Raw genomic sequence first — 72,089 nt, forward strand, 5'->3', positions numbered from 1 at the left:
GTTTCCCAGAACCCAGCTAATAGGATGCAGGCTAGCTGGGCCACATCTTGCATTGTTTTTGTGGCTAACTCCCTGAGTCATAGCAGCATGATGGAGGGTGATGGGCCTGAGACGTGTTAAATCGGGAAAATCTTGAGAAACTAAGTGGGAAAGAGAGTTCCTCTGTAATTCTGTTTACGGCATCTGACGAGTTTTTTTGTGAGGGCAAAGTGAAAAACATAGTTTCAGTTTAAAAATAAAACAAAAATGACAGTTAATCGCTCTGACTCCGTACCCAACCTGTTTCTCACTGTCAGGCGCTTCTAGAAAGTTATTGAAATAAAGGTGTGCATGGTTCAGAGTGAGCAGATGAGATTACGTCTCTATGCAACATTATATAAGATTGTCTCTCCAACTGCTCTGACATTTAAGGTCAAGTAGAGGAACCACATTCTGCAGTGTATAATCTTGCATTCACAGCAGCCAAAGGGCTTTGTCCTCGCCTCACACGGAATGTGGCAAGCACGACTGTAATGATATGCCAAAATGTGGGAAAAAATGGAGGCTGTGCAGCGTTATTCAGTTGTATTGCAGAGATATGATTGGAAATATCTCAGTGATTTGTCTAGAATACATCAATAATCAAACAATGACTATTACCAACAAACATTAGCATCTCTCAGGCCCTGGGTTGGCGGACAGTAGAGTGCTTTGCCTGTGTTTGACCGGTTTTGATGAAAGGCAGTACATCATGTTTTCTGCAGATTGGAACAGGAGTCTGTTTATTGGTCATTTTCATAAATCATGTCTAATTAAACATGCTGAATGTTTTATGGAGATAGTGTCAAGTAACGGCAGGACATCCAAATACACTGGGCCGTAAGAAAACAAGACCAGCAATTACACTTTGGCTCTAAATCGAGGTCACATTTCCGCTGGAGTCTTACATAAGGCCACCTTGGACAAAGCCTCCAGATCCAGAACCAAAATGGCAGGTCCAACACAATTTAAATTGATATTGGGATCTTTGGTTGGCCATACTTGGCATTAGTGCCCATCTGTAGCAGTTTGTAGATTACAGTATGCCATACAGAAAAATGGTTCCGACTGAGGGAGGAAACTTGACCCCGAGAGTAAACATTTAGTCGGATGTTTACTTGTTCCCTGTTTTCTGCAGACATGTCAGATAGCTCAGAGCTCTTTAGCTCTCACGAATCTAAACACTCGCTTAGTGGCAAGATATTGTAACCATATGTCCGCTTAGAAAAAAAAGGGGGGAAAAAAGTTCTGGCAGTGAAGGCATCTCTCGAGCTCCTTCAAATATAGTAATCCTCTCTGTTATGAGCTAAGGGGGCCAAGTTTAAAATAAGTGCTCTGTGGCTATTTTTTTTTTATTTTAAATGTGGAAAATGCGACCTCCCCACTCTGCTGCCTTAGCTTCCTCATTGGAGTGGGTGTGTCCTTAATGGACGATTCCACGGGACATTTTGTCATGGAAAAGGATGTGAGTGTATATGTGCTTATGCAGGAAAATGGTCCCCACCTACGCACTCAAGCTTCCACTCACCGGCTAAAACGGGACCAGGTGGATGGAGCAATTTTGGAAACTGCCAAAGACAAACCCTTGGACATAAATGGTACCAGCCTGACCCGAGTACATCTGCTAAGCTCCTAAGAAAGCCATGTCCAGAGTGAGACCTAAACAGCACCTCAAGGGATTCCCTGTTAGTCTGTACAGACCAGCGTAATCCCTTGTGATCCACAGGCCAGCCTGTGTCTGAGACGAAGATCACCTAATGGGTGTTGGCCTCAGGGCGAACATGGCTTCACTGATCAACAAACTGGACTTCAACAAACGCTCTAGTCAGCTAACTGCAAGCTTTTTTTTTTATTCTTTTTTTTGCTGTTTAACAGGCATAGAGTGGTCACACAGATAGGACCAAGAAGAACAAAACAAAACAAACAAACAAACAAACAAAAAAAACAGTTAAATGTCCAGTCCATAGAGGGGTTATGTACCATATGCAGGTCAGTCCATAAATTGACAAAAACATCCACAGGTCAGCAAACAGCAGGTTTTAAATCAGTGTTCACTTCAACATGCCTTGCCCGTCCAAAACCAAAACTCTTTTGATTTGCTGACATACTGCAGACCCACTTGGCGGGTCCACGGGCCTCAACTGACCTAAATCTTGTGTATATTTTTAGGAGGTAGTTCTGGCGCATATGGTTGAGCCAATGTGTTCCGGTAAGTGGATAACAAGCTGTTTGCCGAAGTAAGAAGAGTACCGCAAACTGGTGCGGACCTACATCTGAGACCTGTCTCCCAGGTAACCTGAGCAGTCTGCCCGGCCTAATGTCAGTGAACATCAATCCATTAGGGCAGGTAGCCACCATGACAGATCTCCCTGTGACATAATCTCGCGTGTCTTTACAAAAGCAACACCAAAAGCCAGAGTAAAAGAATGTGGCAGTGGAGGATTGGCAGCGGAGATAAGCCTTTGAGCCCAGAAAAGTACACATTCAATAGCTGTGTCATTGATTTCACTTATTCATAGCAACACATTTCTGAGAAGTGAAGAGTTAACTGAGAACAGACTTAGCTCTAGCCTTGGGTGTTGGAATCACGTAGTCAGTATTAACATAGTGCCCAAGCGTGTTAAGGGATCACTTAATATGGCTCTTGATGTTTAGTCTTTCATTTCCATGACTTAATCAGACTGACTGTAGCTTTGTCTGCTGCTCATAACAAAGTTCTCACCCAGTGTCTGGGTAAACAGTCAGGGTTTCTGTAGCTGTCTCATGGAGGGAAAGATGTAACAAGGAGATATGTGTTAAATGGGTGGGGCCCCTTGGAAGGGTTTCTGGGCCTAATTAGACAGGCCGAGTTTCTACCGAAAAGAAAACAGATGACGTCCCCACCCCCCCCCCCCCCCTCTAGTGACTAGGGCTTCCCTCAATTATGGCAACGACAACATAGTCCTGAACATGTGTGTGTGTGTGTGTGTGTGTGTGTGTGTGTGTGTGTGTGTGTGTGTGTGTGTGTGTGTTTTTCGAGGGGAAACAAAGAATGCCTTGGAGACCAATCTGTGAGTCATACTGAGAGGGTTAAGTGAATCGCTCATCTCTAGGGAGGCAGAGAGGCCCAGTGAAAGGCAGGGCACTGTGCTGTCATCAGCTGCTTTAAGCACACTTTGCAAGAATTCAGCCTAACAGCTCAACTAAACTGATCACTTAACATGGCTTAAGTAACATGGGAACATGGGGTACTTTTATTTCTCCATTTAAAAAAAAAAAAATGTTTCGCTTTGAGGCATCACATGCTACTGTTCCTGAATTGCCTTTTTCAGACTCCAGGATGCATTTTACACCTCCACTATGTGTTTCCTGTTGATAAGATATAGCGCGGTGAGGTCAGCAAGCCAGAGAAGGTGTTTGTATCCATTTTGAGGGCAAGGGAGGAAGGGTGTGTCTGTGCGAGTCACGGTGAAATCAGCTCTCCAAGACAAATTACCTCCCTACCTGTTTTCTCAAGCCAGCCACTCCTGTAAACCCAGCCTGCTGATGGCATGAAATAGCTTGTTGTGAGGCGTGTGTTAAAAAATGAATGAATTCACACACACACACACCCACAGATACACACACACACTCACACACAGTCCGCCAGCGCTTGTGGTTTATTTTTCCATTTATAGCGTGGGGGATGATGTCATGGCTGGCTTTGGGGCCTGGTGAGTGAAAAAAAAGGGTGTGGGGGCGACAGAAGTGGTATGAGGTCTCAAGCAGCCAATCGTTTTGAAAAAGTCCATCTTGCCTGGTGTTGCGCAGCCAGTAGGCGAGTGAGGGAGGGCCTGGCCAGAGTGATGATGCGGCCTCGAGTCTGTGGCGGCAACAGTGGAAGGGTATGGCATGAGAGAGAGAAGTGGCTCATTCGCCCGCATGTAAAGCCATGTGTTTTCTGATGAGGTGAACAGTGGGAGGGGTCAATCAAAAACTGATTCCGCCCCGAAGCTCTAGAATATGTAATGAGGATCCTAGCTAGGAGAATGAGATGCCTCGCAGTAGAACATGTGAGACGAACTGTATTGTATTGAGATAGATATGATATAGATTAAAAGATACAATTGTTCTTACATTCCCTGAACCTGCTAATTTTATGCAGTGTAAAATTAGTTAGAATTAATATAGAATTAATTTTATACCACATTATGTCTACTTATGCATTAAGAAAGGTTAGTTCATAAATCCAAGTTTAAACAGACCGTCAATAAAATGTATAACATTCAAATCAAGAAGATCAAGTGTGCAGACATGGTGTGCGTGATTGAGCTCTGTGCTGCTAGACAGCATGTCATCCCACGTGCATATAAAAGGGCGTTGAACATCTCTAACTGCATCATCGTAGCAACCTACTTCCTGTTGCTCGACTTCCTGTTCTGTCTGTTTACAGAGCCACACAAACCATCTCCATGGAGACTGTACCAGTGTCGCCACAGATGGGGGTGGGGGAAAGGTTGTCCTCACTCGACCACACTACAGAGAAGACATAGCCTGTGCCAGACAGTTCTGACCCTGATAAGGTCAGCTTTTTAAAAAGACACTCAGCGTTTTACAACTAGCCCTGTAGAGACAGTCAATTGTTTTGCCCCAACTCTTAAACTTTTCAAAAGCCTTTGGAAAGTGTCCGTTTTATGGAACAGCATGTCCGAAGCCGTTTACTGGGCATGACGGCCACTCTAACGATGTCTGGCAGCCTTCCTGCTGTGACTCAGGGGGTTACCCGGGATTCCCCCGCTCTCCTCCAGCCTTCTTCCCCCTCACTCCCAGCAGCCTCGGGGGGGGGGACAGTGGTGTGGGGGTTGGGGCGCAGAGACAGGGCCGGCTTGTGAAGTCAGTCCTGAACCAGCCAAGACCAGTTTTCCTGCTGATCTCACCCTCCTCCTCGTCACAGGGTTGTGTGCCATAATGGTAGCAGTTCTTTGTGCCCCAGTGAGAGTGGTCTTCTCTGCTTGTTTGAGTAGCCTGCCGACTATTTTCAGCCTCTTTGCTCATCTTCCTTCCTTTTTGTCCCACTTACCGAGACTAATGGAAGTCTTTAACTTTTCTACATATCAATTTTCTAAGGAGGCCTCCTACATATCCTACATAGCATTGCATCATTCCTTGTGTATCCTGGTGGTAGGGTATTGCATCATCCTACTGTAAACTGCACAGCGGCATGTGTTGTATGTTTCTATTTTTACATTCAGTTCAGGTCAGTCCAATTGTTCTTTATGGTTGTTCTGACCTTGTTATTGCTTTATGACCAGGTGCCACTGAATTCATGAAATAGTTTCTGTTGAAACCGTGCGCCTTTGAATGTGTTGAGATAGCTTTGAACAAATGAACAATACAGAAATTCCTGGCACGGTATGACATGTTGGAGGTACAGCGTTATCAGCAAAACAATGGCCAAGCTCATATTAACCACAAGCCCACAAATATCCTCGTGGATATCAACACCGCTTCGAGCGGTCTCACTTTCTCTGCCTGACATGGCTGACGAGCTGTCATGTGAAAGACAACTCCCCTCGTCGGCCAGAGATATGCTCTTGTTTACACTCCCACGTGTGAAGGTCCTCATCAGGTGACTTTGACCACTTATTTCCCCTCTCGTGAGATGGCTGCCTGTCAACAGACCTGAGAAGAGCCGAGAGGGTGAGAGACAGAGACGGGAGAAAGCACCCCGCTGACCTGAAATCAGCTGTGCGTGGCTCATTGAGCATGGCGCGAAGGTCAGAGCTTTTATTGTACGCCCTGGCAACCGCCCGGCCCAAGCGCCGTGAAATCCTCTTTGGCTGGCACGGGATGACTGTTTCCACACGTGTGCTGTGCCAGCCAAGAGCCGTCGCCAATCCGAGGGCGAGACACCTCGTTGTCAAATGCGGCCGTGTCGATGACACTGCTCCCCGGTGTCATCGTCTGCGGGCAGTCGGATCCTCTCCCTCCTCCCACCGTATGATTATCTACAGTAGGTGCTGACATTAGGCATGGAGGCTAACGGGAGTCTGCTCACTGCACAGGAGACCTCATTAGAGCCTATTGGTGTAACACTGACACTAACGTAGCATTAGCCTGTGTGATAGTACACCACTGGTGCATCATCAAACACAATTGGTAGTATATTTATATTGTATAGTATATTGGAAGTATATTTTTTGAATGAAACTTAATGATTATTATACACACAAACTAGACATGAGAGTCCTGTTGATTGTTTGTCATTTGCAGCAGGCCCTGCACATGAGATGCCTATACTCTTTCCCAAGCCCGGCGAGTCCTGTCACGTTTCCAGCATCCTGAGGAGAGGTCAGCGGGCCGCCACGGGGATGCGAAGGGGATGGAGGCGGTGTGGACAGCGCAAGAGGCCCAGCGCCACGCTGACCTTCTCGCATGCAGGGGGAGGTGACCCACATTACAGGTCTCAAGTGCAGCAACAGCTGATCAAACTGACCTTCCGGATAAAGTCCATCTCACCCAGGAGAAAGGCCATGGGATAGTGCGCGGCTTTATGGGATATAAAACAAGCCTGCACGTCTTACATTTCTCCACTGAGGAAATTAGCAAAAGGAAATTGAGTGTCTTAGCTCACCTCCTGCTCAGCTTTGTATAGATGAATTAGATGTGGCATAGCATGTTAGCAGCTCATTGGGCGAAACATTACCATTCGCATGGTGTCAAAGCTGAAACTGCTGCTGATTGGATTTGTTTTACTGATTGACAGGAGAGTCATGAGACGCAGTCTTTCCAGATCTCAAATATCTTTTGTTGGCACATTCATACTCCAATGTTCTGCTGCTCTAATAGAGATGAGGAGAACGGTGACATCCTAATTCCTCACCGTGGCGCCAGTACCAGGTTTGACGTCAATACTTATCCCTTTCGTTTTCATCAAAACACCCCGTTTCCTGAAAAGAGGAAGTCTGCGCTGCAGAAGCAATATTGCACTCACACAAAACCGTTGCCATAGAGTTCAGTGTCCTTTCTGTCTCTGTTTGTATCACTTTAGGATCTTGTACTAGGTAATTGTTTTGACGGAAACTATCGAAACCGATAGACTTCATAGTGGATGATATCACTTCTCTAACGCTAAGCCAGTGATGCTGATGTAACCTCAGAGTGCCCCTGACTGACAACAAAACTACCTGTTGTCATGCATGATTACATTATTATGCTCCCACTGCAAGGGACAGAGTGCTAAATTGTATATGACCACTAAAGGCTTCAAACCATTAACTGAAACTCCGGGTCAGGATTAGGTTAAACACAACCAGCTGTAGCCTACTGTGACTTGGTCGGCGTGCTGCAATTTAGCTGCCTAAAGCGCAGGTATCACAGAGAACCGTTTAGAGCTGAATGAGGTGCGACATTTAAAATGGGGGGCCCCTCCCTTAACAAGTGGGCTGACCGGCTACCCTCAATCTGCCACCCTCCGTCACACATACGCTTGGCTCCCCGGCGGCCGGAACATCCCATTTGCACGTGCAAGCGGGGGGGGGGGGGGGGGGGGGAGAAAGAGAGGCTCACAGTGGCACTGATTTCCATCAGCGGAGCGGCCTAGCGTCACGGAGCGGTGGCCCGTGCAGCGCTGCTGCTGCTGCTCCTGCTCCTGCTCAGGGTGTGGGTTACACGGGGGGGCCCTGGAGCGAGAGAGAGAGAGCGGAGCAGAGCCGCGTCTGGCCCACGGCGAGAGCAACACACGCGCAGCCTGTTCAGCCAGGAGCCAGAACGAGAGTCGGCTTTTTTCACAGGCAGGAGGAAGAAAAAAAAAGGGGAAAGAAAACAAAAAAAAAATTGTGGGGGTGTGTGTGTGTGCCCTAGTCTAGTTCCCCAGTCAAACCATATGTTTTGGAAGATAAACAATAAACAAGGCTCTCATGGCCTCCTACACACATGTAGAACTGGATACGGCTGCCTGTCGTACCAACACAAGCTGCAGGTGTGAGGAGACGTGTTGCGTAAGCCAAGGTGTGCAGACACCTGGACTATGGTTACGCTTATGTAAATAATGTGCATGCCTCCCAGGTGAGAGTCTAATAGGATCACTCAACTCGTCGCCTCCCAGGAATGCATAACACTTGTTCAGCTCACAACCAGACAGCTCTGGAGTTTTTTTTAATCATTTACCCGCCACTTTCTCATAGAAAAGAATAACTTTACGGTCCATTTAAGGCCCGAGCATGATCGGATTTTGAAGACTTTGCTTTCCCCAAAGAGGTGTGTCAGACAGGTATCGCCACAAAGTGCGCATTTAGATAAGCTACTTCAAGTTCATTAGATGCCTGAAATTGTATTGCTTCTTTTCTGTCTGCGATTGTGTCTTTGTTCCCATGGGGCAAAGTGTGTTCTTGAAGTTCATCAGGTTTCTTTCCTACAGGTGTTAAGCTTGTTGCACTTCAGGGCTTTGACAGTCATATCACACCTTTTTATCCGATCATTTAAAGTATGCCTTGTTCACCGCGGAATAGGCACAGGCGGTAACCCGAGCCTTGTTATGCCGCAAGCCTGTGCGTGGTTGGAGGTGACATGATACGCAAGTGCCTGCGCAAGTCATCCGTAACAAAATTGGGCCAAATTCCTTTTGGGTGATTCTTGTTTGTAAGCTTGGGTCAATGCCGTCAAAACTGCGACGCAAGACCACTGGGAAAGGTCAGTGTGGCATTTAAGGCTAATTGATTTGATTCGTTTCTCTATCTCCGAGCGTCTCAGGCGTAACACACCGCTTCACCGGTCACTTCCCGTCACTTCCCGTCAAAACCCCTGCTGGCTGAACCAGTCTGCTTGATCATGGTGTAACCAGAGCCCCAAAACAACCAGGGATCTCGTGATGGGTGAGATTACCCTGGGGTGCCGTTGAGGATTGCCATCATCGGATAAATTTCACTCCTAAATGCCGGTGATTCATGCTCCGATCGCTGGTATTGTTTCATGCAGAGTGCTTCTGGAACTCTCCATAGGCCCAGTTCAGTTGTAATGAAAGCTGTTGAGGTGAGCCCCACCCTTCTCTGCTCCGGCAGAGCCGCACGCAAATAGAGGCCAAGACGCGGCAGGCTCTGCACAGAGAACATCTATTTTTAACGTTTCATGAACGTTGATGGCAAAAATACGTGTTTGCATCTCTGCTGGGCATATCAGTGGTGGTGAGGACAGGAGCTGGGGCGTTATTTTGAGAGCTGTGAGCGGAAGTGAATGATGAAGTCTGTGAGACCATTGATACTATGACACCATTTTGATGCGTGATCTGGTCCGATATTTTCAACTGCACCACCTTGGAGGGTCACTGTGATTTTTCCATAGTTTACAGTTTCTGTATTTTTGTTTTGCATTTATGCGCAGTGTGAGTCTCCTAAGCTGTATTTAATAAACAAAGAGCCCATTGGGCAAAAGAAAACAAACATGTGCATCCACATATTTGCCTCATTTCGTCGACCAACGACCTCTAAAAAAATATCCCCCAGTCCCCAGTAGTGTTCATCAGGCCCGTGCTGCTGTGCTGTGCTGTGCGTTCAAAATGGCTGTGCTGGTTGTCCTTGAATCACCCCATTAGGAGCGCTCCATAAAAGCCCTCTCAGTTCCCCCCAGACTCCAGAGGGAACGGAGTGTTTACGCTGCCGCTAAAGCGCTCGGAGGCGGCCGCTCTCCCCTGCAGGAATTAGGATCATCTATCACCAGACATTCCTGCAGCCCTTTTGTGCGCCTTCGCACGTTACCTGCCAACACTCGGCCGTGCCATGCCAACGAAGGTAGGGGTGGGGCGGAGTGGGCTCTCGCCGTCGGTGTGCGAGTGAGCCTTGCTTTGAGCACAGTGGATTGGCCATAGCATCAAAGAGACGAGAAAGGATTAACATTTCTCTTTCTCTTTTTCTCTTGGCCTCTCTCTTCCCCCGTTTGCCGTTATCTCTCTCTCACTCTCTTTCTCTTTCACTCTCTCATTACCACTATCATACTAGCACACATATACTGTAAACTCACTTTCTTCCTGGCAAATGGAGGGCAATTTACATGAGTCCGGTGACTAACAGGTATAAGTGAAGCAAGGTTGATCGGAACACTAGCAGTTGTTATGGCGCTAGGCTACTTCGAGCCATATATGAACAATGGCCCAAGACACTGATGAGTCACTCAATGCTGACACGTTATTTCCCTCCATTTCTATCACTCTGCCTCACGCTCTCTGTTTACATAATACCATCCAGCCTCAGTGTCACCATGGTGACGGTGACAGGCCGCAAATAAACATAGGGAGAGCATTCGTCAGGGAGAGAGAGAGAGAGAGAGAGAGAGAGGAGCAGTGGCGAGCGAGAGAGTACTATAATCTAAAATAGCAGTATGATGGCGGGGTGAACGCCTCTGAAGATGGGGGAATCCAAGAGATCCGCTACTGGAGCGTAAAAGCGCTCACACTTTCCTTCAGGGGAGAGCACGGTCAGGCCCTGCTAACAGATGTTAAGTCCAGCTAAGCCCAGATGTGTGTCACTGGAGGAATTAGCCCTTTAGATTAGACCCTGATCAACAGGCCCCAGCTGAAACGCAGCCTTGCAAAGCAAGCCAGCAGCCAGTGCTTATACCAGAGGGCTCAAGTTCACAGAGCACACACTCTCTTTCTTTTCTCTCTCTCTCTCTCTTCTCTCTCTCTCTCTCTCTCTCTCTCTCTCTCTCTCTCTCTCTCTCTCTGTTTCTTTAAGCTATTTTGAGATGCTGGAGAACCACTGTGAATTCCCACCCCAGAAAAGAGGTTTGAAAAATCCCACAAATAATGGCACACATTCACCCAGATGCAGCTTACATAACATTAACGCAATATAGTTCATTTGCCTAATCTAACATAAGCCCTTGGCGAGGCTTATCTGTGGACGCTTGGCACCTGAACAAACAGACAGTGGCCCGGGGAGCGCTCGGGGACCGCGGCCTCCTTCTGTGCGATGGCCTGGGGCTACGTCTCGCTAAGACCAGAGCCGCGCAGCTCCAGATGTAATGGAGGGTTAGCCGATCCTCATGAGATCGCCGTCGCCTGGACGCCGGCCAAGAGGGCCTCCTGCTGCAAGGTCTTATGGGATTGTGTGCCGTACCAAGGCCCCCCGAAATGATGTTACATCAGCAGCTTTGCCACCTTCGGGCAGGCACGACCAAGTGTTGCCTGCGCGGGCAATCCCGCTTAGCCTGGCCTGTTGCATCATTTAGCGCGTTAGCGATCTCCAAAACAGGACATCTTTATCTTGATCCATTATCTCGGCGTAAGCAATGAAACATGAGTGCTCCACCTCTGGACGCTGATAAAGGGGATAATTTCAGATGCATTTTAAACTTTAGACAGCCAGCGCCCAGTTATTGATGGCATGGTAACATGCTTTATCGAGCCAACTCTGCAAGTCAGCCCTCCACACCAGCTCCGTTTGAGAGGCAGTGTGTTTCTGTGTTGTGGCTTACTAGAGCTGCGACATCTGAGGTTAGATCACCGTCACAGTTCGAAGGTCATTAATTCCTCACACCGCCAGCCTCTGGTAAGTGTCCCAGTAGCATTTAAATCGGGTTAAACCACTAAACCACTGCCCTAATACGGTCTGTTCTAGTGGCTAGAGTCACCAGAAACCAATTCCACGAGCGTGACATTTGGGATGGTTCCCATGGGGATTATTGTGGCCTTTCGCATCGACATCTGATGACTCTGTCTGCATAGTTTTTTGGGGACTCCCTGTCAGCATAGCGAGATTACCTCGCATGCCGTCGAAGACACTCTCGGCGAACGGTAAAAAATCGACTCGCTTTGATTCGCTTATGCAATGTGACTTAGAATTCCGGCAGCTGCCAATACAAACATGGCCGCTTGACAAAGGCCGCAGCTGGCACTGATCAGAGCGGGCAGGGTCCAGTCACGCAGTATTTGTCCAGTTCAGAATCTGCAGGTCAACACATGTCGGCTTCTTCTCATCGGCCAACGCAGTTAGCGAGCGTAAAATAGATGCAGAGGAACAGCCGAATGGCCGTGCCTATCCAACACAGAAAGTTATGTCAGCGGCAGCAGCATGTTTTGCTGGTGGCAGACAACATAATCTTTTTTAAATCTCTGGGAATAGTTGTGCAAACATGCCACGAGACACTGCACATCAAACTGAAAAGAAAATGTCAGGAGCAATCCTGCAGACATTATTGCGTAATACAGTTTAGCATTCTGACTGCAGCCGTGGCCGAGAGCGGAGAGAGTGCGTGTTTTGGGCATTCCTTTCAAGTGCCCGCTTTGATGTCGGGGTTTGGAGTAGACGTGGGTTTTGTACGTCTTGACTGACATGCCTCTACTCTATTTGCCCAAGTAAAATGGCGGAGCACAGAAGTCTATAAGAGCAAGCATGTCAGCTATTCACAAATCTCGCTACTTAAGTTACACTCTAAGCAGCACCTGAGGTGCTACTTCAGTGCGGAGCTCAGTGTTTTGACTGCTGTTCTAACTGGCTGCAGTAAGTGTGTAGATAAGGTGAACGATTACGCAGCACACTGACTCAACATATTAGAGAGGTGCAAAGTATAACATTAGTTATGAGAACAAAAATACACAACCAGTGTGTATATTATCAGTCCTCCTGTGGGTGTTATTTCATATGTGTGTATATGTTCGTGTGTGTGTGTGTGTGTGTGTGTGTGTGCGTGTGCGTGTGTGTGCGTGCATACGGTCTGGCAGGTACTTAGTTCCAATCAACTCCAGGCAGCTCTGTCAATCAAACAGACACAAAGAACCTCTGTCCTGACGTCAATAGAGACCTCCATGGCCTCTCGCACTGGGTCTAAGTGCACTGAGTAGCCTTGACGAGTCTCCTGAGTTCACCACAGCATCTTCCACATCTTGCATCCAATTGCACACCGTGCATCAAGTAATGGAGTTTAGCACTGAATGATGGCCCAGCCTTAAAGCATAGCTCCAAATGCATTTATGATACTGGTAATTGCCATAATGAGGACTCTTATCAACGCGATGAAACATTCATGATGCTTCAGCGCTGCCATCCTGCTCTCACTGCCGTCACTTAGCAGCTGTCTGCTCTGGTCTAAGCCCCATGTGGAACGCATCGCATGGCTTTCACCCAGGCTAACTCGTCCAGCATGCACTTCAGATGCCTCGGTGCAGTGCACTCTGGGAATAACCTGTTCTGCCTTTCGATGGATCTCGGTCCCGTGGGAACGGAGCGCGGGTCCATCCATCAGCGGGAGACCGCGGTGGGATCCTAGCGCTCGGTCCAGATGGCCCGCGCGAGCCTCTCGCCACGGGGGGGCCCGCCGAGGAGTTATGAAATCACGACCCCAACGTGTGTTATTCTACACTGCGGTCCGCACATTCATACAGCAGGCTTTTAAGATTCACCCAAATGCCAGAGGGCCTCGCTGCCTTGTTATCAATGCCTGGTGGAAGAATGTGCAGCCTTGAGCCGACGGCCCCGTCGGAGAGACACTCCGATTGTGTGAAGACGTCCCTTCCAAAAGAGCGTGTGACTGTACACAGCAGATGAATGGGGTCACTGTATTTGACCACTGTGTCACCGGACAAGCGTCACTCGTCTGTGTGTGTGTATGTGTGTGTGTGTGTGTGTGTGTGTGTGTGTGTGTGTGTGTGTGTGTGTGTGCGTGTGTGTGAAGGAGACGGCCACTCAGCAATGCTTTGAACCTGTGCTGTTCGCCCCGCAGGTTGCCTTTGAGCAGATGCTGAAGAGGCTCATTGAAGCTCCCCGCAGGGGGGTGGGAAGGGGTCAGCCGGCCCTCTCTCTCTCTCTCTCTCTCTCTCTCTCTCTCCGCTCCGCCCGCTCTGGACGCTGGGTGCTGACGGCTGCCAGGAAACACTCAGCGCACGTCTTTCTTGCTGGACAGCGCTCGCGCTTTTGAAGCTAAAGTGACCATGAAGGTATTTAGAGTGGGAGTGAGTGTTTTTCTACACTTCACACCTGTGCAGAGAGACACCTCTCATTCTGGCCTGAAACGCCTGCAGATACATTTCCTTACATAATCTAGAGATTGTTGTTTTCTTTATATGTGTATTTCAGCATTCATTATTCATTAAAATATTCATATTTTTACATACATAGTATGTACCCTTTTATCAACTTTGTTTATTTTAAGATGTTGTTTAATGAACATCAATTCACCTTACAGAGAATGATTATTCATAAAAGTGTACACACATGTGAATATGTGGTCTAATAATCATGTGTCGAATCACATACTGTAGTCATCATCATGTGTGTAACAGTCCTAAAACACTTTACACGTAAAATCCCAGATAAGAATAGAGCAGGATTATGCACGCATGCAGCCAAAACGCTCCTGCCATTCCAGGGCTCCGAGCTGGTGGTTCCCAGTGGCCCAGCTCTCTCTGCAGGGCACAGGGCACGGTGTGAAAGCACATATTGTTCCCTAGCATGTCATGGAAGGCATCTGTTGCGTGGTTCTGCAACAAAGACCAACATCACCAAACATGGCGAGCTAGTGGAAATGTTATTAACAATGCTCGGCCTCGCCGAATGCCAGACCACACAGAAGGCATTATGAGGGGATCCAGCGGCTATTGTGTTCCCCTCCTACTCCTGTTGCTTTTGCCTGATGACTTCCTCCAGTCGGAATAGCTGACGTACAGCCAGGCCCCAATCTCGATTTTTCATCAAGGCGTCATGTGTTGGGAATAAAATATTACGTGTTTGGAAGGTACAAACTAATTTTGCACCTTTGGAAAGTACAAACTAATAGGCTTTTCCTGTTCCACCGGTGAGTGTTGCTTTATTTCATTCAAACGAATGATCTAACAGAATAAAAATGTTTGTCCAAACATTTGTGTGTGAGTTTTTATTTCTGCTTGACGAAAAAGCAAAACATAGTTTTAATGTAACTTGGAAAGGTGTTCCAATCCCGTGGGGGCCACACAAACAAGTTCACCTGTGCACGCCGGCCCTGGTGCCAGCCCTGACTCACTACCGCTCCACTGCCTCCTGCCAAAGCTGGGTCTTAAGACAATAATAACACGGGCGACCCGCTGCGGCTCTTGTTTTGGAGCCGTGTTGTGGAGCGGAGCCCTGCCGTGGCTGCTGCGGCTCCCCTGCGGCGGAGCTCTCCTCTGCCCCACTCCCTCAGAGCATGTGGAGTCACCGTCTGCACTTTCAGACGGATGTCTTTTCTCATGTCTGTTTGAACCGTTACATAACGCGCCGGCTCTCCTCCCCCGCCCCCCTCTCTCGCCCCCTCCCGCCCCGTGGGCCTCTGCTGGACTGTGATTGGCTGGCCGCTGGGTGGGCCATTTGCATATTCCACCCAAAATGGAGCCGGCGTGTTGGAAAAAAAAGAAAAAAAAGGCTCTTCCGTACTTCTGCTGAATGGATGAGTTTTTTTTCCGTCTTTCACTCTGAACAGAGTGCACTTTTTTTCCCCCCGCCCCAGCACAACCATGGTCTTTTAAGGCGTAACCACAGAATTCGGCATCTGCCCCGATTATTTGTTGAGAAATGAAGCTCTGTACTCTGGCAAGTCGTGAGCACAGAATGGGAACGCAGCTCAGCGACTGCTTGGCCTGGCGAGCTCGAGAGAGGCAAGAGATGGGAAAACAGTCTTAAGTCAACAAATGCGCGACTCAAGTTTCGGCAAGCAGGAATCAAATGAAATTCTTGGTGCTGTCTCACACACGAGACGTCCAACCTCCAAACTGCCCTCTTATGCAAGCCTCAGCCACCAGCTCCTGCAGCCCTATCATGGGAAAGGCATTCCCTTTTTCTCCATAAACTCCAAATATAGAGCATGTTAAGCTTATACCTACAGCAGGACCCATTTGGTCTCCTTTAATATCTGATTTGAAACACAATCTTTTTTAATAAACAATAAGGACCACCAAAGTTGTTTTGAGAGCTTTTCACAGAGTGTTTATTGTCCTTCACAACAACAAAAAAGCTGGATAATAGGCTTTAAACTCCAATTAGAAACATATATGCATATACCTCTAGTGAGCCACACGTCTATTTTGGAGCGCAGAGCTGTAAAACCAACTCATATTTGTAGCGCAGACATTGCTTGCTTGCTCAACTCCAGATGTGTGGTGTTTGTTTGACAGATTCAAAGCTGTTGAGCTCCTGCTCTGGCTCACAAAGGCTGAATGATAAAAATAGCTCTGGCACAGAAACCTATTCCTATGCATTTCCTCATATAAAGCAAGTTATTAGTTCACCATAAAGGCCTTTGTGTATACATACATGTATAGTTACATATAGTTTTTCCCCCTCCCCTTTTCTTTAATGTTTGAGGAAAAAAGATGCAATTGCACTGCATTGCCATGCCAGGCTGAAGGAAACATGTGCTTGTTTACCACCATAGGGGATTAAGTATGTCATGTAAAATTGCTTTTGAGCTGTTTGGGTCATTAGCTCATTCTTAGGTTTGAGGTTTCTTTGAGAGCCGAAAGTAAAGTTGTTATGATTGTATATTTGTGTTGCACTCTGGAATCTTTTTCGTGAGGAGCCAGGAAAACTAAAATGCTTTACTTCCCTGCATAATCCTATATGGCAAAGCCAATTTTCTATGAAGGTCAAATTAATTTAGCTCCTTCCTTTTTGCCATCCAAGACAACTTCAGCGCTTAGTTAGCCAAACCAATGACTGGCCTTCGCTAAATCCAAAAGCCAATCTCCTGCAATGCAAAAAGGGAAAACAATGTGCAGTGCGAGGGGTAGGAATCTTGGTTTATTTAGGGTGCAATGTAAATATAGGAAGCGGGGGCCGGCGAGGCGACAGAGCCTCGCGCGGAGGACAGTACAGAACAGTCCCTTCTCGACTGGGTCACGGCCGCCGCCACAATGCACCCAGCGCTCCTCATTGTGCGGCCGCGCTCGCTTCCTTTTGTGCGCTGGCCGCTTCCAGCCCCTCGGGCCCCCGCGGGCCTTTTCCCTCCGTGGCGCGCTGGCCTGCCTCGCCTCGCCTCTCTTTTTTCCTGCTTTTCTGCCCCATTACCCAGACCCCTGGGCCTGCACGCGGGTTACATAAGCTTCCCAGAGCGCGGTGTTCCAGTTTGATCCAAAGTTGCGTGCTGCGTACCCCGTGGGCCGTGCGCGCTCCAATCCCTTTCACGGATCCGTTTTCAAAAAGGAGCGTTCGGAGGAATCTGCAAGAATATGGAGTGAGGGAAGGGAATGTGTGAGTGTGTGTGTCTGTCTGTCTGTCTGTGTGTGTGTGTGTGTGTATGTGTGTGTGTCTGTCTGTGTGTGTGTGTGTGTGTGTGTGTGTGTGTGTGTGTGTGTGTGTGCGTGTGTGTGTGTGTGTGTGTGTGTGCGTGTGTGGCCCACAGTGGACAGTGTGTGTGTGTGTGTGTGCGTGTGTGGCCCACAGTGGACAGTGTGCGTGAGTGGAGAAGGGTGGAGTACTGTGTCACGCTCGTCCTCTTTCATCTGGGGCCTGTCACCAGCAGCAGGAGTCCCCCAGGCCCCCGCACCCTCAGCCCTCTCCTGCGCCTCCTGCTCCTCCTCCTGCCTCCTCCTCCTGCCGCTCCCCGCCGTGCAGCCGGCTGCCTCACATTCTGAACGCACCTCTGCTTGATGCATTAGCCACAGACGTCAGCGCTCTCCAGGACTCGGCTATCCACTGCATTCTGCTCTCTCTGTACTTCTGCCTCTCTATCTTTCTCTCTCTCTCCACCTTTCTACCTCTCTAACTCTCTCTCTCCCTCTCTCTCTCTACCTCTCTCTCTCTCTCTCCCTCCCTCTCTCTCTCTTTACATAAGCCAGCGCCGTGTGCCACTCTAACCAAACACGCGCACGATGCCAAATCCAACAGTCCTTGAGGTGATGTTTGGACAAACAGGAGTCCTGCTCTCAGAGTGTTGTTGATATATCTTGTGTTAAGGACAGATATAAAGATATAGAGAGAAATAAAGACACACAAACACACACACACACACACACACACACACACACACACACACACACACACACACACACACACACACACACAGGCCCTACAGGGGGGAATCAGAGTGGTCCAGAAAGAAATGGATGGTAAAACGCTCCATTTAACGTGCTGGAGCAGCTCTCAGCCAATAGGCTTCCTCCTGCACACCCTTCAGCGGCGTGGTTGGCGCGGCCTCGTCCAGAGGTGTAGGGTTCGCCTCGCCAGAAACAGGAGACGCCCCTGGAGCGGGGAAAGAGAAAGGAACAACACAAACGTAGACAAAGGTGCTGAAAGGCGAAAAAAGGGAGCGAGAGAAAGGAAGAAAGAAAGAAAGAGCGAAAGAGTGGACCGGTTGCAGTGGCGGTGCTGGTGGCTGGTGGCTGCACGTTGCTCATCTGCAGCTCTGACTCCTGTGCTAGCCAGAGGGCAGCTCTCCAAGTAGGACAGTATGTACCGCACGGGCTGCAGCGCACACTCACACACTCACACACTCTCACGCAACAAATGGGAGCGCAGCTGCGGCGGCAGCCGCACCGAGGAGGCATCAATGCTGCACTTCAGTCCACTCTCTCTCTCACTCCCTCTCTCTCTCTCTCTCTCTCTATCCGTCTCTGTCCATCTCTCCGTCTCTGTCACGCTCTCTTTCTCATTTCATCTTTCATCCAAGGTCGGCGCTGGTCTGGACACGCAAACCGCTGCCCGCTCTTTGAGACCTTGTTGTTGCCCTTCGTGAGGAAGGAGGTCCGGCCTCCCGAGTTCTTGTGCTGTGACCGGGTCAGTGCAGAGGAGTATCCTGTTCTGTTGTTTTTCCTCCACGGCCGGCCTAATCCCCCCCTGTTTCATGTGTGTGTGTGTTCATGAGGGTGCCAGCGTTGCTGTCATGTGCCTTAATGTGTTCTGAAAGTCCCCTTTTCATATCAAAGGACCCCCTTTAGCCAAAAGTCAGCGTGTGTGTATGTGTGTGTGTGTTTAGTGTGGAGGGTGCCCAAGAAATAGGTTAATTTGTGCACAAATATAGGGAGCGGGATTAACCGTGCGTTGTGTGGCCGCTCGGCGAAGGGAACAGTAGGTCAGAGAGGTCAGACACATTTGCACAAGTGAGAGCATTGTGTTGGAGCTCAATCAAAGCAAGGATTAAACATCTACAGGAGACTTCAGTGCAGCCACAGGCATATTCAGGACCGTGGGGGTAGGGGGGGGGAGTGGGGTAAAGGGAGATTAAAGATGTCTTTCTTGCAGGCCAAAACCAAATCTTGTGAATGTGTCTAGTCATGATATATTTTCACAAATAGGACATGGCAGCTCGCGAGTTCTTTACGGTATGAGTTTCTTTAAAACAAGAGACACATGAGTTTGCAGTCAGTTCTAGTTTGAAGAATATCTACTGGAGAACAAAAAACATGGGACAATTCCACTAATGTTGCCAAACACCATTTCATGGTGTTCAAAACTAAGATATGACTGGCTGACATGTGTCCCCGTGGCAGGCTGGCTTATTGTGAAACGCACTCGACTGCCAAGGAAATGTCATTTTTGCAGGAAGCCATTTCTGAATTGAATGTCTGAATGCAGATGTCTGTGAAGCATTGTCTGAAACATTCCTTCACTGCGGTTGCTACTTCATGAGAAAATGAATAGCTCCACAGGGACATTCTGTAAGCAGATACAAACTATCCAGAAAAAACATCCAATGGACTTGGACACCTGATTTTAGCTGACGAGGTCAACTCAAATGCATCCTTAATTTTCATGTAATTCAAAGTTTCATGTAAAAGGCACCATTTCTGGGAAGTATAGTCCCTATCCAACAGGAATACTGATGAGGATGAGAGGCAGATTTTATGTCTTATATCCAGTATTTCCCCTATTGAGAATATTTATCAAGCAATACAAGTCTCTCGTCATTGACCTGAATAGAGCACCAGCCCAAGTTAAAGAGCTCTTATGTGAATAAAGAGATACTGGTCCAGACTAGTTTGGTCTGTCAAAACACTCATAAAGTACTTATCAGAAGAATTGTTTTTCTTGTTTGAAAAAAATAACTGTTAAGTAACAACTGTCAGCACAATGTAAGCAAGTTGAAGAACACTGCAAGTGCTTAAGGAGGAGCATGTAGTCATTACCAAGTGTCTGTCAACTGAGGCATTCTTGCTATTCCTTGCTGAGGGGAGGAATGCGTTGTGTAGGTCATGCTGCTCATATGGGATGGGGAAGGCGCTTCTGTATAGCCGGCCTGTTCTTGAAGCTGACCCATGTTAGCGCTGGCTGAGTCGGCTGGTTATATCACAGGGGTCAAAGAGCACCATGGGATCAGTGTTGGTGTGTGTGTGTGTGTGTGTGTGTGTGTGTGTGTGTGTGTCTGTGTTTGTTTCTCTGTCTCTCTCTTTCTCTCTCTATCTGTGTCTCTGTGTGTTTGTGTGTGTGCGTGCATGTGTGCTTACGTGTGTGTGTGTGTGTGTGTGTGTGTGTGTGTGGAGAGAGACTAAAACGGGGCCATGTTTTCATTTATTAATGCATTTCTTATTTTGCACCTAAGTTCCAGCTGCACTCCCATCCCCGTTTATCGCACTGCAGCGTTGGAACAAAGCAGTCCGGCTGTGCCACCCCTCCCAGCTGGCTTCCACTCTTAGTTCCATAATTATTATAAAAATACTCCTGCATGTGTTAATCTCCCCCTCCACCCTCTCTCTCACGCGCCGAGCGCTCTGATTGGTGCAGGGCTGTTATATAAAACTGTTCTGTGCGAGAGCGTGCCATGCAATAACTGTTGCACTTATTAACACTGACGAGGCCCCGGGCCCACAGCAGCAGAGCTCCGTATCATGTTTATATGGTCATCTTATCAGTGGGCCCTGCTTACTGCGGGCCAAACGGCTGCCAAAACCGCCTCACTTGAATTAGAATGAAATGTTCAGCACCTCGAAATGTGGCAGACTTGGACACTGTCCAGGCGTTCACTTTGGAGAGAGAGAGAGTAAGTGATGTCTGTGCTGCTGCGTGAGGGGCAGAAAATAGACGAGGCGTGAGTGCTGGTGCCGGTGGGGACCGCGGAGAGTGCAGTTAATGATTAGTCGTCGCCACTGCTGTGTCAGTGCATTTTCACCCCCAGACACTTCTCTCTCGCTAGAAAACCTCAATCCTCTTCAGCGCACACACAGGATCGGGGAGCGAATGCTTTTCGATCTGTACCTGTGTATTTGCCAGTGATGGATTGAACGAGCTTAGTCGTATTTTGTAATGTCATCGCACGCAAGGATTAGGTGTGACGAATGACGACTGCAGTGCCATTCATGGGCGTGAGGGTTTTTTTTTTAAGTCACCTGTAGGGGAGACCCTACAGTAGCCAGTGCTGCTCCAGGCATGCTGGCCTGGCCCTGTGCGTGTGTACTGTCTGTCAGACAGGCGGTGTGCAACAGCTGAGAATGTTATTTTGCTGCCCTTTCCTGCGTAAGTTCAAGCCCAGGGCTGGCGGAGCAGTCCTCTTGACCCTGCTCACGCAGTTCTCTTCGCTAATGTCAGTGTCTGCGTGGGGAATAGACACGGTGTTCCTAATATGAACATAGCTCCACACTGGCAGAGACACGCTCAGAAAACGTTACAAAAACTCTTGACTGACAGAATCTCTATTAGGATAGGAATGTAATGAGCTGCAAGCTAATTAACGCTGGTGAGGAAACAATTTTAGTGCGATGTATGGTTTGGCATTTGGTGCAGTTTGGTTTCATAAGAGGTGAGAGCCAAGAATGAGAGGTGTATTGAGGAAACTGTCTAGATCTCTCCAAACAAATTGCATGCACCTTTGTGTCCTCATCTGTTTTTCTTTCATTTGCATTTACGGTGTTATGTGCTATATAATTTGACTATTTGAGAAAAGGTGGCCTTTTCTAAATATGTCTGCCACTGAATGACATTTCAGAGAATGCAAGCGTGGCTGTTGCTGTTTTGATCTGTCGTGTCTCATGAGAGCTGGTGGCGTTTGAGTCTGAGCTCACTGTGCGTGTGTGTTAGCTCAGGACTGCTTAAAGCATTACATGTGCCATGGCTACACACACCTGCAGCCCCCGGAACGAGAACATTCCGTATTGGGTCTTGTCATGACCAAGGGCTACAACTGACGTGTGTTTTACGGCCAACAAGTGACACTGTCATTTGTCATTTACAAATTGTCATGAATTATGTTGTGTATATACACAATATCTATCTATCTATCTATCTATCTATCTATCAATACACAATATATACAGCACAGTTAATGTAAACCATACTGAAAGCTCAGTGTATTCCTTAAGTTTTAAAGAAATCCTTCCAAATGTCCCTATGGTTAGTACACAGTACACCGTTCTTTTTTATATTAAACATTAATTGAAAATAAAATATCGCTTATAATAATAAATAATAATTATTTTAAAGTTAACACTATTGAGTTGTATAATCCCTTTTCTATTTGTCTAGATAGCATTTCTTCTTTTTTTTTGGCATCATTTCAACCATCATTTTCAGTGTTGCGAAAATATTCATTGTGCGTTCAGGAAAGGGTGTGCAAGCTGCCGTTGGTAAACTGGGACATCTCCCCCATCTGCTGTCAACAAACACAGGCATAAAGTTATATAAGCGTAGGTAAACAAAGCCGGGTGGCGTGCAATTACTTCTATAGACCAGCCCAGGCTCATTTTGCCCTCAGACTGTTTTCTTGCCATGGCATTTAATGTAAGTCAGTGGGGTGACAGCAGACTACACATGCATGGGCTGATAATGTTCACATCCCGCGGAAACCACAGGAAAGTCGTAAACTGTATCGAGAGAACACACTGTTCCCCCTCGCACACCGAGTTCAAAAGCTGCCTCTCTCTCCGCCCGGCGTGGAAGTTGAAGACAGGTGTGTGATAATTAGCACCTAAAACGCTACACACTGACAGAAATGCAGCCTCTGCTGACGCCAGGCCCACTGGGGCCGTGGGACAATTATCTTTCTCTGCTCACGCATGCTGTGTGTTGGGATGGTTCCCTTTCTCACTGCCCATGGTGCCATCTGCCATGTGCTGTACCAAAAGAGCTCAGCCGAGGACAAACTCATTTCATTGGTCAATGCAGATATTAAATATTCTCTGCTGATGATGGCTCGGGCATTAATTATTGACAAGTCAATTAGGAAAGTATGAAAACTATGTATTCCAGTCACAACACACAGGGGGATTCCTCTGTGAGATAGTAAGCCAAACCTGTTCTACCCCGAGGCAAGAACACACGTCCCTTCTAGCGTAAAAAAGTTTTCCGCCCTCCCATGTCTGATTCACTTAAAAGGGTTTGGCCGTGTGGCAGTGAAATCCAGGTGGAGAGAGCATGGCCCACTTATTCTGGGGGGATGCAGGTGACCTTCAGAAAGGCGTTGCATAATGCCTCAGTTGTTCCACATCTCTTCTCATTCCAGACATCTGAAGTGGCCAGCCCATGGATAATGACCCTGCAGACTCTGTAATCCATTGGAGACCTGTGTCATTATGACACCTTGCCTCGGCCTCATTGTCTCCATGCACTCTGCTCTGCAGCCCTGCCTCTCCAGCTTTGCTGCTGGACGTGTTTTGGCATTACGAAGGAGCAGCGCTCACTTATGTGTCATTATAAAAGTTGGAGACTGGCTCTTATGTTTGTGAGGAGACTTTAGTGGTGACAAAAGCAGGAGGCAAGATGCCTAGTCAGAAAAACAAGACTTCGCTAATCAGCTTTTTTCGTAAGAGCATGTTGTGACATGTCCAATATGTTTAAGTATCTTTTGCCATCAGTTTGCGCCATGTACACTGATTTTATCCTATTCTCAACTTTTTGACACATTTTTAATTTCCCAACCACCCAGTTCCCTCTTTATATGTTTTTTTCCATATTGCACAAATAGGGCATGGAACAACAGGATATTTCATAATAAAACTCACTCGTGGGAAAAGAGCAGCATTTCAAATCACTTGTGTAAAAATCTGAAGTAATATTTCCGGTAGGAAGGCACTGCCCAGTATAAGAGTTTCTGGCACGGCCATTTATAAATAGCATGGTTTGAAATGGTGGATGAATGTTTAATAACTCTCGGTGTTTTCTTCATTCATTCATTCTGAATATCAGAGTTACATTTTTCTTCAGTCGCTAAGCTTCATGACAAATTCAGCGAAGAATTTGAAGAATAGATTCAGGTCATATTTAGGTTGGTTCGACGTCTGGAAACACACAATAAGGGGAACTTAGTTGCTATGTGATTTAAAAATAGCCAGAGTACACCACAGAATACTCACATCTTCCCAGAGCCTGCTAGTAGGGGAGACCACATTTCTGTGCCTCAACGCCTAGCAACTGTAACCAAACAAGCCATCAAAGGCCTCCCATTTCATAAATCCTGAGTCGACTAAAACTCTATGGAAAAGGACTACTAAACGTCCCTGAAAAAAATAGATCTGAGGTTATGGCAAAGCCTGAGGAAAGTCTTCCACTCTTGAATATTAGGGGCATGACTGTCAGCCAAGTCAATACGTTTTGCCATCAACGTCCCATTTTTCCACTCAGTACCTGGAAGACTATTTAAGGGAGGGCTGACGTGATGAAAAGTTTTTGTCCCACATTGGAATAAGAAGTAAATATCCGTTCATCTGTTTTCAAAACAAAGTTAAACCACTCAACGTTGAGGTCACTTCCTGTGCTGTTTACAGCTATACATTTCCTGAGACAGGGTGACAAGGCAAAAAGAAGGTGAGAGGGAACACAGGCAGGCGGTTTATTTAGAACACAATGGCAGTAGCTGAAAACATATACAAATAGAAACGCAGTTGCGTAAGACCACAGGTTGTGTTTAGTGTGCAGTGTTATCAGGAAGATTTGGGAAAGGCAGCAAGTACAGAAGAATTTGAGGCATACATTTTGTATTTGTACAATCCAATTTGTCTCACAGGGGAGTCACGGGACAACTTCATCAGCCGACCTGAAGCATAACCCACATCCCGCCCAAGAAAAACCCAGACCTCCTAAGGGTGTTTGTGTTATCTTCTTCAGCTGTCGTCAGAGGCAGACAAAAAAAAACAGTTTCAAGTGATTTCTGCTAAACTGACTCATGCTGTTACGATTATGGTCTGTTATGAAACCTTTGGCTCTTGCCCTGGGTCCCAGCGTATTGGGGAATGGATCCTCTGTTCGCCAGAGTGGTGGCCTCCGACTGTAAATGGCTGTCATGACCAAAAAAGCCTGCGATGAATCCAACAAACAAGAGACCTCAGAGATGAGCCAAAATAATGGTCATAGTGTGTGAGGGATAGGCTATTAGCAGGCCTGAATAGACAACAGATGACAGAGCGAAAAGGGCCCTGTTGTGATTGATCACTAGCCGGGACTCTCATCGCCGATTGGTCAGAATCCAGTCATGACCGCTCCCCTCATGTAACTCCATGTGATGGTCTTCCATGTTTGTGTGTGCATAGGTGGTGGGGGGGGGGGGGCACAGTGGGGTGTGCATGCAAAGAAAGGCTGTGCTTGACGGTTTCTTTCACAGGGAAGCTCAAAAAGATTAGCAGCCCACACAAAAGCATCCATTTCCACACTCTTTGCTTTCAAAACAGATAGTCAGCAGCAGAGGAAAAAAATGGGCAGGTATTTGTTTGTTTTATGTTGGCACAGCTTTTGTTTTCGCCTGTAGGCCTTCACAAGAGGGTGGAAAATGTCTAAAATCAGAAGGTGGGTGACTCTCGCGTAGGGTATGGCTTCTAGCATTTCAGGCACAGTCCCCAGATAGAATGTGCACCTGAAAAAAAGTGCTTGCTGCTCAAGTCTAATTATGCTATTATATTTTTATCCGTACTTGGAAAGTAGATGATTTATTTCATTCATTTCTTAATGTCTGAGGTGTGCTGTTACAGAATATATTTTCCAGTAACTCCAATTAGTCCTTAGGGTACTTTCACAAAGATAATGATTGACACAATGATTGTACCAACTGGAACATATTTTGATACCCTCGTTTTCCCGAAAACACCTTTACAGCGAATATTGTGCAAGCGTTAAACCACTGCAGGGACTGTTGCGTCAGTGCACTGATCGTTGAACTTTCGTTATACCTGTTACCTCTATTTCTTTCTAGAATGTCGTCAAAAGTAATCATGTACCTTTTCTTGTCTCTACATGGATTTTGTTTTCTTTTTGTAAGTGCCTTACGGGTATTTACTGCTGTTGACAAAGGTTAGGTACTCACTAGGTTGCAAAATATTCCTGTCTGTCTGTTTGATTTCGTTTGGGCCTCACTGTAAAACCAGTGTTCAAACCAAACCTGAAAACAGAAGATTTATTTTTCAAGATAAATAAGTTTAATATAATTACAGTAACGTGTATTTACTTTTGAGATGAAAGTATTCTGTGTGCAATTCGGAAACTTTTATACGTATCAAATTTGTATTCACATTTGGTTTGCATGTTATTCCACTCAACAAAATAAAAAAAACAACTGAGCACAGTGTACTTAAAAACATGTGCACGTTGCTATTCACAACTGCTCTTAATCAAGACAAAGACTCTTTTGGATGAGCCAGAACTCAGTGTTCAGTCTCCTGGCCCACGCCCTCCACCACATCCCCACTCTTAAAGCTAGATTCATCTCCCACATTCTCATTTCTCCCTCTGTGAGCGCAGGCTCCCATAATTACTCACTGTTGCCTTTAGTTATTAAGAAGGAGTCACAGGTTTATCGCCGTGGAACTGTGGCGGTTATGTAATTCCATCTGCACCTCCACCCCCACCCCCACCCTTTCACTCTGCCACATGGCTGTGCAGAAACACAAAAGCGTTCTGATTTGTGGCCCGAGCCTAGCTGTGCAGGTCCCGCGGTGGAACCGCGAACTTGTGGTATTACCTTAAATCCCTGGCCACACGCTGGTGCCCTTTGTTCTGCCCTAGTTGTTTTGAATAAGATGTTCTGAGCGCGCCGCATTCTCCACATGGCTAGCACCACGCTTGAGGGGCATCACACCAGGCCACACCACAACAAGGAATCCCCCGGGAACAAGAGGTCAAAGTCCGTGTCAGGCCTGGAAAACCCACACACAACTAATTTGTGAGGCTCACCCCACTCATTAACTCTTTCCCTCAGTGGACATTTGTTTGTCTCCTCAACATCAATGATGTTCCCAGTACATCATTGTGTCGTAGAGATCTTTTAGGACCATCACTATAAAAACACATCTATAAAACGGTGTAGCCTATAACTTATAAATAGCTTAGTTGAAAGTACCTGGTGCACACCCTCTCAAAACTAATCCCTCTTAGACTGGCAGTCTCCAAGTTTTACCCACTGTTTTGAAAGTCTTTTAAAGAAAGTGTGGTAATATCCCTTTTTTGAGGGGATAATGTTACTAAAACAGCTTTCAAAATTCTCTTTCCATGAACGTTCCGCAACTTCGAGGAGAATGTCTTCACAGGGTGTGTCCACACCCGTACTGCATTTCACTGCATGGTGTATGTGCTTAACGACCTGCCAGACTTTGTCCTGGCGCAACCTTAATGCAACATCATGAGGGGAGAAAACATATTTGTGTACATTTGCATGAAGAAACTCTCCTTTGTTCTTGCCCTTATGCAGAGAGATGGGGATCTCCCCCCTGCTTGCTACAACCATCACTCTGCCCCAGAGCGTGTTTACTATTACAAACCAGGAATGTACAGATCTTTTGAGGGGGAGAAATGCATTAGCTGCAGATTAAATGGGGAAGAGGTGAAAAGCCTGAATCCCAGACTCAGGAGAGAGCAGGGAGGCACCGCCATTCATTTCCATCTGGGTTGAGACGAGTCAAATCATGGAGCAGACTTCAGTGGAAAGACTTTAACAAGCGTTCATAAATGAATTATTTCTGTCACTAGGGCACGAATGAATCATAACATAGGCAGCCACAGCCATCTCAGCACACTTACATAATCCTCTCTTACGTTTGTTATGATTCTTATAATGATCACAATTATAACCAAATACAAATGCTTTTTAGACAAACTTTCTCCATAAATATTTTTTAAGACATATTCTTTGTTTTTCTGCACTAATTACTCAAATGTAAACAAAAGTGCCATTTGCCACTTTTAACATCAACACTTTGAAACACTGTAATGTTCACCTTTTCCACTGGCCAAAGATGTTATATAAAACCTGGTTGAGCTCTATGGTTTGTGCATGATTATATGTCTGAAGCTGTATACAACATAGTAAACGCAGATCCGCCTTCCACCTTGTGTGGCATCCAGCATGATACCCATAATCTGCCATGTTCTTTCCTTGATCCTGCTGCGAGAGAAATGTACTTGAATTCGTTCCAAGTCGCTCACAATGCATTTCTGGATATTTTCCATCTAGCTCATGTGATACCACAAGACAATGCAACAGGGGGTTGCCCCCGAACCTGAATGATGCATATGGACCAATTAGTGATATCCAAGTGTTTAGTCTGAGGGGTTCTAATTTAACTCGCTTCATACCTCTGCCTATTGTGTATCACCTCACAAAGAGCTTTCCTCTTAGTAACGAAAGCAGTCCTTCCTGATGAAAACACCTTTCGCGTTCCTGTTTTTTCATTGTGTCTCAACAGGATGCACCTGACCTAAGAGCTCCTGGTCACAAAGGCTGCCATGCTGTTGTGCACAATGACTTTCCATTATGGAGGCACTGGAAAAAAAATATGTTTTTTTTTTTTTTAGAAATAACACCAAGTATTTGCAGGGGTGGTGCAGCAGGGCACAAACATCCTCCTTTGTAATGGCGTGTTTATGTGAGCTGCAGCGAGGACAAACATGGTGGGTCCATGGGGGTGCATGAAAGTCTTAAGTGTCTCCTTGCATGCAAACCTGACCGCACTCCGGCTAAGGCCTGATATCCAAAACCCGCCTACAACTGCTCCAGCCGAAACAGATGTTGGCGGCGTTGCATAACAGCCTGTCCTGCAGCTGCCTTTCCCTGCAGCCCACGAGGAACGCCAGTGCAGGAAGTCGCTCTAATCAAAAGCCCGATTCCACACCACTGAAACTCTGCTTCCTTTTGTTAAGTTCATGAAACATTAGAAGGTTTTTTTTTTTTTACTCGACTTGTGGCACGCTTCCAGACATCAGCTTCATGTGGTCAAGAGGCCTTCAGTTTTCTCTGCTGTAAATCCCAAGATATGTAGGCCAAGGCATTCACTGGATGACCAATTCACTGTACTGATAGACTGTTAGCCATTAGCCCAATTAGCCTACTTTTCACATGCCTCCAGCCCCCCAGGCCATTTGCAAAGGAGATTGGCCATCCCTCTAACAATCAGAGTAGTGGTGTATAGTCCAAACAAGGCACAACAGTCCAGACCTACAGAATGTGGTCTGAAAATAAAGCCTTGGCAAAGATGCATGTTGCCGCAGTCTGTATCACAGTAATCAGGCCTCAGCCCTTATACTGAAAATGTAAGCACTGAAGTAACATTGGATACACCGGACAGCAAAACACTAAACTAAAAACTAAATGAAAACAAAGGGAAAAGTCAGTGGCTTCATGATGTCAAAGTCTGAGTATCTCTACTGCTTCTTTGAGGTTGACCACATTCACAAGCTGGTCGTCAGCTGCACAATAATAAAGCATTACACAATCACTAGGCACGGTGAGAAAGAGTAGGGGGAAAGAACAAGACTAGACAGACCACAAGTGACCAGATACTCTGTTTACCCTCACTGCCTAACATGGCGCACTGCTGCTGCTGCTGCTGCTGACTTAGGTTTTCCCGTCGCGCTCCCGGGTGTTTGTAGGAAACCCAGGGCAGCTCCGATTTCAAGCTGGCCGCCGGATTGGGGAGAGTCATCGTCTCCAAAGAAAGCTCTGGGTGCCTCACAGAGTAGATCCTTTTCACTTTGCCACGACTCATTGCCAAGCTCCAAGAAAACGGGCTTTATTACCAAGCAATGAGTAGGAGATTTATGTCCGACCGTCAGGGATAGGAATAGAAGTTGGGGAGCGTTGGGAGAACTGACCCGTGGTACAAAGCTTTACAGCACCTGAGAAGAAACCTGAATCACCGTAGCATCATTTAAGGAGCTCCCATTCGGAGAATGGCATGCACGTGATGTAGCAGAATCATCTGAAATGTTCTCAGAACACACTCTTCCACCAATAGTTTACCAGCTGCAAAACAGACTAAAGACTAGCGATACAGGCAGCACGCGAAGATCAGGAGGTACAACAGAGGAACCTGTAAGCAGGAACAGCCCTACACTAAAGATGCTCACACTGCTGGCAATCCACTGCTGTCTGGCCTGCTAGGCCCAAATACATTTCCAAACAAACCATTATCTGTAGAGGTCATCAGCCTCTAGAGCACTGCACCAGCTACAGGAAGTCCAATTAACCTTCATCAGTGAGGACACTCACTATTGTGACTAGAATGAGAGATGTTTAGTTTTCACAAATAAATACTCCAACTAAAGAAGCCATGAGCATGGTAAATAACACAAAGAGGATGAAGGACTAGTGTAAACATAAGGTTTATTGCAGTGTGCATTTTGTATCCATACATCATTGTTAACACCCATCCCAGTGGACACAATAGAGCAACAAAACCCCACGTTTCTTTTTCTATTTTCCCAAACTACTGCGGTCAAACTTCTCCCTGTGAAAGTAACACATGGTCCTGGTTGGCTTGTGAGTATGAGGCAAGTCTTTGGTAGTTAGAAAACGCAAGGTCCATTCTGAAAACATGGTTTTCATCACACAACCTATACATACATCAACTCATGCACTCACGCACAAACATACATACATACAAACATACATATACACACACTGTGCCAGGAACAAGTTGGCATGTAGTCAACAGAACGCAAATGTCTGGCAGATCATTGTGGGAGTGCATCTGCAGCAACAGCCATTGGCTGTTTAGCTCAAAATCTGCAATTTCAAATAAAACACTTCACTTTACACAAAATGCGCTAATTTACAGAATTAAGCAAATGTATACAGATTTTCTATCTCCGTTGAATCATAGCTTTATACATCAATTATTCATGATAAAGTGAATTTTGTTCAGTTTCATCAAATAAACAAAACAAAACGATGCAGTATTTGTCCCCCATAAGCAGCAAGCCCCAACTGCACAAAATACAAGCAAATGTTTGCGAACGGTTATGATGATTAAAAAAATAACAACAACGGCTGAGTGAGGCACTGATTGGAATAGTGCTCCGGCTTGACTCTCTCAAGTACTCATCTACAGCATCTTGGTGTCCTTGAGTTTAGTAACAAACATTTTGAACTGTGAAGGATGTGGACAGTCAGTCTGGAAAACCCCCCCCTGAAAACCTTGCTTGCATCAGGACCGGACATAGAAAGAACTCCACGTGGGGCTGTGGGAGACGGGAGGGACGTCTCTGGAGGTTCGTCCGGGTCCTTGGCTTGGCGAGGGCCGTGGACGGTGTCGCGGCGGCATTCCGCACCGGGCGCAGATCTCTGGATCACTGGGCCAGCCCTGGCACACACACAAGCCCCCTCTGCTCGTCTTCATCAGACAGAGGGAGAAAGGCAAAGCTGGGCAACCCCCCGACCACACACACACACACGCGCACACACAAACAAATCCCCTTCAAAGGATATCAAAAACGGGGAGTGAGGCGGTGGTGTGTGGGGAGGGTCTCTTAATGTCCCAATGTAACCTCAGGCATCTAGAGAACGCGCTCTCTTTTCAGCCTTAGTCCGAAGAGATTGTCGGATATTACAGAACAGGTTATGCCGACTGGAACATCGTCTTTTTAGGCTTTTCATGTCACGTTTCATCTGTACGACCAGCTTCCATGTTGTGAAGTTGCACGACCATATAACTGGAGGTCCATTTCGCGTGAGGCAGTGGCTCTGCCCGCCCCTAGGCAGAGCCACTTACACAGCAGAGCCAGTGCGGTATTGGCCCATGGGCTCTGGGTTATTCCCATCCTGGATGTCCAGGGCATCCGAGGGCAGCCGCGACTGGAACTTCTCCATCTGCTCGGGGCTGGCCAGGTTCTTCAGTAGGCTGTTCTCGCGCTCGAGCTGGTTGTTCTTCTCCGCCAGCTCTTTGATCTGCTCCTTGAGGATCTCTACCTCCTCTCGAACGGCATACATCAAATGGTTCTTTACAAGATCCTGAAGAGACAAAGAACAGTGGTTACATTGGGTAGAGTGTAAGGCAAAGAACATCTATACTTCTTTCAGATCTTTACATATCTGAATATCTATTTAAACGATGCATATCTAAACATGTATGTTTTCAATAGCTACCATGACACAACTGCTAGTAGGCTACACGTGACCCAAAGTTCTTTTCAGTTGTGCACGTTCAACAAGCACGGGCCTGCTGCATGACTACTGCCTATGCAGTTGAAGATATCGATTACAAACACGAGCTTGCTAATCTGAGCCACAGACAGGAGAGGTAGCCAAAATCTTTGAGCAGCCTCTGTCAACTTAAAAATGTTGTTTTTGCCAAATTCTGCAGTTGGAAGAGTGTGCTTACCATTGCCTGTTCAATCTTGTTGTCAATCGCCACAACGCTAGCACCCGAGGCACTGTAGGAGAAGAAAAGAAAATTCATGAGTCTCTCATTCACATTGGTTTAAACATGAATGCGGTTTGCCATTCAAGACCTGAATACAAAAACTGACAAAGAGGACCTGAGTTATGGTTTGACAATAAATCCAAGAGACCCTGTGCATCTCATAAGTCAGTTTGCAGTTGTGTGTCAAAATGATCTTGGTTCACGATAACACTGCCATGTCATCACAAAGAACGACTGATAGCAAACTTAGTGTAATATGTGGGCATACGGGTGCATGCTATCAATAACGCTACATTGCTTTATTGCAGTGTACCTGACCCGGTTATCATGATAGTAATGATAACGCGAATGTCATTTTGACAACAGGGATCCATTTTTACAAGGCTAGGTAGATAGCCCCTGCTCTTAGCCCACTTAGCTAATGTTACGTCATGTTAGCTTTCAAGACCAAGACTAGCAACAAAGAACAAACAGTGTTTCTACTGGTTCTAACCAAAGACTGTAAAATGGTTCTAACTGGTAACACAAAGCTCCTCATTCTCATTTCCCAGTCAGCATTCATTTTAAAAGCACACCGCGTAAAGTAACCATAAGATTGCGTTCACTTTGACAAAACAGATAATTTGCATTTATCTCAGATATCATTATGAAGCTACTACAATATTGCATAAACAAGCCAGTCTGTTTACCTGTTGTCAAGTTTGACGGATACAACATCTCCCCCCAATAACGAGGAAAAGAAGGAAATCGAAAAGTTATGCAGCTGGTATACTGCCACTTCCATTGGTGTTTTGAGCATCTCCGTACTCATATTCAGGACAAGACCCGTTTGAATAATACTTCTCGCCACGTTTGCGATTGGATGTGGTCTTTCAGTAGTTAAGATTAGGCTACTAATGTTTTCGTACTACGAGGCGCTTAAGGCAGCTAAGTGGTTAGAGCCTACGATACGGTTTCAAAGAAACGCAGTCAGAGAATGATTCTATTTCGGCTGCAGTGGGGGTAATATATTAAGCTGTGCTCTGACGTCACATGACGCGTGCATATTTTATGTTAATGAGGCTGCTGGCATAGATTTTCCACCTGCCCCCTCCCTGAACTCGAGGAGGGCTCTAAGCTTAAATTGACCCGGCACGTCCATACAAACACACACACCAATTTACACCATATATACATATGGTGAAATTAAACAACATGCCACTTCAATGGCCATTCTTATACTATCCGTGTTGCTTTTTATGTTTCTTTCATTTAATATCTGTCAATCATGGTCAATTCTCAATTCACACAAGGACCCTATGCTATGAAATTATGTTTCCCCCCCAACTGCCTTGACCTATTTCCGACAGTTTCCCCCAGATTTTAACCTAATCATTTTGCTTCGCACTTTATTTGCAATGCTTAGGCCCAAGACTGATATGGGCATGCAGGAGAAAATACATGCTTTGTTATTGTCTCCATAAAACATTTAAATGTGGCAATCTACCAGACCAACAAGAACATACAATCTATGCAAACTGTACACAATGTATCCCACCTGGAAATGTGTGGGAATATTCATGGGTATTTTTCCATTCACCTAATCCCAGTATTTTTCCTTTTCTTTGTCACATACATGTCGGCCTCTAGTGGCGAAACGTCATATTGCAAGGAATAATACTCTGCCCAGACATATTCTTTGTAAACAAAGAAGAGTTTCGTAGTCTATGGACGGCCATGAAAACGAGAAATAATAGAAAATGTCAGAAAATGTATTAAATAAGGGAATATACATAGCGGTCCATTTTTATGCAACAACTACACATTATTGCACCTTAACTGTAAATGCTGTGCAGGCTATGAATGGTTACTTTAGTCATTTGTGAAATCGCAAGTGCTTAGCCTACAGTCTGCTGCCTCCACAGGTCTTCAACAGTTCACAGTGCATTCCTCATCATGACAAGTGGTGGAGTGATAAGGGAAGCGTAGTGTGACTAACTTCACTAATGCAATCACCCAAGGCACACATAACCTGATGTACTCTACATGAAATTCCACAGAACACAGGGGTGTGGAGATCTGCCAATTTGTAACCAGAACTTCCTGACCTACAAGAGCCGTCCCTAAAACATTGCATCAGGTAGGTGTATGTCATGAATCTAATGAGTCAACATGATTAATTCATTTATTTGATAATTAAAGGGCCTCTCTTTTCTCCTTAATTGCGTCATGCTTAAACCTAACTTGAGAGGGTGTAGTCATATTCACTGAGAGCAAAACAGTTTCAAAGCATTATTTCTACCCATGCAATGGCCTCTGTGATGGAAATGTGCAAGGAAATGAGTGCCTGTCTGCCTGTTATCAGGCTATCAGGTCAGATTCATTGCCTTTTACCCTATCCATTATGAACAGTTATTCAAGTCAGAAAATTAGCATACATCAGCTAAATTCTGCATCACATAGTGTTGGAGGAAGATGATCAATACATTTTCATCACCCGTCAGGGGTCCATTGGGGCCTTCTTTTGTAAGTTGTAGTTTTTATTTGTATTTGTATTAAGCAAGACTGAGGAATTCATCAGAAGGTGTGCTATCTATCCCCTTATCTCTCCCATGACACTCAGGCCTTGGTAAGAGATGTTGGTTTATATCCTGTGGAAGCACAAACAATGGCTTGGCTGACCACCAAACTCCTGCCTCTCATCTTCTTCTCCTGATTCAGCTCTTTTGAAAAAAAAAAAATCAATATTACATTGAACCGACACATCCAGCTAAATTAAAAGCAGCGGTCTTGCAACTGTTTCATTACAGTAAGAATGAGTGACAACATCTCACCCCAAATAAGGGAGAATTAATTACAAAAGCGCCCCAGGGGAACAATTTGTGAGACAGGCCTCTAAGTTGATCTCTACTAACAAGATTTAGCAGAAAGGCATTGAACAAGCATTAGTGTCAATACACTCTTGTCAGTTTTCATTTCATGCAGGGGGGCTGTGAAGCTGCCAGATTCAATTGTAGGCCGCTAAAGTGGAAGACGGAAGAGGATTCCATCTGCTCCCCTGAGTTATACACACCTACTGAGTTCTACCCAGACTAATTGGCGATGCTCGGGTGCATTCCTCCTCTGTATTGGTAAATAGCTGAGGTAGAGAACACATGCTAACATAGGATCTGCACCATCACCAGTGAGCACTTAGCCTGGTGCCAAACGATTTGCTCACCCACAAATCACCAGTAATGAATAGCAGGGCAGTGTGAGAATGACAAGTGCAGTGCGAATGACAGAGCTGCTTTCTTATGCTTCATGTTAGATAAGCAGAGGACATTCTTTTTCCAGAATTCAGAGATAGACTGTCTGTGGCCATGACAGAGGCTTCCATAATACCAACAAACAGCATGAACTAGTCACAACTTACACTGCCTCTTAAGACTGGGCATGTGTTGGTCTAGAGATATGGTCTATTGGCCAAATACAACCCTCAAGAGACCGTGTAAACAAAAGGTCTCGTGCTTTTTTGTATTATAAATACGTTGTCCTTTAAGATGTCTTTTTGCCTTGTTTCGCGTGTATTATGTTTTCATAACAATCCACAGTCTGAGACGTGAACAAATGCGTTTAGCTGCGAGAACAACAAGGACAGTAGGAACACAATAAGACAGTGACAGTGATGCACAATGCCACTGAGAGCCTCTCTCTGTATCATGGAGACAAGTGGAGACGTCTCCAACACAATGGCTCCAACACACATTACTTCTGCGTGTGGATGAGACGTCTGTGTTATGTTCAAGTTTTAAAGCGCGGAAAGATACTGTAAATGGTGTCATTAATAGCAAAAATAAATGACGGTCGATGACGACTGAAATGCAGGTATGGTGCCAAATCACTTCTTCTATCTCAGCAGTCGCGTAATGATTCAGTGGTACTGGTTTATAGTCTCCTAGATTATTTAATCGTTTAATGATTACAAAGTGCTCGTATAACATTATATTACCTGGCCTGCCTTCTAATGATACACCACCTCATCTGTTACTGGATAGTAATGTGTATTATTACACATAATAATGTGGGTTATCACCCCTTTGAATGCTTTATTATGTGTTCCAATACCGTTGCAAATCAAATATTAATCAATTTCTAAGGTAATCAATAAATCCAAACAGTTAAACACAGAATTGACAGCTAACTAGCTCCGCTAGTTAAACCACACAGGAGAAAGTGACAGTTATGTAGAATGTGTCCCTGCCATACAATTTTTTCTTCCTTGTAAGCGTATTTGCCCTGTCATCAGTAGTGAAGAGGCTCCTGACTCTCTCACCCTTCCACACCAATCCATCACCCCCCCAGCTGTCACGGTTAATGACACACTATGGAAACCTGACCAGTAAGTCTTACTTACCGCCGATCTCTCCTCTTGAAGAGGCTAGGTGAGTAAGGGGGTGGGCCGCTCATGACTCTCGCTGTGGTGGTCTCAATTGTGGGTAATGTGAGAGCCGGGGTAGCTCACCACCAAGCACCCCAAGAGTGAGCAAGGGCGGGGAGGTCAGTTGAACTGTGACACTCTCTCTCTCTCTCTCCTTCCCTCTCTTTCTCTCTCTCCCTTTCTCTCATTATCTTGGTCTCCTTGGCACGGAATGGTACTTACATCACCGAATCACTAAATCAGAAGAAGCATCACCAATAGAGACTTGTTTGAAATAGAGCAATTGGCCATATTTGTTGTCACGATGTAGTGAAATGCCTCACGCTCATCATAAATTGTTGTTATTGCTGTCTGTCAGGCGAGGTATGTGCTCTCTTGACGTCCTTTGTCTGGCTGTCTGGAATGTGTCCAACACACCCAGTTTTAATGTTCTTGCTCTTTAACGAAGCTATCACCTGTACTAATCTCAAAGTTCCCATAAATCTTTTCTTTTTTATCATGGCGATGCTTAATCTATTATTGAGGACTGTGCGTGTTACAACACCCGCCTCAACAATGGCTTCAAATGTCAGGCTCTTTTGTTGGTTGTAGAACAATAATGAATTGAGCCGTGTTGAAAAAGTATTTGTTACTATATGTTACTTAAAATTAACATACAGTAAAATTTGTTCTGCAATTACCCAACATATTATAATGTGCCCACACAGTTTCAGAATTCTGAAACAATATTCTCCAGTGTGTTAACTATGCTTAAGAGACCTGTTTGGATGTGTCGAGGAATTACTTCAAACTATGAAATGATCAGTATGAGTATACAAGAAGCTATATAACATTTAATCTGAGATCAATCACTTTGATATATCCTGAGGCAAATTTTGCCAGATGAATTTTCTCACATTTTACTAATGAATCCAGTGTTCTATTTCAAAGTTCAGTGAGTTCTGTATGGGTTTTGCCATGACACTCTGCTGTTCCCACTGCAAACCCTCTGAACTTGGTACACAACAACCACAGCTAGAGTGGATCGCCATGTGTCCACCCACACTTATCTCTCCCTGTTGTCATGGATACATGCTTTAATGAAGATTCAGAAAGGCATCCATCTCCAGTCCAGCCCTGCCCTTGCGTGTAAAGGTGACGTGTGTGTGTGTAGACTATGAGAGCAAAGGGGATGAGGAAGGGGGGGGGGGGGAATAGTCTGTAGACACCACGGAGATCATAAAACCAAGCTGTGCATCCCTAATGCATGTTCATCTGGGCCTGCCAGGAGGCTTACAGACTGCATGCATTGTGATGAGCGAGATGAGGTGAGAGAAAGAGGCTCATTATTCCGGCTCCGCGCCCACGCCACGGCTCTCATGGAGTCCGGCGGTTGCCCAGGCAAATAGGAGAGCGCCGCGCCGCGCCGATCACGCCCGCCCGCCCGCCGCTATCTGATGACACCAGGGAGACACTTATGTAACGGCTCTATTTGAATAGTTACAAAACGGCCTCCGAGCCGTCGTTTTTTGCCAGGTATGTGTTTTCTACGCACGCTTGTGTGTGTGTGTGTGTGTCTGTGTGTGTGTGTCCACAATGCTCCAGCAGTGGTCGCTCAGCATCCAGCATCACCCAACTGTAAGCTGTCTTGTTTGCTAGCTCACTCCTTCCAAATGCCTGACTGGAACAGAGACTCCGGCCCCTGGACTTATACAACTAGCCCACATTCTATAGCATGCGCCGTGGGCTCAGCAGGACGGAGAACATTCTGTGCATTGGCGCGCATTAGCTCTGCACCAGAGAGCCTCTGTGTCCATTAGGGTCAAATGGAGCAGAAAGCACAGTGGGCCGTTCCAGCAGGAGCCAGAACAAGAAACAATACATGGCTAAGAATTCTGACCCTTCTTCTTTGTAGACCTCCATCCAAAGCCTTTTTGTCCTGCAAAATGGACATACAGTAATTGCTCCCTGAAATGTCTGATTCGTAGGAGTCTTCCATGAACAGCTTAGAAAGACAGAATTAGGTTGTCAAGCGTACTAAAAAGTGTGCAATTTCCGATCGGTTAGCCTAGTTTTTGTTTGACTTTCACATTGCTAGAAAGAACCTGGATTCCTGGTGCGTCCCTTGGGGTTTTTCGGTCATTTCCCCCCGACGCCGCTAACCTGCACCTGCCATGCGCTCCCGTTTTCTCACCCTCTTCAGAGCAGGCCGTGTTGAGGGAGGCCCCCCCATCTGTCAAAGCAACCTGAAGGAGCTCTGCCGCGCATGAGCGCCTGCCCTTGTTTGCACTGAAAACACTTCCGAGGTTTATGCTCCGTTCAAACGGTTCGGAGCCGCGCGGGGCCTTTCGCTGCCTCTTTTGGCCCGGATGCGGAGCGGAGATCTGTGCTGTGTAAAAGCGCGCGGGCTCCCTCGGTTCACTGACCGGGCCGCCTCATTTGCTACTTCTGTCAGGGCTGAAGGTATGCGGAACATTTCAGCCGAGGCTCACGCCGCGCCACACAGCAGGAGCCCCTCCAGTTTCCTCCTTATCGCGCCGGCTGAACAAGGCATAAGCTGTGCTCCGCGCTCTGGCCGGAGTCAGTGTTTTGCTTTGCTTTGCTGCAGAAGACAAATTGTGCACTAAAACATTGCCTAATTAACCAGCGCTATAAATTGACAAGGAACAGGCAGCGTAAATGTCCCGCAGATGACACGAACACGCGAGGCTTGTATCCATCATCCTCTGGCCTGGGCCGTGACATTCAAACCGACACACACTCCTGGAGGAGGCATGACTTGTAGGGGATTTGAGTTATGGAGCCCCAGACCCAGAGGAGCGAGTTTGCGAGGTCAAAGCCATACATTTGGGGCTCCTGACACCCCTACATTTTCCACGGTCACTCCTAGTATGGGCATGTGGTGCTGGAGGAGGAGGCTGCATTCAGCCCAGGAACAAGATGTCCTCCAGCATCAGAGGTGGACGCCCCCAATGCACGCAGCAGGCCAGCCAAGCACTCCCCCACCGGTCTGCGCTTCTGCTCTCACGTCAGGAAAAATGTGGCAGGCAAGTGTCACTCCAGCCAGGGGGAGTTGAGTTCTCTGTCTCGCTCTCACTCACTCACACGCTCCGCGCCCGCTTCTTCCTGTTCATATTGGCCCTGGCCCCTTTCCTTCCGCCCACAGGGCTCTCACACACACACACACACACACACACACACACACACACCTGCTGCCCATCACCGACTGAGCGCTGACACAGAAACAAAAGCTCTGGCAGAGGACGCTCCGGGGCATGGGGCACAGTGACCGCGACGGAAACAAAAAAAAGAGCGCTCTTCACCTCCAGGTGACCTGCGAGCCAGCGGCAGTGGGGAGGCTGAGGGTGTCAGCTGTTGAGTCAGCAGAAAGCGTGGGCCGAGGGCCATCAAAACGCTGGAGCCGTCCAGCATCGCTTCACACGCCACACACACACACACACACACACACACGACTCATCACCTTCTGACTGACCTCCCAACCTCCCTACAGCAATGTCCGGCCAATAGGAGTGAGACCACAGCGTAAAGGCCGGTCTGGTCTGTGGGAGGGCGCGAGCAAGGGCTTCTCTCCAGCACAGCAGTGCACTTCAAGCGTTGGAGTTGGAGCCCAGCGACAAATTATCACAACAAGCTTTGTAAATCAGATTAGCCTCCCTGCGCAGTGCTCAGGGTGTGGGACTAAATTGAGTCAATGCTCAGCAATCCGTCTGCGGCCTTAACAAGGCGGCTCCCTGATCAGCCAGTCATATTTAATTTCTCTGCTTTACAAAGTCGAGTGCGGTAATTTAATGGCATCTGCGAGTTACACATACTAATGCGCTAAATATGTTCCAACGCATTTTTTTTTTTTTTTTCGCGGAACGGGTTCAAGTGGTGCTCTTAAGGAGAGAAGGTACAGAGTGCTCTAATGGCCGTGCCGCGTGTTACTGTACAGCACATGAGAAACAGGCTCCAGATGAGTGAGCAGAGTACAGCACGTACCCTCCGACTTCTGAAGCCTCTCCCCCCACGGTGCCGGGCGCGAGTGAAGGGGGTCGGCGGTGCTTGCTCCAGATGTGGCCGTGTGCAAGCGTGAGGCAGAGGTTGGGGCCCCAGTTAATGATGTAGTGTTTTCAGCTGAGCCCCAGAACTGTCAGGCAGCGTTACTCACGCACGGCATGAGAAACCAGCCCGCCTGATCGATGTCACCGCGTTACACAACTGACCTTCCGCTGGTCTGCCGAAATGGGGGCGCCCACAGCAAAACACAGCACGGCACCCTCCCGAACCAGGAAACGGGGCCTGCTTGACCTGATTGTTGGCCTGTCTGTCTGTCTGTCTGTCTGTCTGTCTGTCTGTGACCACAAGTTTATATAAGTCACCCAGTGTGTAGCATAGAAGTCTGGAGAGTTAAGCCTTTCAAATCCACTAACCCAGTCTGGCCCATAAAAGCCGTACTGTACTGTATGTCCCATATGAGACACACAACAGAGCGCTGGCTTCCTGCTCTTCTCTCCTCCCCACCACCTCCTGTGGACCTGCAGCAGGTGACAGCATGGTGACAGTCTGTCTTGGCCCGAGCCGAATGGAAAATTTTATGAGGCAAACAAATGGCTGTTAGCACAGTCCAAATGAGTATGACCTCTTGTGTGTAGATAAGTGGGACGTGAGAGGGGTGGGGGCGGGTGGGGGCTAATGTTGTAATCATGGCCACTTTGATGTATTTAGTCTAGAGTGGAGTGCTTGAGTGGCACATGATGATTAAAGGGGCTTCAGAGGGGGGGCAGGGGGGGGTTGGGCGTCCCGTACCAGAGATGGGAACATCACAGGGGCCACACCTTCGTTGACGCAAGTGCTCCTGGGGAGGGATGGGCAGGACGGGGGCCGGGGCTTGGCACCGACGGCATGCCAGGAGCCAGCGGGACGTTGCGGGTTCTGATGTCAGAGCGCGCCACGGGCGCATCCGCTCTGGCACAGGCCGGACTGGCAGAGAGAGAGCGCGGGAACAGAGCTCGGGGACGGAACCGTCCAAGAAAAAGAAGCCCGGCGTCTCACGTTTCAAACCCGGCTCGTCAGCGTCAGCTGCGGTCGAACGGCATCGGCAAGCGCGGGAGCCGCGGAGGACTCCCTCTGCGAGGCGAACTTTTAATCTCGCTTCAAGGCGCAAACAAGCATTTACTTGCAGTAGTTAATGAGCTCGAAAATAAACGGAAATAAATTGAAATTAAATATTTTTGTTTTGGTTTTCTCGACAGCCGCTGTGTAATGAATTCATTAACTCTGACTTGGAGAGTGTAATAAGCGTAATTGGAAAGTTGCGGGAAAGTTATTAATCATGGTTAGGAGCATCTGAGAGAGCGCGAGCAACGAGGATGTTTATTTAGTCAGAGCATGATTTTAAATATTGTGGATTACTAAGGATATCGTGTTTTGTGTTGTTGGATAGCCAAGTATGACTCATCAAGGACTGTTCGGCGATCATTCATAATTGCCTTATGAATTGCAGATAGTAAACGGTAGATAGGCCGTGAACAAGAAAGCCCTGTTAAAAAAACGTTTTGATCTCAGTGATTCCCCATGAAGCATTAAATTATCATTAGAGGACACAACAAATCATTAAGACACTCGACAATAACAGACTTATGCAAGGCTGCTCTTTGCTGCCTGTGCCGGAGCATCATATCAGATCTGGTGGTCGGAAGGAGGATGACTGCACTTTCAACATGAAGCATGGTTTTCCTGTTTTCATGTTGTATGGTCAGACATGCACATGTCAGAACTTGCAAGAGTTAGGACAACATGTCCACCCTATGATTAACTGCTGAAGCAAGCTCATTTAGAGTCTTATCAGGGAAATAAAGAAGTGTGTATTATTGTGATAGACATGCAAAAACGAAGAACCAGGACTCGAAAAGTAAACGGAAAGTATGTCATATAATGTAGGTTAAGGTGTGCCCTTTCTCTAAGAACATAACATGTGTGTATTTAGTAATCAATGAATTCGCATTGATTAAGCTTTCAGAGTTGGAAAAAAACACTCTGCTGTCTTGGTTATTGGTTGATGGGTTGTTATTGTTTTGATGGGGTGAGTTTTGGTGTGCAAAACTTTTCCATATATGTGAGTGTGTGTATGTGTGTGTGTGTGTGTGTGTGTGTGTGTGTGTTTTGCATTCCCTGAACTGGTTATCTTTTCCTCCACTTTACAGCACGTTTATTGGGTCTGTAAGCGGAGTCATAAAACGGCGGCAGCAGCAGCAGCAGCAGCAGCAGCAGCAGCAGGAGGAGCAGCTCGCGTGGCCTCTCTGTCTGAGCCTGGCCCTGCTGCTCTGCTGCTCTGCTGCTCTGCTGCTCTGCTGCTGAGGAGTTTTCCAACACACTGTCAGTAGGCCTCTCACATTCAGCTCTGATTTACTACACCTGGCCAAGACTCCCTCACACTCCCTCTCTTCCTAGCTCACTCTCACTCTATCTCTCTCTCTCCTTCTCTCTCTCTATCCATTTCTCTCTTCCTCTCCTCTCTCTCTCTTCCTCGCTCTATCTCTCTCTCCCTCTCCTTCTCTCTCTCCCCTCTCTCTATCTCTCTCTCCCTCTCTCTCTGTTCTGTTGCCTGGGAGATGAAGAGAGGAGTCGGTGCCGAGCGCCTCCGTTCTGCATGAGTTGGGAGTGACAGGGAAGGAGAAAGGAAAAGACAAATCTGGCACAGAAGCTACGCTGTCCTGTGTGTGCGTGCAAAACTCCATGTCGCTATCAAATCAAGTCAACATACTGTACTTTGCAGGCAGGGGGGTGAAAAAACAGGACTTAAAACAGTTTTGTGCTTGAGTAGTGTTCTCGCTAAGACGCTGTGAAGGCATCTCGCGGATTTACGTCAGAGTCCTCACAGGTGGCCATGCAAGAGCGAGCGCGTGCAGGTGCCAGGACTTGTGAGAGAGAGATGGCTCCAGCTGATCGACTGCCTGCACCCACGTAGGCAGCGGCAGTGGCCCAGCGAGCTGTCGCTCTATCTGCCTCCCCGATCGCAGCGCTCCCTCCCTCCCTCCCTTGCTCCGAGGCGGCGGCGTTCCCAGGGGCCTTGGCTCGGTGCCACCGCCGCGCAACGCTCTCGGCTGAGCGGAGCGGAGCAGGCCGGGGAGAGGAGGGTCAGCGGAGGTAAAGACTCGGCATTCCTACGGCTCTGCGTATACACTCGCTTACTATGGAATGTTTGGGTTACTGTGCAGCCCTCAGCAAATAGCAGCAGCCAGCCCTGTACTGTGCGCATATGAGGACACGGCCCATTCAGCACTGGAGCTATAGGTTAGTGGAACACAGCCAGCCCTGCACTGTGAGCATATGAGGACAGGGCCCATTCAGCACTGGAGCTATAGGTTATAGGAGGTCATACATGATGCAAGGCTATGCATTAATGGACAGGCACAAGGGAATTGAGTCATACTGGTTGAATGTGTGTGTGTGTGTGTGTTTGTGTGTGTAGTGGGGTAAACAAGTGTATGCATTTTTATGCTTTCATGCTTTTTTCTTTTTTTTACCATTTGTATCCTCTTGCAATCTATCTAGGGTAAATACCTTAGATTAAAAAACAATATGCATGTTGTTGTCTGCTGATGCCTACAGTACATTTGAGAGGAAGTAACACCGAAAGTCGTTTTCCTTCCTTTTTTTACAAAGAAAAAAAAACTGCCAAGTTGGCCTTACATAATCACTCATTACCTCAACTTAGATAGGGTCACTGTGTTTACCCTCTGCACACCCATGCCATGACTAAAACTATATATCTACGCCCTCCTCTGCATTCAGCTTTCAGACTGGTTGACAGGTAAGTAATGTATGTACATGTACAAACAAGAATGACACTATAGTGCACTGACTTGAGGAATTGAGGATATAAAAACAAAAAAACTGTGAAATGTTTGTCTGACCACTAGATCAGCTAGATTTGCTAGTATGACATGGAAAGGTTATGTGTAATGGACACGTGTTAAAACATTGGCTCCGGGTATGAAACACCGTAGTTTATTTCTCTGTCAAATCCTATTAGCAGCCACACACAGCCCAAACTCTAGTGGGCCTCCGTAATCTCCATGTCACTAATACTAGTACAACTTAACCGCAAGGAGAAAACACAGCTGGAGTGCCTGAAGCCCCAGATTAATGGAGGCTGCATGGGACAAAAACAAGACCTTCGCGGAGATTACCACTCACTGGCAACCGGTTTGTGTACAAAGTCTGTCAAACCATTCCAAACAAATGCTTTCAGCACTCCCGGCTACTTGGCGCAAAGGTGGTGGCGGTGGTGGTGGTGGAGGTGGTGGAGGTCAACACCAATTGCATGCCACTTTCTTTCATAGACTGACAGCGCGTTGGTAATGGAACTATCTACTGTGCGGTATGTTTTTCGCCTGCCAGCTTGGGCAATAATTAGGGTGTCTTCGCCTCGCGTCTGTGTTGTCTGGACCGGAGCTATTTCTGGCGTGGGTGCAGGCGTGGGGCAAAGTGCTGCTGACAGCTAGAGTGCCTTGCTGGGGGAAAACAAGGTGAGTCAACCCCCCCCCCCCACACACACACACACACACACACACACACACCTACAAGCACACGCCACCACCCTCATCAACCCCGCCACTGCCGTGCTCTCTCGTACCTTTGTGTTTACCCAGCAGAGTGGCGTATTTACCCCGTCTCCACGCCTGTGAGGCTGCTGTGCCCTGCCTCCCGTGCCTATTTGCATGCCCTTTTTTTCCCCGACTGTCCTCACGCCACCTCCAGAAACACACCCATGCCGTCTTAACAGATAACCCCCACACACGTCGTACACACACTAGCACCCACACACGCACACATACAGTACACTCACACAACTGCTTAATTATGCATGCACATCTACCCTAATGCAGCTTGCTAGTGCATCACAATATTAAAGGCTATTTTGCACAGTCTTCTATAAAAAAAAAAACCATACATCAAACAGCCATCTACGCCAGAGCTGAGAGTTTCCTGAAAAGTCCCATAAGTCAACAGTGAGCACAGGATGGGACTGTGCGTGACCCCCTCACATGAGGACAACAAGGAAGCAGACTCGGCTCCTATTATTAGACCCCGGGCTGCATGAGTGTCACAGACATGGAAGCACGTCTGAGCTGAGAGAGGCCCCCCTCACACACACACACACACACGCACACACACACACACACACACACGCACACACACACACACAGACACACACACACACACACACACGTACGCATGTTTCACAACATGAACTCCAGACGGCAGGTCCCTCCGCTTCGGGGCGGGGGAGGCAGTTTGATATCAAAGCTAGAGCATCCTGTTTGATGTCGACGCTTGATATAGACCTTCATTTGATATCTAATTTCCTTTTAAAGTAAATGCAGGGTTTTTTTGGAGGAAAAAAAAGAACGTATTCGCACAGCGGCGTGCAAGAGTGGAGCAAGTGTTAAAGATAGGACCTGCACACACATGGGTGTAATGTCGAAGTCATGTGTGCTTTCACAGACAGTGAGTCATGATCAGCCAGACAATGTGTAACTCGAAGCGTGTGAAGAGAGTCCAGATTCTGGGACGAGAGCAGGAGAGAGAGCCAGAGAGAGAGAGAGAGAGAGAGAGAGAGAGAGATCGAAACAGGGAAATGAAAAAAAATGAGGAAGAGAAAGAGGCGGGGAGGGAGGGCTCTCACAGCTGTTGTTCTGCTGTGCTTCCTCTGATAGTGGACTTGGCTGTACTCCCAGTTCTTTAGGTAAACTGTAGAAAACACAATTACCTTGGGACACTTTTTTTCCCTCTTAAAAAAAAGAGGAGGTGCCAGAGATCAGCCAGGCGTTGACACGAGCAATTATTTTAACTGAATGTGGTGCCTTTACAAAAAACAATTATTACCATTCTTATTTCAAACATGAAAATACATGCTTTAGCCTTTGAATTTTATCACGTTTACTCTGTTAACTAAATTATTTTCATTTTAATTATTTGTGCAAATGACACTTAGGATAAAATGTAGGACGTGTCAAACATTGAGAGGTCTTATATATAGAGAATATGCTGACATGTGGGAAAACCATTAGCTTCTTAACATGGGATCATAGACTTACTGGGCAGCCTTTAATTCTGTAAGCTGTTGTAATCGCTGTCTATGGTTCTTGAGACCAGCGTCAACACAGAACATGCCGTGAGCTCGGGGAACTTATACTGGAATACTAATGCGGACGAACAAAAACCCTGCAAGGGTCCACGGCCATCTTCGGCAACTGTTGCTATGGTGACTGAGGTAAACATGAAGGAACATGTCTGCCTAAAAAGCAATTCGTCGGATCTCACATGGGATAGGAGCTTTTAGACGGCGATGGTGTTAATGATTGCAAATCTCTCTCTTTTTCTCTCTCTCTGTGTGTGTGTGTGTGTGTGTACTTATATGCTAAACATTCTGCACACAGCAGCCTATGTGATACTGCATGGCCAGCAGAATGAGTGGGAAATCTTCTGTTCTGTTCGCTTGACAGCTGGATTCTTGTTTGGTTTGGTCTCCGGCCACGTACGCTGAAATAGGACAGAGAGTTTTACCATACACCAGTCACCCCGTGTCTCACCACGCGTCCACTTTTCCTCTCCACTCTCTAAAAACTAGACTAGAGCTCAGCGTGGAGCAACACTAAATCTGTCAACTGATGCACCAACCACCTCATGAGAGTGATGATTGGTGGTGGTGACATAACCCTTCACTTGGCTCACTTATTTCGCCTGGCTTCTTTTTGCGCTTTCAAAATGTGTTACATCAGAAGTGCGTTCATTGTGCTTGGTTGTATTCACAGCTCAACAGCAGACGCTCAAGATAGTAATTAAACTTGGGCACCCAAAAGGCAAGCATCCAAATGTTTGTTCTTGAATGGAGCACAAAGCTAGATGAAATGCGGTTCATTCTTTCCACATAGCGTTAAGTCAACACTAGCAGCATTGTGACACAGTCCTATTCTATTTGGTAAATCAAGCGTTCGTTTCGGCTATAAATCAGTCTCCGCTGTGAGCATAAGTCTTTTTTTTTCACAAATGAAACTCAACTTTGGCTTCATGGCCCTGCGCCATTTGTTTATAAACAGTGTCATTTGCAGAGATAATCCCGACTGGAGTTTTTTCACCCCGTCATCCAGTGGGCTGCTTGTTGTTCTCACAGAGGAACATGGCCACGGCTCACGCTAGTGCATGCTGGCCAGCAACACGGTTACAAAAAAAAAAAGTCTCCAACAATATCTGAGTGACTTATTTAAAAACACTGAAACAGGAAGCACTCCACTGATTCTACACATTAACCAAGAATGGGTGGCACCGGGGCTGGGGGTGGGGTGGCTCGCCAAAGTGACTTCCTGAGTTTAAACCGTGGCCGTGACCTTACTTCACTCCGAGAGCCCTACTGTATGCCCAGCAACAGAGCGCTCTCCACATCAGGCAGACCGCTGGAGCTCTGGAGCGGAGGGACTCCGCCGGGCCAAAGAGAGGGGGTCAATTAGGGAGGAAATTAAGCCTAAGTCCTGCTCCAATGAGACTCTGGGGACCGTGTCCAGTAACTGGACCAGATGCAGAAACTCTAGCGCTCGAGGTCCGTCCTGACAGACGAGGCTTTTGTGTCCCTGTGAAAGAGCAAGCCCATGCCTGCATTGGGGAGTGCAGGACATGATGTGTGTGTGTGTGTGTGTGTGTGTGTGTGTGTGTGTGTGTGTGTGTGTGTGTATGTGTACGTGCATGGTGTGTGCGTGTGGTGTGTTTCTGTGCATGGTGTGTGTGTGTGCATGGTATGTGTGTGCATGGTGTGTGTGTGTGTGTGTGTGTGTCTGTGTGTGTGTCTGTGTGTGTGTCTGTGTGTGTGTGTGTGTGTGTGTGTGTGTGTGTTTGTGCTGCACATTCCAGCCCCCCACTGCCTTGGCTTTCTTGGCTTGAGAAACTCCCTGGCTCTGAAGGGGGGCTGCCTGAGCCGGAGCTCCTGGGTCCCCCGGGCCCCCGTGTTTACTTCTCCCCACTTATTTACATTCACTTGCATGCTAACAACAGGTCGGGCCCGCGTCCGAGATCGTGACTCACCCCACCATGACATCTCTGCGGAAAGAATGCGGCCGCAGGAGGAACAAAATGGCAGCGGCCAATTAGCGAAGATGGCAGCCGCAAAACCCAAGCACGGGCACAAGCGAGCGCTGGAGTTAGCGCCCCCACCGTGCCCAGAGTCCCTGGCGTGCCCTGCGTGTGGCACCGGGCCTCGTAAACAATGCTCAGGAGTGTGGTCCCAGACAGGATGCATCTTGTTTGCAGTTGCAGCCTGCTCATCCCCGCTGCCAGTGGAAGGCCTGGGTATTGGCCAAGAACAATCACAGGCAAACACAACTTGGCAAGCCACCGCTGGAGCAATCTATGTCCGCACAGCGAAAAGAAGGGGGGAAAAATCCACCTTAAATGAGCACCGGGTAGCTCCGAGAAGCAAATAAATCTCCTCTGCCCTCCCAGCCCACCAGTCGTCCCCACCTCACCTCGCTCACCCCCCCTCACCCACTCCCGGGTGGACTGCAACTCTAACTGCCAATGCTCAGTCAATCTGTCTCCATTTCTTCATTTTCATAGGAGCACAGAATCAAGTCTCAACTGGGTTTTAAGTAATGAATGACAAAGAACCACAATCAAGGGGGGAGAAGAGAGAGACATATTGTTAGAGGAATGTTACCGAGAGGTTGCCGGAGGTTTCCTGTAAATCATGGCAGGGTTACCTAAGAGCTGCCTATTCTTTCCTAATGCCCATCCCGTTTTCCCACAGCTGCAGTAAACACTGGATGGTATGAATGAGTGTGAATGTGACAGTTTGGCAGCAGTTTCCTTCTCAGAAACATATGTTAGTGCTCAGTGACCACTGCAGAAAAACAAGCACCAATTAAAACCATGTGGATGTTTTTTTGGACAGGCAAATCGAGAACCTCACTGAATTTTTCCTTTTCCTGTTTTTCAGGAGAGAGCACGCTGCCTAGTGTGCCGTTAACTGTCTAATAGTGTAAACTAGTGTCGAGTTAGGGCAAGCGCTTGATGAATCTTTGCAAAATCAGACAGGCTTCTCAAGGGTGGGGTGTGTTGTTTTTGGATGTTTTTTTTCTCACTGTGAGGTGAGGACACCACCGCAGAACACCCTGACATCTCTGAAGAAACCACAGCTTGCAGCACACCCTGTGAACTGGTTGCCCAAGACATCCTCCCCTTGTTGCCGGGGACACTCTGCGTCCATGTCCTGGCGTGACCTTCGGCAAAGTGTTGTCTTCCTGCCCTTCTTTTGAGGGCTCGTCTCATCCTTCGCTTTTTGCATGTGCTTTCCAAAAACAGGGAGTGTTTTGGATGTGAAATAGCACATGTCCTTTAATTGTTATTTCACAGACTGGGCAGAGAAGAACATAGTGCAGGGTGGGAGGGGGAGTGGGAGGGGGGGGGGTGGTTGCTCAATCCTCTCGTTCAGATTGGAATGAACAAGTCAGGGCATTCCAGCAAGATATTTGCCTCGTTGACTTTTTCACACAGTTAAAGCTGATGTTTTCTTAAGGACAATTGATGATTTGAGTTGCATGAGTCATGTCAAATGTGTCAGTCACATATATGCAAATATGAAATGTTTTAATAACAGCAGTTCACAGTAAATGTGAAGCAGTATATTTATAAAGTTTGTATTTGGTAGAATAACTATGACGCTTTAAAAGTGATACAAAAATATCATCATGAAATATTTAAGACAATGATGTCTGTGTTACATAATATTGCCTGTTGCGTGAGAGGCGCCTTTTAGAATTGTGTGCTCCTATAATTAAACAGGCAGAGAGAGTGGCAGAGAACACAAAAACACTTTTGTTTTTACTATTGTTGGTCCTGGAAAACGCTCTTTTAAAAACACGACCGCCTTACATAACCAACGGTGCATACCCCGAGCACACAATGGCATGTGTGTGTGTGTGTGTGTGTGTGCGTGTGTGTGTGTGCGTCTGTGTGTGTGTGTGTGTGTGTGTGTGTGTCTGTCTGTATGGCTGGTCGGCTTTCAGTGTCCTGAGACGTCTGAGTGCGCGGGCCAGACCGATCTGATAAGGTCCATCAAAGCCGTACGCGGCCAGTATTAAGAAGGTGACAAAAGACACCAGGCCACGAGACAGGGGCGAAGTCACGCCAGCCCAAGATTCCAAATGGATGCCCTTTTAGCGTCAGGGGGCATTATGGCGCGACGCAGAGGAGCAGGAGGGATCAGCCAGGATGAGTGGGTGAATCATCTTTTCCCATGAACCGCTACAAGAGGACAGAGTGTTCTCGCGGCTGGCTTCAAGAGCCGGCTGCCCTCTAGCCAGGGCTTGTCGGAGTTAATCACCCGCTGGCTTGCAAGGGCCGGACAGTAGCTGGCTCACTTCAACCAACAAAAAAAAAGAGAGGCAGGTCTTGCCGTCTCGGTCACAAAAAAAGCGGCAGGTCTTGCCGTCTTGGTCACTAAAAAAGTGGCAGGTCTTGCCGTCTTAGCCACTGTGGCTTTACCGTTTCATCATCTGACCGGCAGCACTTTGAGGTGTCAGCCAGTGTGGGCTTTTGAACTGGGTCGGCTACACCCTAATAGTGTTTTGACTGCGCGATAACTCCGCTCTCATGCCAGACCGCCGCGGCGCTGTATCTGTTCAGCTATCACCACATGGGCCCAGACTCTGAGCCAGTCAAATCTCTCTCGCTTTATTTTTCTATTTTTTTTTTTATTCCGCTGATGACACACGGAGGGGGGACTTCTTCACGCTTAGTTCACGGAGATGCCTGCCAGGTCCCATGCTGCTCGGCTCCAAGGAGAGAGGGGGAAGCGAGGGAGGGAGAGCTCAGGGAGCACACGGTGTGTGGTGTGTGTGTGTGTGTGTGGACAGCTCCGCTCATTATCTTAATGGACACCAGAGCCTGAGCGGGGCCAGATAAGAGCCCGCGGCCCAGCAGCAGCAGCATGCCACATCTCCCACCACTGAACTCCGGCCACGGGCCCTATTATATAACCCCCACACACACACTCACACACTCACACTCACACTCACACACTCACACTCACACGCCCAGAGCCCTGCCAGCATGCCACCATGAGATGGATGACAACACGACAAGCGGAGCTAAGCAAACACGCCATGGAGATGGGCAGAAAATGCCCCCCACACCCCCCTCGTTTGAGCGTCCAGCGCTCCTTTGGCGGGCGACATCGGGCGAATGTTTCCCTAAGAGCCCTTTTTTCTGCTTCCAATCCGTCAGCGTAATTGATTTTTATGCCGAGCCCCGGAGCGGTGACGTGGCAAAGTTAATTTATTTCCAATGTGGCACTGTCGATGCTGCCAGTCGGTTGTGTGTTTGGCTCTTCTCTAAATATAGGCGGGCTAGAGTAGAGATTTTGTGCCCTATTTTGGATATCGCAGCAGGTTTCGAAGCTCACCCCGGAGATACCTGTTTGAGCCCTCTCAAAATCGAGACTCGCAGCTGCTAAGGTTTTGTGGGTTCAACCGAGGTCCTCATCTGGAGAGGAGAAAACGAATTTCCTGTTACCCATAAACCCCTTCAGCTGCTGAAGCAACCCTTCTCACCTTCTCCCCCTGTAGCATAATCTCTGTGTAAACACGATTTCTTCACGACGTGCTGTTGTTCCTTGGAAAAGAGCTGTATCATGACACCGAGCGATTAGTCCGCCCGTTCTCTCGTGCCAAGCCTTTGATTCACGCTCCTTCCAGTTATTCCCCGCGCCTGCAGGGCGGCTGACGCAGAGCCCTGACTGTACTGTGCGTCTTTGCTCAAAGAGAGGCCTTTTGTTGCTCTATTGTCGGTTGGCTCTGCGCGTTCCTGACCACCCCTCCTCTGGGCTAAACGTTATGAAGCCTCGTTATGAAGTCGGAGTGTCTGTATTCGGTCCGCGCATCAGCTGCCCCGTGAGATGGCCCCTGTGTTAGTCTCCAGAGGTGGCCTAATGAGAACGGCCTGCACACTCTCCTCGGGACTCAAGGGCGTTTGGTTTCGTCTCATTCCAGACACTCCACTCGATGGGCGGCCTCATCTGCCCTCTCACTCGTGACCTCTGTCACCTCTCTCGGTGTCATTCTCTCTGTGTTTTTCTTTCTTTTTTTCCTCCTTGATCTGTGTAATTGTGTCTCGAGCGAGGAACAGGTTCAGCTGGTTTATATTGCCACTGTCATGGTGCAGGGCAGAGAGAGAGAGAGAGATAGATAGAGAGAGAGAGAGAGAGAAAGAGAGAGAGAGAGAAAGAAAGAGAGAGAGAGAGCTCTGCATCAGTGCGACTGTACAGTCCTTATCTCTGTCTGGCTCCGCCAGCTCTACTGTGAGGCTGCAGTCTGTCCATGGCAGTGCCTTTGCGTGCCACGCTTTTGCCCACTGTGTGTTTGGGTTAACTATGACCCTGGACGTGCCCACACCACACCCACCCAGCACACCACCAGCGCTCCACCCCACACACACACACACACACACAACAGAGACAGCCACCCATAGTGTGGCCCTATGAGGACCGAGTCTGTCAGCACCCGCTAGTGCTAGTTCTTGGAATAAGACCACCTTTTAACCGTCTCACAAAGCGCAGCCTTCCACCCAGCCGCTGGCACACACTCAAGACTCCCTTCAGCTAGTCAAAACAATGCTGTTATTCAAGCAGTCAATTAAGAAGACGGTGTATACCTCTGCCAGCGCTTTTGTGTGCGTGACAGTGGAGCCATTGTCTGCGCTGCCACCGTCATATAGAAAAGACAAGTAATCAGACGACACAGCTGTTAGTCGAATCTAAACGCGTTGCTTGTACTCTCAACATTGAGAAGCTCCGTTTATTTTTTTTCATTCGTAGCATCATAAAATGTTGCCTGGTGTCGCAGACAGTCTGGTGCTGTTAAGTATGACGGATTCGTCTTAATTTATTTGACAAGAGGGACCTGTCTGTCTCTTCCCAGACAGGCTGTTGAGCGCATAATGCACGGGTGTGTCTGCTCAACCTTGAATGTCGCCTGTGTGGCAGAGGTGCAGCCAGCCGCATGTAGGCTATGCAAATCCGCTACTATTGGAACATGACATGGAAAATCCATCGGTCAGGTCACAGCTTGACTGACAACATTATAAGTCGATTGTGGACCGTGACTCACTCGCAATCCTCCTCTCTCGAATCTACTGTAGCTGACTATCTCAGCAAACTCCCGGAGTAATGTGTTTTGTGTTTCCTGAGTTGGAGAAGAGTGCCCCGAGCTTTTTTTTTTTTTATATCACTTTTTAATGCTGACTCAGTCATTCTGACCCTTTCTTTTTCTCCTCTGTCCTCTCTGTCTCTCTCTCTCACTCCCTCCAAACTCCCCTGAATCTCCCACTCGCCCTGCTGACACAGGAAGCTGGAGGCGGTGTTTTCCTCGGCCGCTCGAGCAGCTGACGGACGGTGGAGGCTCCCCCGGCGCACCGCACCGCATGGCGGCCACAGGTCGGGCACGGCGACCCGTGAGGAACGGCCGAGGTGGGGAGCTCTCCTGCCAGGACTCCTCCTCGGAGCTCCGCAAAAAAAGCCCACCATTTCCTCCACACTCATCCCACCAAACCAGGAGCTCTTTTCCCTCCATTCTCCCTTTCTGTTTTTCACTCCCTCCCTCCCTTCCCAAAAGAAGAAGTCGGAAAGGAAAAAGGCGGCCTGCCCAGCGCATAGCTCTCGGCAGCCGTCCATGAACCCTGAGTACCTTTTTTCCTTTCTTTGTTTTTACGTAACAGCTCGCCTCTGCCTACATTCGCCGAGATTCCAGGCCGACTCGAGGAGAATCCCCAACCAAAGCGTCTGGGCTTATAATAACACACACGCCCCGATGCCGCCCAGCCGCACGCTTTCTGTACACATCGGTTTTGTTACCGAGAACTGGAGCGAAGCCTAGTTACAGTGAGCACCCCGCCGCAAAAACCATAAAGGAATAATTAAGGCCGTATATCTTTACTGTGGCCCTATGGTGGAGTTAAGGCCTGCAGATGACTTCAGTTATGAAACACTCAAATGTGTACCATCTGTCACGTGCTGCATGCAAGCTATGGATATTACGCCGCCCGCTATTTTAATGGCCGTCTTCTTACAACAACAAATTGACTGGGCTCCTGTTAAGAGCCCTTGTGGATTTTTTTTTGCTTTGAGTAAGTGAGCACAGGTTTGAACGCTGGGGCCTGTGCCTAGGACGTCTTGTGCTGAGAATTGCTCTGAGCCCTCATGTGGTAGACATCAGTTTTATTATGACCCGGCTCTAAGTGTTTCCACCCTCATTTCACATGTGATGTCTGGGGTGCCTTTTATTAGTACAGACTGTCGCCCTAGTCCTGCTCACTGCAGACACAGTATCTGTGCTTGTGTGTGTGTGCGTGTGTGTGTGTGTGCGTGTGTGTGTGTGTGTGTGTGTGTGTGTGTGTGTGTGTGAGTGTATGCATGTATTTCTGGGTGTGAATGTGTGTGTGCATGGTGCCATTTTTAATATATGTACAGTATGTGTGTGTGTGTGTGTGTGTGTGTGTGTGTGCTGGTGCGCGTACGTACATGTCAGCACGTGTCCCAGTGTCTCCATCGCCGCTGTCTCCCCTCATGGGACGAAGGCCGCTCCTGCGCGTCTCGCTGCTGCAAGAGACATCCGATATTATTTTGCAAGTTGCCAAAGAGAGAGAGAGAGAGAGAGAGAGAGAGAGAAAAAAAAGAGCCTTCCAGGCAGCCAAGAAAGCTCACACTTGAGAACGAGAACAAAGTGTTCTAGCTGCAAGTTTTTTGTTTGTTTGGCAAACAAGCTCGCTCGGCACCGGGCAGCACGGGTCAGTGTGTGCAAGGCTGCGGGCTGTATACCTGGTGGGTCAGTGCCAACTCACAAAGCAGCCATATCTCAGGACCTCAGGGCCACGCATGCACACCAACAGAAGGGGTCTCCTCCCACTCTTGACCTGGGAGGAGGACCGGAGCTGACCACTGAGCGCTCTGGAGACGAGCCGTCCTCCCTGTGCACTTCAGCTAATCCATCACACACATAACCCAGCACAGAGTGTGACCTGACTTGTATCGTGAATATTGTGCGTTTATTTTGTGCTTTTATTTCCTCCGTGAATGATGCATGTGGATTTAGATGCCCTCGCGTCTGTTTACATGCTTGTTTAAATATAGCAGATCATTCACAATGGCTGAGCTGAGTCTTTCTGAGCTGTGCATTCAGTAACTGTGATACAAGGTTTTTGCCATTGTTATATGCAAGCATGCTTATATTTAATCCTATTAAGTAAATGCGCTGCTGCAGCAAGTACACACTATCCTTAAAGTCTCCTGATGCTTTTCTTAGACAGTGTCAGCACTTCAGAAGACTGAGAGGGTCGACAGAAGCTGCCTTGGGTGGAACCCTAAAGGCCTGGAGTTTGTCACTGCATTCTGCAGCTCGGTTGTTTTCATTCTTGGACATTGAGTAAACGTCTATATTTTAGCAATAGGTCACAGAGTTCCCCCCCTCTCTTGCCTACATTCCACAGAGAGCTGGAGAGTGGCTGTTGCGAACTGGCCTAGTCCTGCCAACTTTCTCTCTGTAACTCCCTGTTCTGTGCTTCATTAAACAGACACACCTACTTTATCACAGCCATATCAAATACACAGTGTCCAACCCCACGGGCCTCTTTGTAAATATCAAAGGGACACTGACTGGGGAGGGGAAAAAGGGGACAAGGATTTTTATCAAGCAAAGGGACAGATGTTTGCTTTGGTGGTCGGGGTAAAAAGAAAAAAAGAAAAAAAAAGCAGGGGAGTTATGTAAGGTGAATGGGTAGAAAAAAACTGATGGCTCATCAGAAGCAGCAAAATGGCCTTGTTAGTCTCTTCAAGTAATGAGTGCAAGGGAATGGAAGACTCCTCTTCTTTGATTAAGACAGAAACTGTTTTCAGTTGCCAAATCACTGGTGCCTTTTTTGTGGGCAGCCGTGGTGTACTGGTTAGTGCATCGGGCTTGTAACTGGAGGGTTGCCGGTTCGATCCCCGTCCAGTCCACCACGGCTGAAGTGCCCTTGAGCAAGGCACCTAACCCCTCACTGCTCCCCGAGCGCCGCTGGTTGGGCAGGCAGCTCACTGCTCTGGGTTGTGTGATTCACCTCACTGTGTGTTCACTGTGTGCTGTGTGTTCACTAATTCGGTTAAATTGGGTTAAATGCAGAGAACTGAATTTCCCTCACGGGATCAAAAAAGTATATATTCTATTCTATTCTTCTATTCCAGACTTGTGGGTGCTGAATAGTTAATCAATCAAGGACAACATTCTCCCAGTCGGACACTGCTGGCACATAAGCCGTATCAATCTGTTGTCCTACCTGTGGTATTTATGACCTTATATTAATCATGTAGTCTGGAGCCTTCCAGCTAGCCATGTCCAAAAGGGCACCCATCACGATAAGATGGATTAAACATTAACTGGCTCAAAACTCTGAGGAGATATTATCTGTGCATCTGTGCCCTTGTAAGTGAATGCAGCTTCTTGGAAACTTATAGGAACCATACGGCTAATCAGGTCTTTATCAAAAGTCCTCACCTTACAGATGAACATAACATCAGATAGGAGATAACGGCAAAAAGATTGCAGTGCAATAAATAAGCTGGACAAAAAGTGCAACCTTCACCTTATTTCAGGCTGCGAATCAATATTTACCCGCCTTATCAGATTGCTGTTTGTTGAAAAAGATAGCTGTGTACTCATTACTTTCGACTGAGCATACACAACCTCTCCTTTTTCCAAAATGAAATTAACTGTGTTTATTTTCAGTTGGCACAACACAACAGGGCCAGCTGATTTCCCAAGCTGGTGTTGACGGTGTACACAAAATCTACACAGCTAGCGTGGGGCTGCTCATGTCTGGTCATAGTCTGACTATAGCCCTGAACTTCAGGTAGAGGTCAAAGGTAAAGTCTACGTTGTCTGTTTCTTTGGGGTTTTTTTTACTGAGCTTAAATAACAACCTGAGCAAAGGTTCATGGGGATGATGTCATTTTTCACAAAGCAGCAAGAATGTGACGGAAAAGTGCTTTTTACGGCTTCCTTATCAGAAATGTTGCCTTAAGCTGCATGTCTGGCAAGTCCATCCTGGACCTTTACCCCAAATATCTGCTTCACTAACATATTGACACATAAAGGAAGCAAGTCTATATGATATAATACATGATAGTCTATACCATAATGATAGCGTGTCCTAAAGTGTTATCGGTGACCATATAGTTTTACAGTAGCCAAGCCCTTTATAGAGTAGTCAAGCAACTGATCTGACTACAGTATGTGCTCTGAGTAGACTGAGTGTGTTTACTGACTTTTCACCCAGCAGCCCCGTACTGTATGTGCAGAGATTCTCACTATGGACCAACCCTTCCTGTTTTGCTGTTTCTGGTAAATAAATAAATAAATAACCAAATAAATAAATAAATAAAGTTCATGTTGCCATATTCACCTGGAGGGAGGAACTCAACACTGTTGTTTGTTAAGCTTAATTCTTGTGCTTTGGAGTAATTGCTGATAATTGCCTCTGATGTCTTGTATTACATTTTAATCCTTGCAAAAAAACAAGTCTTGACAGTATTCAAACCAGTCTTGCCTATACAGCAAATTACTTATTTGGTTTGACTAAAGCCCAATAGTTTACATGAGAATGTCAAGAGAAATAGGGAGGTCTACCACAAAACTTCTTAACAACTTTGAAGTAGACTGTGTGTTAGCATCCTCTGATCCACGTGGAAGGTCATGTTGAAACGTGTTTAAAAATACATGGCTCACACATCCTTTTTCACATCACAGTACTTCATTCATATGGGTCATGTGTTAGGCTACTTCTTCCATCTAAATCACTTGCTTCTGAACGCGCAGCATTCTTCAAAACACAGTAATCTGACTCTGTTTCACTTTTATATTCTAAACACACGTTGAGTTGGGAAATGAGATACTACTCTGTCCTCAATTATAGACTAGCCAGAGGGGACTGACATTCCTTCCCAATTGAAATCTACAATTGATCAGTCTTTGAACCGTGTAATTAACTTAAAATTAACCCCCATTCTTGTCGGATTTGGATCTGGAGTTAGGTGACACCTTATTATGTTCAATCACAGATTCACTTAAAGAGGGTGCGAGCGACACAAACACTACAGCTAAAATCACAGAGAAACAGATGAGGAGAACATTAACTTAGACAGGTGGGAGTTTCCTTGGAAACTACAGTTGAAATCACAGAAGGGAAACATTAGAGGAACATTACAGTAACTTAGACAGGTGAGGTCTCCCCTATGATTCTCCAATAGAATGGAAGAGAGATGATGGGGTTCAGAGTTGAGGTCGGGCCCAGAGTTGGGGGGCGGGAAGGGGGGGGGGGGGGGGGTGGGGGGTGTAAGAAGGTGTGTCTCCATGCATACCTGTGGAAGAAGAGCAGGATGGAGAGCAGGGTCTGGTCGATGTTGCTGTTGCAGATGCCCTCGTTGAGCAGGTAGCAGGGGTCGTTGACCACCGACTCCAGCGAGTCCTGGCGCATGATGATGTTGTTGAGCTTGTCCGTGTTGAGGTTCTGGAAGAGCAGCTGGTCGCGCAGCTGCCTGAAGTGGTTGGTGAAGGTGGGGCTGCCCAGGCCGCCCAGGCCCCCCCCGCCGCGCCCGGGGCTCTCCGGCAGGTAGCCGTTGGCCAGGTCCACGCAGCAGCTGCAGCAGTCCAGCCCGATGGGCGAGCGGCAGTCCTCGTCCGACATGGCAGCGGTCGAGAGTCGCGCACGGTCAAGGGCTACCTGAGTGTGAGGATGGAGACGGTGGGGTGCAGAGCGGTCAGGCCCAGAGGAGCGCCTGGTGTCCGGGAGGTTCAGCGGTCAGCCCAGAGAGGGAGCAAGAGCCTGGCTGCCTTCTCCTGAGTGGACGACGGCGGACTGTCCAGGTGTAGGGGCAGTGGAATGAGCCCTTCCAGGTGCTGCTCGACGGCGCAGGGTTGAAGAATCGGCCGTTGGTGTCTCTTCCTCGTCGCCACGCTACTCGTTCTCTGGCGTGTGTGTACGTGTGGGGCAGCTGTCACGGCAACACACTGATTCAGCGGAGAGCGAGAGTTTGAAAGCAAAACCAGAATGTGCTCACTGCTCTCTCTCTCTCTTTCTCTATCTATCCCTCCCTCCCTCACTCTCTCTCTTTCTCTTTTTCTCACTCCCCCTCACTCCTTTTCTATTCCTTTCTCTCTCTCTCTCTCTCTGTCTCTCTCTCTCTCTCTCTCTCTCTCTCTCTCTCTCTCTCTCTCGTACACACTTTTCTCCCGCTGTTCTGTGTGTGAGTACAACAAGCCACAGCAGCAGACAGGGAGGGGTGCGAGAGGAGAGGGGAGGGGGCAGCCTTGGGATTGGTAAGAGACTCTGCCCCGTTCTCACACTGGGCCCTCCTCTTTCTCTCTTCGCCCCGCTTCACTCACTCTCTTTCTCTGCTGCTCTCTTCTCTCGGTCCCTCCCTTCCACCTCAGCACAATTAGGGGAGGGATGAAACACGTAAGATAGAGAGAGAGAAAGAGAGAGAGAGACAGAGAGGGAGAACAAGAGAGAGCAAGAGCATGCTGCTCGACATGTGCCGCTTAGTGTTCAGAGACGCCTCCTCAAGGGGCGGCGCATCAGCACACAGAGAGAAACTGCCAGAAATCAGCATGCACGCACACACACACACACACACACACACACATAAACAAACACACCCATACAAGAGTGCATGCGTAAAGCCAGCAAGTGTTTTTTTTTTTTTTATCATTTGTATATATATATTTGTGCCCCTTTTATGCCCGTAAACATGCGTTTGTGTGCACATTATCATTATGTGTGTCTGGCTCACTGTGTCTCCACTGTGGAGATCCGCTCCTCACACACGATTGTTATATAACAGTCGCCCGCATGAACTGCGTTCCAAGCGCATCTGCCGGATTAGGAAGCGTTTGCCATTTTGGTTCTGCTCAAAGGTCAGACTGGAGTCAGGGGTTTCAGAAGCTATACATTCACACTTCCTCTTGCATGTCATCCTCTAACCGCAACTGTCTTGTCACGTATGTGTCTGTATGTCTATATGTGTACGTCTACATGTGTGTATGTGTGTGTGTGTGTGTGTGTGTGTTTGCACGCAAGCATGTGGGTGAGCGTGAGAGAGCAACATAAGAAAATGGAGTAAAAGCGGAAAATGATATGTGTGACTGTGCGTGTAAGAGACAGAGGGGGGTGGGGGAGTGGGAACTATGTGTGACTGTGTGTTTATGTGTGTGTGTGTGTGTGTGTATGTGTGTGTGTGTGTGTGTGTGTGTGTGTGTGTGTGTGTGTGTGAGAGAGAGAGAGAGAGAGAGAGAGAGAAGGGGGGGGGGGGTCTGGAGAGGGGTTGAGTGGGCTAGTGAGTATGGCGTAATCCATGGTGGAAAATTTGGTGTGTCCCTTTAGTACTGAAGCATTCCAAAAGGGCTGTTTTGTCTGATGGCGGCTCATTGATTGTGGAAATGTGATAGTTCTGCCGTGTTTCACAACCTCCCCTCATGCTCCTCGTGGTTCTTTTCCAGTAGGTATGCAGGGACACGGGGTGGACTCTTTGATTGGGATTGTTTTGTTGGTTTCACAAGAGCAAAACAACTTGACCTGTATTCTGATCTAGTGAAACCAACTGAGAAAGCTCAACACTGAGGTCACATCTGCAGAGGATTCTTCACAGTGGCAGATGAGTAAACAGAGCAGACGGACAGACACAGCCCATCATTTGATTCTCCATGTGAAGCTGGTGGAGAATTGCAATTTGGAGTACAGTTTGTGTGAGTGTGTGTGTGTGTGTGTGTGTGTGTGTGTGTGTGTGTGTGTGTGTGTGTGTGTGTGTGTGTGTGTGTGTGTGTGTGTGTGTGTGTGTGTGTAGAGGCATGCAAATAAACCAATTAATGGTAATATGAGTTCAGAAGCACATTTTAAGCATTCTTTAAGAGATCTTCAAAAGATTGTTCATCTGACTCATCCTTCATAAGGTGTTGTATGCTGTCTTCTTTAATACCCTTCAAAGATCATGCATGCTATTGTAGGGCTGGGCAAGTAACAAGCATCATGTAACATGAAACTGACATTTAGAACCACAGAGATCTCCGTCTCTCAAAGTCACCGAGTACTGTCGGCACAAAAACAAGCTAATAACCTACGATCAGTTTTACCTAGCTTGAGTTGCTACAGTTAGCAGCTAATGCAGCCGGGCAGCACACTCTGTGAGCATGTTCATGTGAGCTCACAGACATGCCTCCAGAGTATACCATTGTAGCTGCCGGGCGGTGTTAGCTGCTAACTTGATCAAGGGAAAACAGATTGTTTTGGAGGGGTTTTCATACTCACAGTAGGCCTACTTGGTGACCTCGAGAAACGGAGATGTAGGTGAAGACTCACTGGATTTGTCCTTTAAAGGAAGACTTTGGCTATTTTTTTTCAGGGAGGAGGGTAGGCCGGACATCGTTTTCTGTGAATCTCTCAAGAATCCTAACAGTGTAGGCTAATTACAGTAGCTGTGCAGCCAGATGATACAATCAAGTGCAATGTGTCCAGGCTTCCGCGAAAAATAGGATTTTATTAGGCTGAGGTAGTAGGATGACAATTTTCAAGGCTACTCTGAATAACAGCAAAAAATTATTTTACTGTCTACGGAGAAAACAAACAGTTCTGAAAGCCTTTGGACCCATAAAGAGATGTATTATCCCATTGTTGCATCATCATTTAATAATCAAATGATGAGAACGCATGCCAAATTCCATGGAATTTTGTTTATGGGGGCCATATCAGCGCTACACAGATTGTTTTGGGGGGGTTTTCATACTCACAGTACTTGGATAGGCCGGACATAGTTTTCTGTGAATCTCTCAAGAATCGTAGGGCATAGGATGACCAAATTATGCAATTGCAGATATTTTTGGCTGACAGGTTCAAAACCGCATGTATTTTAAAGTGTATGATCATCGGGTTGTAAGTCCAATGTCACGGGTCCAACAGCTTTTTCATCTAAAAACGTTAGCTAGCACAACCAACTGATTTTCGCAACTTATCATCTTAAACCGTGTCACCCTTGCCTCTGTTTTACTAAGAGTTAAACAAAATGGCTTAACTTTAACAGTGTAGGCTAATTACAGTAGCTGTGTAGCCAGATGATACAATCAAGTGCAATGTGTCCAGGCTTCCGCGAAAAATAGGATTTTATTAGGCTGAGGCAACAACTGAGTAGTAGGATGACAATTTTCAAGGCTACTCTGAATACCGGCAAAAAAATATTTTACTGTCTACGGAGAAAACAAACAGTTCTGAAAGCCTTTGGACCCATAAAGAGATGTATTATCCCATTGTTGCATCATCATTTAATAATCAAATAATGAGAACGCATGCCAAATTCCATGGAATTTTGTTTATGGGGGCCATATCAGCGCTACACAGATTGTTTTGGGGGGGGGGGGGTTTCATACTCACAGTACTTGGATAGGCCGGACATCGTTTTCTGTGAATCTCTCAAGAATCGTAGGGCATAGGATGACCAAATTATGTAATTGCAGATATTTTTGGCTGACAGGTTCAAAACTGCATGAATTTTAAAGTGTATGATCATCGGGTTGTAAGTCCAATGTCACAGGTCCAACAGCTTTTTAATCAAAATACGTTAGCCTACTAGCACAACCAACTGATTTTCGCAACTTATGATCTTGTAAACCATGTCACCCTTACCTCTGTTTTACTGAGAGTAAAACAAAATTGTTTTGGAGGGGTTTTCATACTCACAGTTCTTGGTGACCTCGAGAAACGGAGATGTATGTAAAAACTCACTGGATTTGTCCTTTAAAGGAAGACCATTTTTGGTGTCTCGAGGTCACCACGTATTGTGAGTACGGGGGGAAAAAATCCAAAAGGTCAGTGTACCTATCCCGAGTTGCAGCTAACAGCGACAGGGCATGTCTCCACTCACCAGTGTAGCTGCTTGGCTGCTCTAGCTGTTGGCTGCAGCAACATACCAGCAGTATTCAGTAACCTCAAGAAACAGAGATCTACGTGAAAAACTGCCAGAATTCTCTTTTAATCAGGACAGCACTGCTAGAGAAGCGGTTTATTTATCTATTTTTCCTCCGTAATTTTGTGTTAGTGATTGCTGGGACACTGAAAGACTGGGCTGCACCAAACTTGGTGGGCATATAGCTCTGCAAGCATGACATGGAAGCCTTGATTTTTGCTCTGATCCATAGCCCACGCCCCGGCCCGGGTGGGCCCCCAGAGGGGAGAGTAGGCCGGTCAGGTTTTCTGTGAATATCTCATTCATAGCTCAGAGATATCTCATAGAGCATAGGATGACCAAATTATGTTTGTATGCTGATCATCGGGTTGTTATGTCCAACTGGTTTTCCCAACTTGTCATCTTGTAAACCTTGTCACCCTTTCTTCTGTTTTACTGAGAATAAAACGAAATTGCTTAACTTTAACAGTGTAATTACAGTAGCTGTGCAGCCGGATGATACAATCAAGTCCAGGCTTCTGCGAAAAATAGGATTTTATTAGGTTGAGGCAACAACTGAGTAGTAGGAACATTTTCATGGCTACTCTGAATACCGGAAAAAAAATATTTTACTGTCTACGGAGAAAACAAACAGTTCTGAAAACCTTTGAATCCTGAAAGAGATTTATTGTCCCATTATTGTATCATCATTTAATAACCAAATTATGAGAACGCATTGCAAATTTCGTGGAATTCCGTTCATGGGGGGGGCCATATCGCTACACGTGCACACACACACACACACACACACGCACACAAACACACACAGAAGCACGCACATGCGCACACATACATATGTAAGGCCAGTTTTTTACATTCCTTTGAAGCAGATTGAATGCTTTTTGGTGTTAATTTACATGTGTGAGCTTCTGATAGCTCACTATTGTTTTAGCTGGCTGTGACCGGCACCCCATCAAGCAGCCGTCACCACCTCCTCTATCCAGTGAAAGCCAAATTGACAACTTCTGAAATACCTTATAAAATGTATATGTTGTGACTGTAATAGGCTACATTCATGTTTGGTCTTGAATTAATACTTGCAATGTGGGCAACAGTCTGATCACGGTTTCATTGCAATCTAATGTATTTGTAGTTGCAGACAAACTGCACTACAGAGTTTTAGACACCAGACCCACTCTCAGGTAGACAGAAGTCCTGGTGAGTTGGGGGGTGTCCTGGATGAGTGATAAAAATGGGAGATGTTTCTCACCTTCACTCTCTTCTCTTTTCTGCTTTGAGGTTAAGTTTACTTTCTTCTTTTATTCCTTTGTTTAAGGATAATTACTGATATTACTTTACTTTTACACTCAAAGGTTCAATGCCTAGTAAATGGTTAATTTTCCTGCCAGTTTGCATATTTCTCTAAAATCTTATCTATAAATGGGAATATATGCCTACTTTTGTATTTTTCCCCTTACACATACAAAAAAAAAGATACACATACGGTACACCCACGCATACACACACAAACACACGCACACACACACACACACACACACATACACGCCTAAATACACGCACACACAATACATATGCACGCGCACACACATGCACATGCACACACACACATACGCATGCAGACATACACAGGTACACAGGCACACACACGCATGCACGCACACACACATACACATAAACACAAAACGCACACACACACACGAGCACACATACGCATGCAGACATACACAGGTACACAGGCGCACGCATGCACGCACACACGCACACATACACATAAACACACACACACACACACCATTACCCTCACATACACTCACAAGCGAGTCTACACACAGAAGCACACATGTACACAAAAACAAACACACACTATGCACACATTTCCATACACACAAGTAGGGGACGGAGTAGGAGATGGAGAGAATTTGACAGGCGTGATATGTTTTTGTGGAGAGAATGCGCAGGACTGGGAGGTGGTCAGATGTTGTATTACTCTGCTGTACATCTTGGTTAAATGCATGTTTCTATGGAAAATACTACAGTGATTAGTCACATCCACCTCCACCCATTCCAGTCAATGCTGGTCCCAATTTACTCCAAAGAGGGCTGGAGGTATTACAGTAAGGTATTAAGAACATGACCTTACCTTACCTTTAGGGCAAATAAATAAGCGTTCATTAATCATAATTGAGGTAAAAGGTTGAAATAATAATGACATCAACTTGAGTTCATATCTCTATAATTGTCTTGCCGTTTTTTATACACTACCTACCTACTACATTACATGGAACTTCACTGAAGTATGATATTGTGTATCTTACTCTAGTCATATCACCTTTCTTTAAAAATGGAATATGCCATTTTCAGCCATGGCAAACCCCAGTGTGGAGTGCACTTGCCAGAATCTCCCTTCTGGCAACGGCAAGCGTTATTCAAGTATTCCTCTGGTTCTTCAGTCAAAGTCTATAGAAAAATTCCCCAGCAGAGAGAGAGAAAATTAATTTGCCCAGTGATACAGCAGATGAACCACGATTGCTTTATTGAGTGTGTAATGCTGTCATGACATGTTGAGTGCATTTGAGCAATTGGTTGGCTTGTGTCGAGTCAACCAGCATTATTTTAGGTGAAGACTGCCCCCTATTGGCACTGTGAGATAGTCTGTGTGTGTGTGTGTGTGTGTGTGTGTGTGTGTGTGTGTGTGTTTCAGCCCAGGCTGCCGATGATGAGACATGATACGGTGTGGTAACACATAGAGTTGAGGGGGGGGGTTTCATTATTTACACGGTTCAGTTATGTGCTGGCACTAAATCACCAGGCGGTGAACTGACTTCTTCAGCACGCATCGCCGGGACCCATTGTTACGTTTTCATGAAGCAGTAAAGTTAGCATGCAGCCTCCAGCCATCGGCCTTCAGAACACGGCTCTTTAATCATCTAGCTGAAGGGCTGCGCCCCACACAGCACCAGTCCCCGTAGTGACCGGGCCTGCAAAGACATGTACTGTAATGAAGGAGTTTTGATGTTGGACATACTCGGCCATTACGATGGCCCGGCGCATCTTGTGGGGGTCATCCATTCCTTTTGCATGTATTGATTTATCTCTCTTACCAGATTGTGGTGCCTTTGTTGTTTACGGCGAGATTCAGTAACAACTTTGCGTGCGTGTGTGTGTGTGTTGTGCAATGCTTTTAATGTAAGATGAGACTTTATGTCACGACCACAGCTATGTCCAGCATGACACACACGAGGGGCTGAAAACAAACACCTCTGTTCTCAGCTCTAAACTCTGCCCACGGTGTTGTCGCACTCCTCCACAAACTCCACGGCTCTCTCTCTCTCTCTCTCTCTCTTAGACTGGCACATCTGATTGTCATGAGTTCCTAGTTAGCTCTTTGTCAAAGGATAATGTATGGTTCACCACTTTGCCTGTCCGCCTGAGGCAGACAATCAAGCAGTGAAAAAAACAAACAGAGGAACCCTTTGAATACTAACCGTGCAGAGACAGGACAAAAAAAACAACAGTCTGTCTCCATCAGATGATTGCCATACAATAAGAAAGCCAAAAAATTACAATTACCTTAATGTCGTGCTCAGAGATGACAGCTGCATGTTGATGCAGGCTGTTTTCTGAAGCCTCACGCCAGGGTCGGATTTCAAATAACAACACTGTTATTTCTCTGTCGTGTGTGTCCACTGTGGTAACACGACCCATGCCTCACGTGAAATCAAAGAGCATTTACTTTATTTGGGGGGGAGAACTTCATAGTTGTATCAAGCAGCAGCCATCTACAGCAAGTGATTTGCTGGAATCAAATGGCAGCCTTTGAAGGTTACCTAATATGTGATGTAGATTTTGCTGCATTCAACTTCCAACACGCTGCTGTGATACTCCAATAGTACAGTGAGAAGTATGCGGGGATAACTCATCACTGTCTGACCCCATTCACCACTCTCTAGTGTGGGTGTTTTTCAGCACGCATGTATCTGTCTGTGTGTGCGTGTGCGTGTGGGTGTGAGAGAGAGAGAGAGAGTCTGTGTGTTGTGTGTGTACAGAGAGAGTCAGTGGAGAGGAAAAGTGGGTCATCTGACCTGGGATAACATACTTTCTCTCTCTCTCTCTCTCTCTCTCTCTCTCTGTTGCCATCAGTGGCTGCGAGCCTTCCAGGTCAGGTCACCAGTGCAGGACGGAGGCACGGTGTGATCAGAGCGCTCTCTCCTCCTGCCCTCCCTCACCCTGTCTCCCCTCCTGCATCGCTCAGACCGGGCCAAAGTCTCCTGGCAGGCCACCGCGCCGACCTCTGCCCCCTACACTCCATCCAATATCATCCATCCCCTGTCAATGGCTCCATCAAGAGCTACTTAACATTGGCCTCCTCACAGACAAGGTTCTTGTAGAGAAAACGCACACACATACACACACACACACACACACACACACACACATAGAGACACATACACACAAACACACACACACACACACACACACACACACAAACATACACACATAGAGACACATACACACACACACACACACACACACACATAGCGTATCATTTGGATCTGGTTTTGTCCAATGAAAGCACTGGCAAACAAGGCGTGGAGCTAGAAAACTATTGGCAAACCTGTCTGGCGGTATAGATGGGCAGATCAAAGGCTCCAGACAGGCCTTCTCAAGCATCTCCACTGCACCCGGCATCTGCATTCAGTCCGTGTTTGGCCAGAGCGCTTCACCGAGAACGAATGTGGAGAGGAAGACCATCTATAATACAGCTTGGAATAGGTCCTTTACGTGCTTGCTGCACATGATCAAAGCCAACATATGAAAACAAGGGAGAAGAAGCGTCAATCATCTTTTATTTAGCTCATGAGCCCGGCCCACGTATTCTCTTCTTCCTGCCGTGTGCTTTCCTGTCGACCCAGAGCGTGGAGAGAAAACGAGAAAGAAACCGGGAGGAATGTGAAGACTCAATAGGATTCTGCTCACAGTTTTGAATCAAAAGACATGATTGCTGCATGTAATGACTCCATCATCAACAGACTGTGTTTCGCACTCATAGCAGACATGGCGGGAGATGGAGTTGTTGGGCAAAATGATAATTTTCTTAAGGTGTAATCAGCTGTCACGCTTCTGTAGATGCGGCTGGAATGCCCATTTTATCGATTGCAAATGCTACCTCGCGGCGTCGTTGAGTGTGCCTATCACAATACAAAGATCCCCTCCACACATCAGCTATCATCAGTTTGCCTATCAGCGTTAGACTACACCATGCAGGTGAGCAGTGCTTTGTGTGTGGAGTCACACACGGCTATGTCTCCTTTCTGACAACTGAGAGCACAGCTGTTCCACTTCTCATCAAAACTTGTGAAACATTCGACCGGCCTTTTTGATTTTTCATATCACAGGCAGAAGAAAAGATAGTTTGACTAGGTAAAGGAGTGTGTGTGTGTGTGTGTGTGTGTGTGTGTGTGTGTGTGTGTGTGTGTGTGTGTGTGTGGAAGGGGGGGGGGGGGTATTTTCTGCCCAGCTGCTACAATTCCAAGAGATGGATCTCTGCTGCCCCCCTTTGGCAGGAAATGGAAGTGTCTTCCAGCACTCCATTCTGTTGAATGAAAGGATGGCCATGATGAGAGCCTTACAGTTGTTATTGTGATCCACAGAGCCTTACGTCTACCTCAGATTCCTACCACAGAAACACCCTGCTTTGTTAGAGGAGCCAGTGAAAGGGAAAAACACGTAAGTGTCCTACAGCCATTCATCCACTGGGCCTGACCTGTATAGGTCTAGCTTTTTCATTACTGTATATGTGGCTTTCATTATGAAGCCTCCATGAACAGCACCTTGCATCCTACTCTATATGTGATATAATATGTCCTATACCTCACCATGCTGTGAGAAAAGGCCAGACAAGTAAAGTGTCTTTATTTATTCATTATTTATTTATTACATACATGAAGAATCACGAAAATACTGTGTGTCCTTGTCATCTGAAACTGCAACACCCCCCCCCCCCCCCCCCCCACCTCCCCTCCAAAAACAACAAGTTCCCCCCAAGACCCAAGTTCTGTCACTTTTACTTACATTTCCAGCTCCATGGAATAGATGATTTGAACTAATGACATGATTTGTGACCACAACTGTGGTCAATTAGCCCTACTGTGGCCTGCTGTGCGTCCACACGCTGTCAGTCTCAGACAAAGTGCAGAGCTCCAGTCTGAGGCAGGCCAGCCGTTTTTTAGACATGTGACATCAGATCAACGCTGTGTTTCTTTCACTGTCTGTCCGTCTCTGTAAAGCTTGATTGATACTCTTACACTTTTGAGAATGAACTATGAAAAAGTGATAGAATGTGTAGAATAAATGTATTTCTAAGTTCACGTTCAAGTTTATTGTCATGTCAACAACATTGTTGATAGGAAAGCGCCTTGGTATGCTCAAACTCAACGCATTACAAAAGAATACAATACAACGCATCACATGACACAAAATGCAAGAATACATCTAAATACATGTAATTAATAAATTAAATCATGAACAAAATAAAAGATCATCTGCTTAGTCTTTGTTAGTACAAGTAATTCACCTTGTGTTGTGATCTCTGTTGATAAACAGGAAGTGATTAACCTTGTATTGTACAGTATGTACCCTGTTTCTTTCCCTGGGGGGTATTCCATCAACCTCGCTAAACAAGGCGGCGCTCAACAGAAATAGCCTGGCTTGAACTAGTGTAGACTTCCACTTGAAGCTAAAGCCGTTCCATTAACTCAAGTTAGCTGCATCTTGCCCCCGTTTATTCAAACGAGGCTAAAATCAGCTTCATGTCTGCTCGTGCACGAGGTAGAAAAGTAGACCAAAATCATAGATTGACGAAAATAGGATGGATGTCGTAAAATTAAGGCAAACTAGAAGATTTCAGTTCGATTTACAAGCGCCATCTACAGGATTTTCATCGGAAGTAATCAAATTGAACACGAGAGGAAAAAATACAGTAGTTGCCGGAGAATAACGAAATCGTAGGCCTACTGTAAATCGCTAAACAGTAATTATGATGGTTTGAATTGGGACTTTGATTGTCTTCACTCTGAACAAAACGAGTGAATAAGCAGGCTATTTAAACTCAAAACAACTTTGGCATAGGCTATTCAACAATAAAGATAACCTACGTTTGTAAATTAAAAGGGTTCACTCTGAAATATTTTTTCGGTGCTCATAAAATAAATTGGTAGCCTATATATTGTCCTGGGAGTATTGGGAGAAAACCTAGCCTATTGTCTCCCATAAGCATATAGTTCTGCCAAAGTGTTTGTGAAATATAATTAGCCTATCTGAAATGCAATATTGGCTTTCAATATGTCATTTCATATTTAATTTCTGTAATACAGTTGGTTTGATATCCGAACTACATGCATAATTAATTAGACTATAGCGGTTTTAATTATTATAGCCTTTACAGAAGGCTATAGGCTGGCTTGCCTTGCATCGTAGCACACTGACAGCCTGCCTACTGTCACTGAAGCTACTGTATATGACCCTTAATAATGATGCCTTTCATTAAAGAGTAGCCTATAACTAAACATGGCAATATTAATGTGTTAACATAGTCTATGTAAATTCATCGCATGGGAACCGAACCCGAGAACACGCAAAATATGACACGATTGTTCTCCTGTCACGCTGCGCATGACGCCACGAAAGACGTATATTGCGTAGAGCCGCAAGATTCCTTGGACCACACACATATCAAGTTCAAACAATGTAAGTTGCATAATTTTCAGAAATTCATTTTAACTAGCGGATAGGTAGCCTTAATCAATGCTTGCAACACTGTCAGAAAAAAGTTTCTCCTTCTATTTTTTAAGTTGTAGGCTACAGGTGACGAAAGCACAGGTTGACGGAACCAACGGTTTGGGACTCGTTTTCCGACTGGTGTTTTTCATTTGCAACACAGATTAATTTAGCTCGGCAGTTAGCCTGCCACCGACCAGGTTAGTTCAGAAGCATATGTTACCCCAGCAACTCAGCTGAGATTCCTGTTAGCGGGAGTAATGGAACCGAGCTCTCTCTAAAATTAGCGAGGCTTATCAAAGTTAGCCGCGATTTACGGTTAGCTCGCTTGATGGAATACCCCCCTGGCTATTTGTGCTGTAGTGCTGTGTGTGTGTGTGTGTGTGTGTGTGTGTGTGTGTGCGTGTGTGTGTGTGTGTGTGTGTGTGTGTGTGTGTTGCTGG

The 72,089-nt window shown here is 46.8% G+C and overlaps 1 protein-coding gene and 1 long non-coding RNA gene across 2 annotated transcripts in view; one reads left to right on the forward strand and one right to left on the reverse strand.

Moving 5' to 3' along the window:
• Positions 1 to 30,406: 30,406 nt before the first annotated feature.
• On the reverse strand, positions 30,407 to 60,117 carry tsc22d3 (TSC22 domain family, member 3). The gene is made up of 4 exons (XM_062525466.1): positions 59,281 to 60,117; positions 55,411 to 55,488; positions 32,420 to 32,471; positions 30,407 to 32,049 (listed from the first exon to the last, which is right to left on the reverse strand). The coding sequence occupies exons 1-4, from the start codon at positions 59,604 to 59,606 to the stop codon at positions 31,807 to 31,809; spliced, it is 699 nt and encodes a 232-aa protein (XP_062381450.1). The 5' UTR covers positions 59,607 to 60,117; the 3' UTR covers positions 30,407 to 31,806.
• Positions 60,118 to 71,825: 11,708 nt separating this feature from the next.
• Positions 71,826 to 72,089, forward strand: part of LOC134069326 (uncharacterized) — a 14,091-nt gene continuing 13,827 nt past the window's right edge. The window contains exon 1 of the long non-coding RNA XR_009936801.1: positions 71,826 to 72,089. This exon is cut by the window's right edge and continues 181 nt beyond it. This is a non-coding gene — a long non-coding RNA (uncharacterized LOC134069326).

This window comes from Sardina pilchardus, chromosome 21, assembly GCF_963854185.1.
Source record: "Sardina pilchardus chromosome 21, fSarPil1.1, whole genome shotgun sequence".
In the NCBI taxonomy this organism is placed as follows: Eukaryota; Metazoa; Chordata; class Actinopteri; order Clupeiformes; family Clupeidae; genus Sardina; species Sardina pilchardus.

Coding starts and splice junctions, on each gene's coding strand:
- tsc22d3 (XM_062525466.1), bottom strand. CDS start 59,606: ATGTCGGACGAGGACTGCCGCTCGCCCATCGGGCTGGACTGCTGCAGC. Junction 55,489..59,280: donor ATCCTGCTCTTCTTCCACAG/GTATGCATGGAG, acceptor TGTCTCTTGCAG/CAGCGAGACGCGCAGGAGCG. Junction 32,050..32,419: donor ACAAGATTGAACAGGCAATG/GTAAGCACACTC, acceptor TTGTCTCTTCAG/GATCTTGTAAAGAACCATTT.